The 72089-nt window shown below is 37.2% G+C and overlaps 2 protein-coding genes across 2 annotated transcripts; one reads left to right on the forward strand and one right to left on the reverse strand.

Moving 5' to 3' along the window:
- Window positions 1–20014: 20014 nt before the first annotated feature.
- si:dkey-3h3.3 (uncharacterized protein LOC100144568 homolog) lies at window positions 20015–23415 on the forward strand. The gene is made up of 4 exons (XM_057361716.1): window positions 20015–21371; window positions 21535–22485; window positions 22565–22782; window positions 22875–23415. Exons 1-4 carry the CDS (start codon window positions 21348–21350, stop codon window positions 22942–22944), a joined length of 1263 nt encoding a protein of 420 aa, XP_057217699.1. The 5' UTR covers window positions 20015–21347; the 3' UTR covers window positions 22945–23415.
- Window positions 23416–23714: 299 nt separating this feature from the next.
- parp8 (poly (ADP-ribose) polymerase family, member 8) lies at window positions 23715–58698 on the reverse strand. Its single transcript, XM_057356349.1, has 26 exons — window positions 58012–58698; window positions 57415–57469; window positions 50434–50471; window positions 49394–49483; window positions 47962–48032; window positions 47785–47853; window positions 46269–46363; window positions 41070–41130; window positions 40611–40701; window positions 39617–39683; window positions 39400–39528; window positions 33126–33708; window positions 32604–32657; window positions 32042–32137; window positions 31505–31597; window positions 29434–29559; window positions 29267–29332; window positions 29049–29116; window positions 28825–28873; window positions 28148–28260; window positions 27628–27700; window positions 27033–27102; window positions 26875–26948; window positions 26693–26762; window positions 26520–26604; window positions 23715–26414 (listed from the first exon to the last, which is right to left on the reverse strand). The coding sequence occupies exons 1-26, from the start codon at window positions 58100–58102 to the stop codon at window positions 26312–26314; spliced, it is 2580 nt and encodes an 859-aa protein (XP_057212332.1). The 5' UTR covers window positions 58103–58698; the 3' UTR covers window positions 23715–26311.
- Between the last annotated feature and the right edge of the window lie 13391 nt (window positions 58699–72089).

Genomic DNA, 72089 nt, shown 5'->3' on the forward strand with positions numbered 1-72089 from the left:
TGATTTAGGAGTACTTTCTTAAAGTGACAGGACTAATCTGTGGTCCATATAGGCACATAACCAATCTGTGGAGCCAGAATTCTTGCTAGTTGGTAGGGGATCAAATACTTATTTCACTGACTGAAATGCAAATCAATTTATAACCTTTATATAACATTTTTTTCCCCTGATTTTTTTTAATATTCTGTGTCTATCAGTTAAAATAAACCCACCATAAAAATTATAGACCCTTCATTTGTTTGTAAGTAGGCAAACTTACAAAATCAGCAGGGGATCAAATACTTATTTCCCTCACTGTATGTGGCTGTATAACTTTGTTTGCGGGCGTTGGATTTCATTCAATAAATATAGGAAAAAACATTGAACATAGTTTATTTAAATCATTAAGAACATGCCAAAATGATTGTCTGTATAATGTCACAATACAGAAAATTAACCATTGTCATTTTCAAAACGATTTTCTCTACATAGGTGTGCCAAAGCCCTTTTCCAAATTTACATGGACCAACTAACATGCGAGCTACAGAAATTCAGTCATTAAGCTATTTGCTCAAGATGCACACAACACTTTGCTATTGCAGGGCACCTTTGATGCTAACACTCTCATGTATGACTGCAGCAAGGCCAGAGGGAGATTTGAAGGAGACAGACTCCATCATTGCCCTGGAGTGCTATTGATTCTTTATTAAGCCAGTGAGCAGTTCATAGGCGGATCTTTGGGTCCCCTTCACGCCGTCATCCTTGAGAGGAGAGTGCCGTTTATCTGTTGTGACAAAGTGCTGGTTGGACTGGGAGGATTTTTGGAGGAAAGTGGCCCTTGAAAAACCACCGTTGTAATTGCAGGGTATTGCATAAAGTAGCCTTTATTATGAAAGTATATAATATGAAAACTATTATTTAAATGTATAAACATACTGTATATAGAAATATATCCATATTGTGTATAGATCATACTATAAACATGTACAAATAATTAAATAATTAAAAATAATTTCATTTGTTGAGAGGTAAAATAGTTGTACATAGTCCAGGTCATTTAAAGGGACAAAGCACAATGTTTCCTCTAATCTAAGATGTATGTCCAAATACCATATAATGCCTAATAAAATGCTGTTGTTATTTTTTTAAATATTTTGCGGCATCATAAATACAAGGAGATAATCTGGTAAAGTTTGATATTACGGCCCGCAATGTACTGCATAATTACAGAGAATTTACAGCGTACCTAAAACAATAATGTACCTCTACAGTACATATCTTTATAGGTAAAGGGGAACAATATGCAAAGTTTGTGGAATAAAGGGGTAGTAAAGGGGGGTCAGGAATATGTGAACATATATATTTATACGCTGTAAATTCTGTTTAATTATGCGATACATTGCAGTCTGTAATCTAAAGTGTTACCGCTAATCTCATGTTGGAAACAATGGATTAGATATAGATATATTTGTATTATTCCTATTATTCAGGTAAATATTCATAGGAGGTCTAATGCTTGAGTTTCAAGAATTACCAGATAATACATAAAGAAACAAATAAAGCAATTCATGGCCTTGCTGCAGTATGAGACGCTTCAGAAAATGTCAAGTGAAAATTCTTTTTGTGAATTATAGTTCCCTATCTGAAAGGGTTTCTAAGTGTATTCAACCACACTGATTAGCTTGCATACAGTAGTTTGGTGTCATCTGGTAAAGCACAGACAAGACTCGCCCACTCTCAGACCACCTTTAGATTGGTGACTGGTGTTGTGGTGTCTGACATATGCTAGACCAGACACCAGCAAACCTCCCCAATTGCCATGCCCTGATTATCCAATATTGGGAGATCTTTGACAGAATGGGAGGGGCGACGTGTTGTAAAACTAGTGCATCCCCTGCTTGTATTATTGTCTATTTGAAAGAAGCTATTGATGTTTATTTGCTGCTTTTCATGCTCTATCTTCCACTATGATCTAATAATAATTCCACAGAGAACATGCTGTGATTTTTCCATTTTTACACACTGTCACTACTGTGAACACTTTGTACCAGGGTTCCATAACATAAGATAACAATGATAATGAATGGCACCTAATGGTGAAGTGTTACCCTCATGCTATTGCTGTTCAGATTAACATAACAAAACAATAAATTATTATATTTTTTATATGTTTGTAAACTTGCCCACATTTTGCAGTGAACCAGTTTACGCAAACTCACTCTATACGTTATAAGAATGTTAAATTATTAAAAACATTTTCAAAAGAATGTTGTAAAGATCTGCAGTGGAAACTTTGCCGCTGTCAGTATGATGGGGGCATTTTGAAAATGTGGGTTAATTAGTCCTGAAACGTTTCGCGTGCAGCAGCAGCTGTGGCATAATTGATAGAGTGCTATTTACTTTGCGGAGTAAAATTATGCATGCAATACACTTACAAATATACAATTATAGTTGTGTAGTAATGTTGAAAAGGTTGTGTCGGTTACATTTGCGTGATGTAATTAAGGCTACCTAGACATGGGAGGGGATCGGCTTGGCATGACCATGGCACAATAGATGGGGGTGGAGAAAAGAGGATAAGCACACACACATACGCTCACACACACAATTAATGTTGGAAAGGGACAGCTATGATTTTGGAGGGTTATTCTGTCCATAAAAAATGTAAATGCATTAGATGTGTGCTTGTTGCTGGTGAACTTATTCAGCATTTTCACCAAGCTTTGTTTTGGATGTATCAATCATGTCAGAATAAGTGCCACTGATATATGGTTTTGTGTGTGGGCTTGTGAGATGACTGTTGCTGGTTTGTGTCATTGGGACCCTGATGTAAAAAAGGTTGTGTTTTCATTTTGGTGGAATTTTTGACAAACTCTACAAATAAAAAAGTTGCATGTTTAGCAAAAGTAAATACAAAATATTTACATAATATTGCCTTGCACATTAGACTAAATACAAAACAAAAAGCAAAAGATGTGTTGAGATTTAAGGATCTATTCCCTTTACAGCAGTGAGCACCTGGGCGGTAATACCGACATTCCCTGATCCCTTAGTTTTGTCCAGTGTGTTCATTCATTTACAATCCTTTTTACCCCACAACAAAACCTCACACTTTCTTAACACCTAAGTCACAAAACATATTTTTTACTTGTCCCACAGTTTCTTCCCCCACAGTTTCAATTCTGCTTTAATTTGAACTTCATCCCAGAGCTTCAGGAAGGTGGAAGCAAGGTGGGAGTCTTACAAGCGCAAGGTGTGAGGGGAAAAAAGGAAGAAGAAAAAGAAACCGCACACGCCATCCATTGGCCTTTGTATTGATTCACAGGGGTGTTGAAAAGGTCTTTGGTCATGCCCTTACCAAAGCATACTAATTTGCTCGATCAAGTCTGTCAGAATATCGACTGGGAGGAGGTACAGCGCCCGCCATTGTGTTTTCTTCAGCAGGGAGTCGGTCTGTGAAACAGGATTACCAGAGGTCATGCAGGCAGTGAAAGGATGTCCATCACTTTCTGTCTGCTAATACAAAGGGGCGGGAACTGGGACGTGATTGAGATGTTGAAGACAAGAGGAATGGCAGTTTTCAAAAAGAAAATCTTGTGCATGCAAATGTTTCGCTGTTAATGTATTCATAGCCATCTTGCAGAGTTTTAATCACAAGGAATGGTTTATAGTTTACTGTTGTATTTCAGGCTTAGACACAGAGGCTCTAAATTTAATCGTAACACAGTAGTCTTTTATAAAAAATTCTATATTTATAATTTTGACCTTGACAGAGAACATAAAAAAAATCAATTTCCTTAAATTGCCACAATATTTCCTGATATACCATTATGTCGTTTAAATGTGCATTTACTGTATTATGCGCACATTTGATTTAACATGAAATTAATACAGCATATATGTATTAAATTAACACCTTTTAACTGCATGTAAGTGCTGGTCCCAATGGCTGTGAAAAGATGTGAAATGTTTTTTTATTTTATTTTTTTATCACATATTTTCAGCAACACTATGGGTTGTTTACATTTATTACAGTTAAACCTTTATATTCTTATTTTTAAACTATATTTTATGTATACAGTATGTATGTGTTTTATTTGGACAATCGCTCATCTTAACTGTACTGTATATTCCCCATGACCATCAGGCTCTATGAATAACCCATTGTGTCTGAACTCCTAATGTTTCCTAATCTCTGAGCGCCACTGAAATTCTATGCCACATCATCCAACAAACCTCTTTGCTCAACAGTGGTTTTTATTATGCCCATTATTATAACAAATATCCAATTATCTATTATCTTGTAGGCCTGATTGTATACCTCTTTGTGGCGATAGGGTCAAATCTCTATACGTGGAACATCTGCCTCTGTTTCCTGTCTCATCAGCGGCCCTCGTGGCCGGCAGCCCCATTAACCTGATCACATAGGTATTTTGCTTTCATTCCCCACTGCGTTTTGTTTGTTTGATTGGCTGAGCAGGTGCTTTATAACCATTAGAGACTCCATTGCGACCCTGTCTCTGAGTAGTAAGCAAATAGAACAAGCAGACAGCCCAAGTCATGCAAGTGATTTTTTCCTTCTCAATGGAACCATCTGGTGACTGAACATAGAGAAAAGGAAGCATAGGGTCGGTGTGCTTGTTTACCTTTGGCTACATAATTGTGTTTCGAGGAAAGCGTGAGGTCACAAGGGAGGCTGCCTGGCGCTTCTGAAGGTTTTAAGAGCTTCGCTGGTGTCCTTGTTTGCGAATGTGAATGTGACAGACAGCAGCGAGTTTCTCTTTTTGTCCAAATTATGTATGCTACAGTATTTGATCTGATATAATTGTCAGTATTAAATATAAAACTGTTTGTAATCACCTTTATGTTTTAAATAAAGTTTTAAAAATATCAAAATGTAAGAAACCAGCTACTGTCAATTTATTATGTTTGTATATTATATTATATTATATTATATCTAATTTTATTAGCTAATTTTCTATTGCATGCCTTAAAATTGAGAGAAGGTGACTCAAGCATCTTGCTTGACAGTGAAAGATTGAATTGTTTGTTTTGTGTTTTTGCCGTGGTGTCAATAAACAGACATTCATCCCTCTTTTTACTGGGCAGACCATTATGCCACACTACTACATGTAATTATGAAATTGATGATAATTACCAAGTGACTCATTAATCTCTCATTAGCCATTGTGTATAAACTCAATAACATGCAAATCGGTTAAATGAAAGCAGAAGAGGATAAATACTTAAAAACACGAAGAGCAACATATACCTGTATGCAGATGATCAAATTAAAAGTCACATGAACATTTTACAGAAAATTGCATTTATTTCATTTTGAAAGCTACAAAATATTGATAAGGTTTATCTACACATTTTTTGTTTTTATGCTTTATAGACATTATAATGGGTAATTCACTAAAAAAATGAAAATTCTGTCATTATTTTAAGAAGGTATTTTGAAGAATGTTGGCAACCGAACAACGGCGGTATTGACTTATATTTGTATGGACAAAAAACTGTGCAAATCAATGGGTACCGCCATTGTTCGCTTATCAACATTCTTCAAAATATCTTATGTGTTCTGCAAAAAAAGAAAGCCATACAGGTTTGAAATGAATAAATGATGACAGAATTTTCATTCTTGGTGCTTTCATGTGCTTTATCGTGTATACTATTTATTAAAAAAATCCACTATTACCTAAAAAGTAGCTTATTTGGTAACATCTAAAGTATGTCATCTGTGTGAGCATGAGAGGACAAAAATAGCTCCTCCTTTTTACACTGTATAGTGCCAGTACCCAATAATATTAAAAGCAGTATTAATAATAACAACAACTGAAACACCTTGCATTGGTACGTGTGGCTGGTCATGTTTTATGATTGAGAGGCCAAGCAGTGAATCAAACATTATGCTGTTACAAATCTATATATGTGTTGAGTTGCATCTGAACACTTACAAGTATGTTTACCTGAACACAGGCGGCCTGAATCCATAACCCGTCAGATGTGTGTGCTGCAACAATTCTGATAAAAGCTCAACTCTCATGGTCTAATTGATTTATTTACAGTGATCCGGTCTTAGTGGGAAACCCCTTTCATGTTGATTGATCACCGCAACATGCAGCAGATTTAACAGCACAACAAACCTTTTTGTACTAATGACCCATGAGCATTAAAGCTCTGGGGCAATGTTTCCATTCGCGCAAAAGTGTGGATTTGCAGCTCAAGTAAGAGAGGGGACGTGGTTTATGTGTTTCTAAGAAGCTGTCCGTAATGAACAATATCTCCTAATGGCAAATTATCCCTGTTTCTGTTTCCTGAAGCAAAAGGCCCTTGCAAATTGATGTATCTGTCCTCTGAGGGTTTCACCGCCACATTACGGCATTTTAAAATATTAATATGAGAGTGCATTTAGCCAGGAGTAGCGAGGCACAGCTCCGCTCCCATTACTTTCATGTAGGTCACAAGAGACCGACTCCCTCTCCCCTGTCTGTTTTTGTCTGTCTGTTTCATTCTGTATCTCGCTTTATTCAGACCTCTTTCTCTCTCTCTCTCCCAGATAGCTGCTTATGAAATAGAATTATTATTTTTTGTTTTTGTTTTGATTTCTTTTAGTGACGTCATTCTTTCATTGGCATGCAGGAAGCGATCGTGGAGGTGCCCTCCTCCGAGCCGTGCCATCTTGCCAGCATAAACGCTGATTAAAGCAGACTACGTGTCACATCCTGTTACAATATGAGTCAGAATGTGGAACCCTGGGAGATTTGAATAAAGAATACACACAGGTTTGTTCCAATAGGGTCTGGGTGGGTCGTTTTCTTGCTTGTGTTGTGTTGTCCTTGTAATGAGAACTTTTGTCATTAATGTCTTTATTATTGACTTTAGAAATGGTGTACTTTTAAAATGTATAAATCATATCTGATGCTCTGTTGGCACGCTTTTTTATGATGGCAGATGCTGAATTTAAAACTGCCACTTATGCTGTAAAAAGTAAAAACATTCAGTTCTAACAAAGGCTGTCCAACGTTTAATCGCACTTAATCGCATCCAGAAGAACCGTTTGTGTTTACATAATATATGTCTGTGTTTATTAATAAACATTATTAAACATGTATATATAATTTAACTTAATGGTAAATATAAATTTCTACGTGTAAATATTTCCTAAATATGTATACATGTATGTGTACATGTGTTTATAAACACAAAACTAATATGCACAGTACACAGACACATATTTGTTTGACAGCCCTAATTCTAAGTTTAAGGGTATATTTTTTCATGATTAACCCCTTAGAATTTTTTTTTCTAGTAAATTTGATTCAGACAGATTAAATGTTATTGTTATCACATATAGTCCAATATTAGTGCACTTGACCGGTATGTTGCTGAAATTGTTTGATGTAAAAAAAAGTGTAATAAATGTCATTTGTCTCGGCCTACTTTTTTTTGTTTACATTTTTTTATATTTACTCAAAGCTCAAAGAAATTCTGTCATGGTTCTGCCCCACCTTGTCTTGCTTTTCTTGACCTAGTGGCAGAACCATGATAGAACCTCTTGTTTTATGTGGAGAGAGACAGTTTTGGCATTCCATATACTCCCTCTCTTCGGTGTGGTGTCTCTGTTCCCGCCCTTTTGTATCTCTCGTTATTGGTTGTTTATTAGTTCATGCCCCACACCTGTTCCCCTTTGATTTGTCCCTTTATTTAATGCCCCTGTGTTCTCTGTCTTGTGTCGGGTCATTACACTGTGTTGCGATTGTTGTGTGGGTGAGTTGCAGAGGTCCTGTCGTTTAGTTAGTCTGGGTTATTTTGTAGTTATGTGATATGTTATTAGTCCAGTCTTGTCAGTTTAGTTAGTCTTGTGCTTGTTCCCTCTGTTTACCCCCACGTGGGTCTTTGTTTTGTATTTTGTGTTTTATTTTATTAAAAGTCCATGTTAACCCCTTACCCGCTGTCTGCATCTGGGTCCTCTGTCTGTGTATCCTTGTCTGTTGTCTCACCCACCACCTACACCCGTGACAAATTCTGTCTATGGCAGAGGTCAGAGGTGTCATAAAGAGGGAATGTGCCAGGGGTTGTAGTTTATTCTGAATCACCGTTGACAGAATTTTGGGGGCAGCATGATTAAAAATTGATAGAGAAACATCCATGCTGGGTGATCCAGCCTTGCCCTTTCAGAGCATGTGAGTCACATATGAAAACAAGCACATATGGTGCTTTATGTCTTAACAGAGCAGGGTAAAATATTAAATGAATGAATGGTTTGAATGGAAATACTGTGTTTTAGGTTTAATATTACTTCCATGATGATTTAATCACTAGCTTTAATGAGACAATTTTACTGTTTTACATATACAGAATGTTTTTTAACCCATTTGAAATTTTCTCCATGTATGGTTTTGACAGACAGATATCATAAGCCAAAGTGTTGTCCTTCACTTCAAGTTTCAGTTGATTTCAAAGTGTTAATATTTGTAAATGTAGTAAGTTTAGTTTCTTTCTACTCTCCATACACTGTATACTGAATGACTCCGTGTGACCAAACAAACACCAACAGGGTTTACACACCGAGGGATTACACACTGATCCGTTGTTGGGCCAGTGTGATCTAGCCTTCCAACATCTGACACATGCATAAACAACAATAAATCATTATCATCATAATTTTTTGTATTTATTTTGGCTTCTATATACAGCACTCAACATCTTATAGTCTTACAAAACAAATATTTGTCCTTTGTGTACAAATGCTGTGTTGTGTCTCTGTCATGTAGTCGTGTTTGCTTTTATGAGGTACACGTGGCAAAGTGCATGCAAACAGAAGAGTGTAATATGGTAATCAAATTAGCACAACACATCAAAGGTCCTGGCTTTTTACAGCGCCATTTCCACATCACAATTCACAATGGCAAGAGCCAATACAATAAAGGGCTTGGCAGCGTGAACGATGATCCTCCTGGCGGAGGACTTTAGAGTGGTGCAGTGTTCAATGAAAAACATCATATCACTCTAAATCCACTTTCCAATTAAGAACATCTTCTATGAATATGTATTTGGGAATACTGATGAGATGTCAAAAGCAACCAAAACACCTTGACTGATGGGGTAGATTTTATATTGAGATGCGAATCTCTTTTTGCAAATGGAAGTCGAAAACATGAGAGTCAAATTCAAAAAGGTTCAAAGGTTTAGCAAAGGATATTGAGGGGAAAAGCACATCATTTAGACATGGGTGCAGCTTTTTTTTGGTAACACATTATAATAATGGTAACACCGTGTCTACACCGGACGCGGCGCGATAAAAGACAATAGAACGCATTAGAACTAATTATCATTTTTAATTTTGTCCATACTGGATGCGTCCGGTGTAGACACGGTGTAACTCTATACAGAGAAGTTCTATTTGTTGACATGAGGTAATGCATTAGCTAACATGAACCAACAATAAACAACATATTATACTTTATTATAGAAACTATTGATATATCATATCATATAACTGTCTTATGATTGTATTTCATTGGTTTAGTAGGCCTATGTTGTTGATATGACAGTCACAAATGATATAAGTTTGAGAAAATAAAGTGAAAAACAAACAGAGAGATCATTTTTATTCATATACTTGACCTATAAAACCACTGACTACATTGCTGGGCAATACTTTCACAATACAAATTTCTTCCATATTGACATCAAACATTAACATATTTAATTAGTTGAATTAACTTTTATTTGTTGCAAATATTCCTTTATACATAATTATACTCATGTTGTGACATCCAATCCTCTGCAAAGAAAAATGTGAAGTTCCAATCTGCATAAATTTCTTTGTTCTGATGAACACAGAGAAAGACATTTGGAAGAATGCTTATAACCAAACAGTTCTTGGCCACCATTGACTACAATTTTAGGAAAAATTGCTTTATGAATTTCTTTGTTCTGTTGAACACAAAAGAAGATATTTTGAAGAATGTATTACAGCAAACAGTTCTGGTGCACTTTTGACTACCATTGTCATTTTTCCTACTATTGTAGTCAAATGGGGTCCAAGAACTGTTTGGTTACAAGAATTCTTCCAAATATATTTTTCTGTGTTCATCAGCACAAAGAAATTTATACAGATTTGGAACAACTCGAGGGTGAGTAAATGATGAGCATTTTTCTTTTTGGGTGAACTGTCCCTTTAAATACATGTAAAACACCATTCAAAGTTCACTCGATTAGTTCTCTGCCGTATCTCGGTGAGATGGACATTGAAGCAAGGATGTGGATCTCACAGCAGTCCTGCCGTATTAAATAATTGATCGGGCGCTCAGCTGGCTGGGCAAACTTATTAACAGGGGAGGGGAAACAGATGGTATGAAACTTGTCATGTGGCAAAACAATACAAAAAAAGTACGAGAAATTAACTCGAGCACCCGTCGCTACCTGCTATCCTGCTCACTCAAAGTGTTTCTTACACACTCGCAGGAGTTGCGATTACTGTCTGTATCACGAAGGTATTCCCTGTTCACATGTGGATGACTCGTTTCTCGTGTCGCCATTAAAGTTTCAGGTGGTGCGTGGCTGAAGATTCCGAAGTGGTTGTTCCAGCTCCTGTTCTACATGCTTGGATCCCTAAAGAAGCACTGCTGGAGGGTCGCCATGGGCAACAGCGTGTCACAAACGTTGGACGTGGAGTCTCCAGGTTCTGCCCAGGATAAGACTCTTGTTCAATTAGCACCTTGAGGGACTCTGTGCATGTTCACTAAGTTCGTGCATGAAACAAATTGATTGTCTTACATGCACAAATATGTTCCAGGTGGATTAGACTCTGTTCGTCTTGAAAGCACTTAAAGGGATGCTATTTATGATGACATTTTAATATTTAGTACACAGTGCAGCTATATTATACTTTTTTATCTTATTTTCATATCATATCAGCTGTTTAAAAACAAATCCAGCCATAATGCCGACCCACTGGGCACACATATCTGTTTAATTTACACCATCTAAAATGGGGCTATGGAAATATTTCAATGTGTGACACACATAATCTCCTCATTAATTAAAGAATAACTGCAAATGTTCTGAATGTTGCTTTCATACAGGCATTAAATGGCTCTTCCAGTCCCAAAAGACTTGCAATGATGTTTTCATCGGACTCTGGCAAAAGTGACTGTGTGTTTTGTTATTATGTTGTGGGCGGCAAGAATTGCTAATGGATGTTTTAGTTGGCACCAGCATTGCTGCATGTATAAAGGTTTGTCAGAGCTTGTTTGAAAGCACGATGTTATTTGCATAATTATGTCACTGTTAATTATTACTTGAAGTATTAGAGGTTAAAAACCATGATCTGTCAAGATGTAGTTTTATTATACATTATGATCTGTTTTCCCGTGGAAAATGGATGGATTTATTTTTTATCTTCATGTAAAAAAATCTACTGTATATGAAGCCATCTTACCGTTTTGCAGCATAACAACTGGCAAGAGCAGTCTATACTTTATATACTGTACATCGTCCTGAAAATAACCTTCATACCAGAGACATAATATGAACAAATATACAGTTAAGGTATTTAATATATAAGGTATATAAGGAGCCAAGAAAATGAGTGGACAGAGTTTGTGATCTGACAAATAAAACAGGGGTCTCTGCATAGCATGAAGACTTTCAGCCCATTTATAAAAAAAACTGCTTCAGTATTACTAACTCTACTGCTGCACATCCAAGCTCCTGACAGTTAGACAGGTATTCATTGCTATTTGTCAGCAAGGTTATACATTCTCCACTATGCATTTTCACAATAAATATATGTGCTCAAGCTTTTTAAAATAACAGCAATTACATACAGTCTTATTTAATGGCTTTTTCACCATAGGCAGAAGACATATATTCCTCTTGCAGTAATAACAGACTATGAACGTCCTGTGAGAGATGCTGTATATGGCTGTTTGTTAGTGTAAACATGGTTTCTTTCCTTCATTCTGTAAGAAGGACAGATCTCTTTCTACAGTATTTTTATCAACATCTTGGAATAAATTCGAAAATGTTAGTGACAAAAAGTCACTACAAAAGCACAACATAAACTAGTTTAAATTTTATTAAACAAAATGCTACATGCTCAATTATTGTAATACTTCTACTTCCAATATAAAAAACTAACCAATTCATTACAGTCAGTAACAAATATTGTTCTGTCCTGATGCTTAATGTTTCCAAGAATGAAAGTCTTAAAAGAGACATTTTGACATCAAACGTGTTCTTACAACTCATTTATATGAACCACTGCCGAGGGAATGTCAAATTTCCCCGAGACATATACTTCCTGTGCAAGACCATCATTCATTTTATCCACTTTAAAAGCAAAAGCAGAGGAAGAGGCTTCAGTAATCTTTCACTCTTTTCAGGTGTTTAATTTCTGGAAGTTACTACATGGAGAGTATCTACTGCTTACTGATGGAGCCTTTACTTAAAATCTGTCATCGGGGAAAGTCCATTTGTAAATTTGTCTCCTTCATGCCCAGCTCTCCATACAGACTGCCTTAACTATTAGTCTAAACATAACATTTGTCAGCATGTCATTTCAGCACCTAAAGCGACTGCTTTAAGTTTTTCTAACATGGTGTTGGAAGCCAAGGGTGAGGAGAGAGTCCTGTTTCCCAACAGAAGGATGTCTGTTTTGTATCAAGCTGTGCTCTGACAAAAACATTCAGCGAGAACCAAGTTAGCGAATGTAGATAAAACTTGGACTAATCAATCAGGCTTCAATATCTTTTAAAGGAATAGTTTACTCAAAAATAATTGCTTTTCATTGTTCTTTTCTATAATAGTAGAGTTTGTTTTTGCAATTTTCAAGCTACACATATAACAAAATGACAATATTACAAATATGACAAATGTAATATATTTGTCTAAGACGTAATACGATAGCTCTGGTTGTTATGGCATTTAGCATCAGTGGGTCAAACCTTGTCTGATTTGTAATGACACAAAGTGAGTACAGTAAATAATGACAGATTTTTTTATTTGGGACAACTGTTTTCAAAAGTAGGACAACAAATATTTTGAATAAGACACGATACTAAGGTGTCTAACAAGAAACACAGTAGTTCTTTCTATACAAAAACTTCTCAGAACGCAGAAGTATTTTTGAAAAATGTCCTTAAATCATGATGATTATCTGGCTGTACACCACATCCAACCCTCACAAGACATATGAGAAGATCAAGACAATATTCTTCCCACCACTCATCTTAACCAGTTGTTATGTCTTGCATCCAGCTGTTCTCTCCATCTCCTTGCTGACATGACTTTGAGACTACACAGCAGCACACGCGGCTGTCTTCATGTACCGCTGTGCATTAGTCTAATATAACCTTAAAAGTAAAACCTTTACCTACATAACCTTTGTTAATGGGTGGCATTTCTGTTATGCAGTCCACTTTAGGAGCGATGCAAAAAAGTTACCACATTTCATTAATATATTGGTTTTAATGGGATTTTCTAAGAGAAATAAGTAGGTATACAAATTTGCATACAATTAGTATATTTGGTAACACTTCACAATAAGGTGCTATTAGTTAACATTAGTAAATGCATTAGCTAACATAGATGAACAATGAACAATTTAGTTTTTCAGCATTTATTATTCCTTGTTAATGTTAGTTCATATCAATACAGTTATTCATGTTAGATCATGGTACATTAACTAATGTTAACAGTGACAACGTTTGATTTTAATAATGTATTAGTAAATGTTGAAAGTAACATGCACATTAATAAATTCTGTATTAATATTGTTCATTGTTAGTTCATTTTAGCTAATGCATTAACTAATTGTTAATAAATAGCACCTTATTGTAAAGTGTTACCATGTAATTTCTATATAAATTATCATCAAAAATGAATTAAGATAATCCTTGGATTTCCATAAATGAAAGAATATATTTTTTTCAATGATTGTTATATTCTTGTTATAGTGATGAGACAACATAGATATACAGCACAGATTGTGAGTATATAACAGAGATATTAAGAACAGATCAGTAAAAGGCCATCACTATCACCCTGCGTTTCATTTGACATTTCAGATTCAACAATCCTGCTTACATATGCATAATTACCCCAGCAGTAATAGCAGCTCTGTATAAACCAAACACCATTTCCAACTGCATCAGCAACATTTTCACTTTGACTTTTACACATAGTATGATGATGGTCTGAATCCAAATCAAATGAAAGAAACACTCTCAACAAATGTAAATGCATAAGATGAGGGCACGTCGGACCCCTTAAAACGTATTACCTTGCTGTATCAAAAAAGTTCTCAAATTTTATGTTTCGAATGAGCTCATTTTAATGCAATTTCCAGAAGTGCTTTGCAGAAATGTTTAAATGTAAAGCAGAAATTACGTGGCAGAATATTTGGTAACACTTTACAATAAGGTGCTATTAACATTAGTCAATGCATTAGCTAACATTAGGTAACAATGAACAATTTAGTTTTTCAGCATTTATTAATCCTTGTTAATGTTAGTTCATGTTAATACAGTTATTCATGTCAGTTCATAGTGCATTAACTAATGTTAATAGTGACAACATTTGATTTTAATAATGTATTAGGAAATGCTGCAATTAAAGGCGGGGTGTCCGATTTTCGAATTATGCTTGTTTAGACAAAGTCGGCCGAGTACCAAAACAACCTTGTAGCCAATCAGCAGTAAGGTGTACAGTGCACAGGACGGTCATTGGTCGAGCCGAGCGCTGACGAAAGCGAAAGATGGGGGTAGGGGTTTGTCTGTTTTGGTGATTTGAACATCAACAACAGCTCAGAGAAATCGGACACCCCGCCTTTAACATCAATTAATATTAATAAATGCTGTAGAAGTAATGTTCATCGTTGGTTTATGTTGGCAAATGCATAAACTAATTGTTAAAAAATAGCACCTTATTGTAAGTATTGTAAGTGTTACCGAATATTTTAGTTTATATAAAATCAAAGAGACCCATAATGATAAGTTAATTATATTGGTACTACCATTGAGCATAGACACTAACCGTAACTAAACAATAAGGTCTAATGTTGTTTATTTATCTTGCCCATCAAATGTAATTAATTAATCTGTATAAATAACAATCGGGTCAACTAATTATTCAGAAGAGAAGGATTAGCTGTTCTGTGACACTTACAGTAGGAGTCATACCCTCTTCAGTCTGCAGTCAGACAGAATCAATATCACAGGCTTCTTTGGATAAATTGGCTAGTGGTCAGGACTGGTCATCAAACAATGTCTCTCTTTTGTTCATCATGTATACAGTATTGTAAAAAGCTGTATTTCTATTAAAGACTTTACTCTGATAAGACCTCCATAAGAGTTTGTAAAAAATTATTTGCATGTTATTTTATCATTATTAGTCATTCTAATTTCATTACCCAAGGTTTACTAACAATATTCAATATTCATAGTTCATAGATTTCACATTGATTCCATCACATGGTTATGACTTCACCAACATTTGTGTTTGGTCAAGACCCTTTCTGTAAAAGATTAATGGCTTTAGGTGGTATAGAAGTTGATTTAAGGCCTTCAGATTGTTACATTTAGACCAAAGGTAATGAGAGAAATGGAAAAATCCACAGCATGCTATTCACATTTTAATATTTCACTTTCTCCTTGTCATATTCAGACAGAAGTGTTTACAGTGTATTCATTACATCAGCTTTAGGGAACCGTCACTGTCAGCTTTGTAATTTGACACATAAAGGAAAGGGCTGAAAATGTACGATTCCGATACAGGGTGTTTTAAATATGGAAAACCTGCCGTATTTCATCTTGAGGGGATCAAATTATAAAGACATTCTAACATAGAGAGATAGTAATGCTAAGCCTGACAGTCACATTACAGGTTGACAGTGAAAATTATTCCTTTGTGGTTTATCTCCTGTCGCTGAACTATTTCGGAGACTATACCCAAGGTAACAATCATATAGCTAAACTCTTATTTTGCAGTATATTATTATTCTTTCTTTGGCTTTAATAACGTATCTGACTCAGTTTGATGCATCAAATATATCCGTGCCTTAGACGTTAGACCTGTTTGCATTTACATTAAGCAGCTCTTACAGTAAATCGTGCATAACATTTGGAATCCTCATCTGCTTAAAAATGTATAGCATGATAAATTCTTCATTGCTGGCATCTGGTGTGACAAAGGATGCAAGCATGTAGAACATGTACAAGTACACGTAAAACTAAAACAAGTAAACAAGTAAAACTAAAAAAGAGGAAAAAACGTAAAAAGAGGAAAACGTATAGATCGTGCAGTGGTGATGCTGAAAATAATAATAATATTCTTTATTGAAAATTAATATTATTTTTTCTTCTATTTTGAAGTTTGTTATGAGCGCTTTCGAAAATAGAAAAAACTATATCATGCCATATGCACATATTAGTCAATACAGTGGCAAAAATCTGCACTTCAAAAAACAATATTTCATGTAACTTAATTTTTAAAATATGGGAATTAATCAAATATGCACAATAACAGGCAAGTCACACTAGGCACGTTCAATTTTGTACTTGTTTTCTGATATTTTTTGAATATTTATTGGTCAGAGGGGAACAACAATACTGTATTCAATAGGACAACATGTGGTGTGTATTTGGCTGATTCCAATAAGAAAACACATAAATATGTATAATTATCTCTTCTCCTGGACTCCTTTTTCATAATGACACGTTTTTGAAAAACAAAAGCAAAAAAGGCAAAACAACAACATAATTAAGCCCCCCTACACCCCCCAGCCCCATCCCATTATCCCTCTGCCCATGTCATATTTAGATCAGATTAGCTCTCCCTTTTTGCTGCCTGTTGTCTATCCTGCTTATAGTGTCTATTGTCTGATATCAATATTGAGTCTGTTCTGGGGTCAACAGGCATCAGATCACCATGGACTGTATATAGAAATGTAATATTTCCAGGTTTTTCTATAACTGTGAGAACTGTATATGTTCCAAAATCTGTTGTTGTTGTTGTTTACAACGTTTTGCTATAGGCTAGGCCTTTTACATGTTTCATTTTACAACTTTAGTGTTAATTGGATGCAGTATTAATTTGGTAAACGGAATTCTGGGTTGTTTAAAATCTATCACTATATCCAAAGGCAAAGAAAGGTTAAAAATAGGCTACATGTTGTTAAAACCTAAAATACCATGAATAAAATGAAATGGTATTACGCATAAAATGTGAGGCTTATTTTATGTGATTTCCATACCGAAAATGCTTGAAAGAAAATAGGTGACAGTCTGACACTCAATGATAACGTTTAACATTTTAAGCCCACTCACATGACACGTAACGCAGAAGGGCATCTTGATCTGTGCCCCCTTTGTCATCTGCATTGTGTCTGCCTGCATGCTTTGAAGCAGCCGAGTTTTCGTGATCAGATTATGAATAGTACTTAATCCTCCCCCGATCTGCCGACGTCTTTCTTGGTTCAATATTACTAATGTACATTATATTGGCTGCTTTTGACAGATGTCTAGATCTCCCTCAATCCGATTCCACATAATACTTTCACTGCCATTAAATCCACACTGGTGGCCTCTTTGGGATCGGCGCTATCTGAGGACTGGCAGTGATACTTTCAATATCGAGCTGGTTGTGTTTGGACAGGGGCATTGGCTGATATTTTATGCAGCGCTCTACACGCGTTTGCAGACTCAGCGTCCTGCTTGCAGCAACACGGCGATTTCGAGCATTTTGCGCAAATCGATTTGAGGGATACATAAATCTGTCAGCGTGTCAAGGCGAATCTAAATAATGGCTCTCTTAGAACGGAACATTTTCTATTCTTATACGAACAGACTTACAGCAGTCTAGAGTTAACATCTGAATGACGTTATCTTTATTAAAAGGACACTGTTACAAAGCACAACAATAAAATCATTTTACCGTATAAAATAAAAGATGCAAAGGCAAATTAATGTTTTAATCATTGATTTTGTTATTATTTTTTTTATATCGTTCATGGCTTATTACTGTTTTGTTATGTATAATTATTATTTGTAATATTGTAAAAGTTTATAGTATTTTTTTATTTTGTTTATAGTATTTTAGTTTTAGTAGCCTATTATAGGTCCTCGTAATTTCCTGATTGAGTATATCAATACAATGTTGCATTGTACATTTTTGGTCCATTTAATTTGCCATTCATTTGAATCAAATGTATGTATAATCCACCCCTAAAAATTAGTCATCCTTTTGCTGTAACTTGTTTTATTTTAAATATACTTATAGCTAAATCATTTTAAAGCCTATTCAGCTCTGACTCTAAAATGAAATCCTTGTGCCCGTGTTCATAGCTTTGCTCTGTCGAAACTCTAGGGAATACAAACGAAAAAGTTTTGTAGAAATTGTTTTATATATAAAAAAATTTAAGATATATATTTAGCACACAATAAACTGCCAACTTTCTAACAAAATATTTATACCGGTGCTATTTAAATAGGCTAATGTTAAATAATGAGATGTGCGGTCTCCGTCAATACATTCAAATCTATTTACTGTTTTAAAACAACACAACACAATATTTTAATAGCCTACACATCATTATCAGAACATTATCAGAATTATTTTATATAATATCAATATAATATAAATTAAACATATATTGCGGACTATGAATTTAAACGCTGCAATTTATTGCATTAACAACATCTAAATTCGTTTTAACTACATTTACAAAACGATTTTTAACAAAAACGACAAAAATATAATACTTTAATGAAGGAAGTTCCTCATATGTACAATGTTTACTTTCTCTAGACAGGCATACATACTGTGATGAACGAGAGCCCCGTTTGGCTGGCTGTCCTCCTGCTTTCAGAAATGTCCCAAATAGCCGTTGACGAGTCGTCTTGTAGGGACACATAATTTGTGTCATGTGCAGGTGGCCGATTGTGTGATATCCGACAGCACCATCGTTGGTGCCAGTCTCACTCCAATTAGAGTCCACCCTTTAGAATTACAAGTTAGACGCAGACGTGCAATGCAACCAATAGTTTACATAAAGAAAAACATGTAGAACATGTAGAAATACATTTTCCATCCATTTACCATCTTAAGCTTAATGTAAATTAATACAAACAACGACCAACAATGAGTGCAAGAAGAAATGTGGGTTTTGGGAGCCGGACGAATGTAAGCCAACCTTTGCCATGTAGGCTATTAAGTGCTACTGGTCAGAAAGGAAAAACATTAGGAGAAGGTGTTGTAACAATCGATTTTGGCATGAATTTGCTTGATGTGTGTTGTAGAAATCAAAGTCTGACTGTAACCTTATTAGTAAACAGCAGGTTGGGTTGTTATCAGTTTATCACAAAAGCGAACTCTTCTGCCATCTAGCGATCATATAGACAGAGCACGCGCCGTTGCGTCAGATTATCTCAAATAACTCCACTGCCATCTTGTGTTTTTCTGAAGAATTTACATCTGAACGGAACTTGACTGTTTTTGTTATAGGTTAAAGGGTTAAGATTTTTAGCACCACATACACAATTGAATAACTATAAATATTGTGACCACACAGACTTTTTTTAATCCATAGTAGTGTTCAATGGTATTTTACAGTCCCCAGTGATGTCCTATGGGGTTTCCTGATGATGCTTTACCAAAGACGTTCTGGAGGGGTCATTTTGTAGTGTGTTCGAAAGTTTGGATGCTTTTTTCCTTTTCTTTTTCTTTTGCACCCTGCAGTGTGTTTAGTTGTTGTTAGTGTTTTTTTGCATTTACAAAGTGTTCTTCTAGCTGGCATGTTGGTAGAGACCTTGGCTGTGGTGGTAAAGTGATGAGCTAAGTGCACAGATTGATAATGATAATTGATAATGCTTGATCCGCATGCTGGCAAAGAGTAAGGCTGCTGGAAAGGAGAGTTTAAATTATATTTTTTATTAATATATTATATATATATATATAAATATTATAATATATATATTAAAATATATATATTTTAATCATTATATTATTTGTGTGTAAGAGATCTCTGGCCTATATCTTCTCCTGACTGACCCTCCAGCTCTTTTTTATTTTGTTTTGTTTGCTATTATTTTATTTGACTTTACTTACGGTAGCATCATGATTCTCATGTCCCTCAATGACAATGTTAATAATTTTACTTCCTCCTCAATCTCCTCCATTTTGTGGTTACTCTAAAGCAATATCACTGGACTTTCCATTTTTCATTTTTTTAGAAATTGTCCAGAGAAATTTGAAGTGGGTGTGGCGAGTTTTCATACTGAAACACTTTTTGGATGATGTTTGAACCGAAAATCCAAATAATCGAAAACTATTTTATTGTCTCCACACTTCACACTATTTTTAACATGTTCTATTATTCTAATATTAATATACAACAAAGTGTTCCCAACTTTTATAACTTCCTCCATTTTGCTTTAAAATATTATTTGTACATCTCTATCCAATCCCAATCTTTATAGTGAGTGTGTTATAGGTTGATAGATTAGCAATAGTCGGTGTGCTAGAAAGGTTTATTGTTTTGGTAGACTTTTGAGGATACTGTCCCAGTGACAAGCCAAAAGTAATAATTTTACAATTCTTATGTAGTCTCCTAAGATGTTATGTTCTATTCTGTTTCTTTCATTTTAAGTTATACCACTACGGAAGCATTGTGTGCTATTTTCATATAATGATGCTAATATACACTCATTTTCAACTCTATAACCGTTGCCCCTACTGGTGGTGCTACATTTGAGCGAAAACTTGTTGTGGTTGCTATGGCTACCTCAACTGTCCAATCGCCGACTGCTTGTGAGTAGCCAACCCTGACGCAGGAGGCGGGAATACGGGTAGAAAGAACCCTTCACGGTTTTCACTAGAAGCGATACAGCTTCCTCCACTGGGCATGCGCACTTCAATACCGCATACTTTCTGTCACGCTAAAAACAGTTGATTAATATTTGTTTATTATTGTCAGGTTAGGTGTGGGGTTGGGGTAGGTGTAGGCGTTAGCTAATGTAATTTATTGTAATTATATGGCGAGATTTTGCACCACTTACGGCCGGATATGTATCCCTTCTAGCAATAACCCCCATGCACTGATCCCATAACATATTTCCTGTTTCAGAAATGAAAGTAAAGCGCCGTATGGTTAGAGTCAAAGTCTACAACAATAATTTAAGTGACAGTTCAACATTAAAAGAAAAGGGAAACTGTTCTTTTTTATGGATAAGAATGGGAAAGGGTTTTCGGCAATCTGCATTATTGTTATCGTATGTAGTTTGTGGCGGTGTTTTGTACCAACTGTATTGTTTTGATTACCTTGACAACTTCCAGAAAGCCATTGGTAGTAACAAGAGATGGCGAGCCCGCCATTACGAGCGGTAAGTTAGTTTGCCTAAAAATAAAACAATACTGGTTGGGTGTAGAAAAAAATGTGTTGGTACGTCAAGTTCTTATTTGTTAGAGATTACAAAATAACTTACAAAATTATATTGTAAATACTCACCTATTGTTTCAGTTTTTACAGTGTCATCTTCTTTGCAGATATGTAATAAAGTGAAACTTAATATCGATTCATCCACCAGACGCCTACTTCAAGACGCGAATGTTACAGCTGAACGTAAAGATGATTATTTGGTTGCCAGCGGCACATTCGAAGACGTAAATAAAACGTTTCAGTATTTAAATGCACACGATACATATAGTGTTCATTCAAACGATGAGATGAATACGAGAAGCTACGCCATAGCAGGTCGCTCCTTACCACCAGCTCAAGCACTTGAGGTTGATGAAACTGTCATGCGTTACATCAAAAAAAGAAAACCGGAGCAGTTTGAAAGAATCAAAAGGAATCACGTCGAACTTGAAGAACGCAAAAGACACGTGACCTTTTCGTCTTTGACTGGAGAGAACATCCATGCTCAACTTGCGCGAGAAGAGTTCATAACATTATATCAGAAAACTGCAACAGGGCTGCAAACCCGAGAATACGATTCACATCCAAAAATGATGGACCGGCTCAGTGCAGAATTTCCAGATCTCCTGATCGACACCAGTAGAGATAAGCTGATGCTGACCGGTAGCTTCATTAGCCTTGAGAGATTTGAGACGTTTTTAAGTGATGAAGGCTCTTCACGGAACCAAGTCCTAAATACAGCAAGACACTATGGTACACATGATATACAACCTGTGATACAAAAGAATACAACAGTCGAAGCCAAACAGGAGACATGTCCAATTTGTCTAGATACAATCAGGAAGGGTGACTGTGAAGTCTTGCCTAAATGCAAGCACTGCTTTTGTAAAGGCTGTTTGAAGAGTGCTTTCCAGCTAAAACCTATTTGTCCAGTTTGTGGAGAGATGTACGGCAGTCTTACGGGGACACAGCCGAAAGGAGGAACCATGAATGTCTCAAGGGATAACTCATCCTTACCTGGATATGAGAGATATGGAACAATCATAATTAACTACCACATACCAAACGGAATTCAGCAGGTGAGATGCACCAAAATATACAGCTCCCACCAAAAATACACCTTTATATTACACATTGTAATGTTATTTTACTACGCAGGATGAACACCCCAACCCAGGCCGGTCTTACCAGGGAGCAGCTCGCACCGCTTACCTCCCTGATTCATCAGAGGGCAGGAAAGTACTGAAGCTTCTGGAAAGGGCATTTGACCAGCGACTCACTTTCACTATTGGTCATTCCTCTACCACTGGAAGGAATAATGTGGTGACCTGGAATGACATTCACCATAAAACATCTCGTACTGGGGGACCAACAAAGTAAGCAAACAATTTGGGCGTTTAGAAATTTCGTACATGACTGTTTAACAATGTTTAGATGGACTGTTATAATGGTGTTTTATTTATTTTAGTTACGGTTACCCGGATCCGGAGTACCTGAAACGAGTCCAAGATGAACTGAAAGCAAAGGGAATTTATTGAATTTGTTACTATTTAACCTAGTAACTTATACGGACACTAAACTTATTACAGAAGCAGAATGTATTTCTCATGCAACCAGAAGCTGTTTAAATAAACAAGGATAAAATCTAAGTTAGTGTTAAAATGTTAAGTTAGACTTTTTGATCACAGCACAACATATAATGTTCTCTCTATTTACACATTTGGTTATCACAGTTTAAGATGTATAATGAAAACGCACTAGTGTAGACAGTGTCAGTGTGGGTAACAAGAAACACATGATAACATTTTAATTTCATGAGGCAATATGTAAATAATTGGGAGAAACATGGCTTAAAAAAGGTAAAACATTTTTCATTGGGGGAAATTATATTCAATATATAAAATATGATGGGGCCACATATGAATAGAAATAGCTAGTTTAGTTTTACTTTGAACACTACTGCTGTATTTACTTGTGATACTAATAAAGTATTTTGGTGTTTTGTTTATACAAATGTTTTGTGCAGTATCATTAAATCAATACTATATAGCAAATATCATTTAATGAGTCAGTGTGACGTGAAGACTGAACACCACGGTTGTAATGCTACATATTCTTTAGACAAGAGTGTAATTAAACAATAACAAAGAAAGACCCACTGAATGCATCCACTTAAAATAGTGATCATGAAATCCATAATCTGTTATTAAATGTGTCCAAGAGTATCTATATATACACTAGTTACTTCAAGAGCAGCAACAACAGCCAAACCAAAGAGTACATTTTATTTGTGCCTCAAAGAACAAACATTTAAACAGCCAGTCTGAAGCAATTCGCAGATTCCATGAAAATTACTTTGTCATTTACTGTCTTTCTCTTTTGTACACTGGCACATTCTGCAGCTGTTCACTGTTTGAACGGATGTTGTTTAGTGGTTTTGTGGTTGGAACAAATTTAACTGTTTGCATTATGAAGTGGAGGATAAAAGATGACAATAAGATACTGTCTGCATACTGCAGTACTTATTAACATGTACTGTAATTGTAATTTTTCATTGTATTCCTAATTTCAGTTAGAAAGAAAAAATGCAAAGGTGTATGATTATAGGCAAATCTGGATTTAATGAACATAAACAGGTACATAAGCTGCTATTTCCATAATTTGTAAAAAGACAAAAAGCTTGATCAGTTCGCAAAATAAGGTAAAAGTAAAAACATAGTACAGAAAATATTTGGCCTTCATGTTGTTGTGGCATTATTTACACTATTTTCATATATGACAGTATTGTCACGTTTGCCATTAAATCCGTATCGGTAAGGCACCAAATGCTAAGTAGCATGGTTTTCCACCAAAGTGTGTGAAATGTACAAAACTTTTCCGACAGCTATCACATATGAACATTTTTAACAATTATGGTCAAGTAAATAAGTTAAGCTGTTATGAAGCAGCTGTGACGAGTGTGTGAAAACCCCAAAGGTAATGATCTTTTAAAACCTCATTTACAATTATTTTACCTTAACTACTTAGGTAATACACAAACACGAGAGTGATAAATCTGTGAACAACTTACATCCATCCCCTTTTTGTGATGACAAACTTGACAATACTTGATTTAACTTTCACCTTAGATTTATTGTAATACTAAGCTGTTAACATTCTGATCACTTGAATCTAAAATGGAATATTGAGTTTTTGTAGCTCGGCTGGTAGAGCATTGTGTTAGATGTATGGCCATGGGTTTGATTTCCAGGGAACACCTTAAACTCATGTTGGGTAAAATATGGACAAAACCAGCCATATACTGCGTTGATTTTACCCAATGATGGTAAATTTACAACCTAACAGTTGGTTCTGTCCATATTTTAACCAACCATGGTTTGTAACAACTCAGCGTAAATGCACTGTTAGTCATTCTGGAAATAAGCGAAAGTAGTCAAATGTGTAAATGGGTTCAAGTGAAATATATATGGCAACTTAACATCATGTACAGTAACAAGCATTTCATGGATGTTAAATACAGAATGCTTTTCTGCACACAAAATGATAAATACCACATTTTAATGTGCCTGTAGTTTAAGAAAACTCATGATTCTGCCCACGAATAAGTGAAAAACATTTGTGTTGCTACATTTTCACTTGTAAAAGTTGCATTTCCTCAAATGGCATTCTAAATACAGATTAAAAATTTGCAACCACATCTGCCACCTGTATATACAAATTCTTTATACCTATATTATTAGGTGACTATCGTTCCTTTTCAAGAAAAGATTTTGTGAATTTAACAATTTAATTTATGCTTGGAAAGTAAAATAAACAACGACAGAGATGTCTAAACATCACTATAAAGAATTGAAAAACAGAATACTTACACATTTGAACCTTCCGTTAATACATTACAGTGTATAAACAACCAAAGCAGCAAACACTTATTCTGCCTTAAAATCACAGTACAAAAAAGGATTGAAATATTCAAAGACATCTTACCATTGGGTGCCAACTTTTTTCTTTATCAAAAATTCTAGAATCATACCAAAGAAAACCAAATGGTTTGAGAAGGTAAGGAAAGCAGCATGCATCTTATTTTTACTTGTTGCTGCCAAATATATTGTCTTTTTTGTTTGTTTTTCTTGTGTTTTTCCATTTTTTCATACTCTTTTTATGTCTTGTTATATATTCACTCCTCAATGAAAAATACTTTGAATATTTTGAATGAATTATAGTTGATGAAGTGACAGGTTGGGCAAGTTCTAAATGGAGACCTTTAGATATTGTAAACTGACAGCTACTTTAAAGTAGCTTGACATACACAGATGTACACTTGTCATCATCTCCAAATACACTGTCTTCAAGATCTTGCTTGTGTTCAGCACTGTCAAACAATAGATACTTCTGTCTCTGAAAGGCATTTAGGATTACATGGAAGTTTGAAACCGCTATCATACATTAAGAAAAATAAAGTGCATATAGACACCTTTTGTTTACACAAATGAATGTACTTTAACAAGTACAACTCTTAGTAAACAAGGTCAGATGGCGCATATCCGCACAGGAATATTGTATTTTCTCCAGTAAAGTCTCAAAATATTATTCAAAGTGTTTTCATTGTTTTGCATTCTTTACAAAAAATAAGTAGTCCATCAGTTGAACTGAAAGACATACCATGCTCTTCTAAAATGTACTTTTTGTTTTACAAACTTAGCAAAATGGTAAGAGTTTGAATAGCCAGTGTAAATATACGTACAGTATATCCCAGGGGAATAGTATAAATAGTGTCTTTCAGAGATTGTGAATGTTCTTTATTCTGTGTTTTCTGTGGTGACCAAAAATACATATGGTGTTGACCTCCAGCGCTCAAATGTCCAGCTTTGAGAACGAGGTCAAGGCAGCTGTATTGTGTTAAAACTCTTATCCGGTAGCTGTTTGATTGCCGATAACTCGAAGGATCTCCCTGTTAATACCAGGGTCCTGTGTGTTTATACTTGTGTCACCTACCTGTCCGTCCTCATAACTAGTTGATAAAAAACAAAGAGATGAAGAAAACAGCAAAATAAGACACACATACTGTAAAGAATGCTGTATACTGTAAATACTGCATACTGGGAAATGTACTTACACAAAGAAAAAACGTGTGCAGACATGATCTGTGTTTGGAACTACCCAGATGTCACCATGCTTGTGCAGGTCTGGAGATGTAATAACTATAAAGAAATGAAAGGAGAGTTAACATGGAAGATTACAGATGATGGTGTAAATCTGTGTTAAGTGCATTAGAGTCAGAGACTGAACCTTCACATAAGGCTATGCATTTCAGGTTACGACTCTGCAGAAACTGCGGGTTCTGGCCTTTCTTCTGTGACTAAAAGTAAATACCAAACAATTAGTCTGTGCTATATGCATGTGGAGCATTTTCATCAAGTCCTTAAGAAATGTATCATGTATATTATGTCATGTCAGGTGATGAAAGATACCTGCAAATGAATACTGGACTTATTGGCAGCGGTTTCATCTTTTGAAGCAACTTTCTGCTGTTTTTTATTCATCCCTATTCAAAAAAGCCATACAATGTCAAACAAATACATTCGTGTAAATGGATTAAGGCTTTTAATGTACTGTATGGTATGAAAACCTGAGTAGCCAAAGGATATGCTTGATAATGGACTGAGATAGATTCCAATGCCATAAATAGCGCCGTGGAGCTGAAAAAAACAATGTTTCAGTTTGGTACGGAATTACTCAACTAATTTCTAAGATTTTTTGTTTTTATTTTTGCTAAAACGTCAGTTTTAAGGCACTGCAAAAGGTGGATCATCTTGTAATTAATAAACCTTTTACCGAAAAAATGCCAAACATTTGGACATTTCACATATATTTGGTTCCCACTCACACATACAGTATTTAGAAAAATGTGCATAGTAGTGTTCTAAACTTATAGACGTATACTGTACACACAGTATCGTATTAGGCATGAATATATCATTCCATCTTTTTGTCAAAAAATCTTTGTTCTGGTCCATCTAGTTTAATTAGATATTAACAGTAAAATATGAACTAACATTTATATTTAAACATCCATAATTTAATTAGATAAAAAATATATTACATCAAAATATGTTTTTAAAAATTAACCATCTTTTCCCTCAACGCCTTTCATAATTTGTCACTTTAAAAACTTTGGCTATAGAAACCATATGCATATGCATACTCTTTCAAGAACTGAATACCTGAAGCCTTGTGTTTGATGCCACGACCAAACCATTTCTCAGAATGGAGTGCCAGTTTTCTATGTGTGATCCACTGTTAGTAAAAGAAAATAAATTAGTCTGTTTTTCTTTACAGAATTCAAAACAATTAATACAGAGTCTGGTGTTTTAAGTCAACAAATGGCTGTACGTCTGTACAACTGTGGTTTTATTTTTATTTGTAATAACAGTTTACAATTTTTCACCAATTTTCACCTGTAATGTTTGTCTAAAACATCATCCATGCTATTATATTGTATTTGATTTAAACATCTGTCTAGCGGCCCTTCCTTGGTTCTCGGCTAGAATAAGTGACTAAGTGGTCCAGATTTTGTGCTAGGAGGCAAAGGCTCTACTTTGTGTGTCCACTGTGCCGTTCTACCATTATATCATTTTTTAGTTTAATACCAGCTGCAACAACTACAAGAATCTTGTCATAAAAGAGGCAACTAAGGGTTTTAATATCCTTTCATCTATACTAGGTGTTTAATATGTAACCTACTGAAAGGCAAAGGTACTCCCGAAGAGGCCTTTGGCAGCTCGAAAGTTGGATTCTTTGGCAGGTGGACTGCTGAGCAGGAGGAACTGGTGGGGTGTGTGCATGAACTTCAGTTGCTGTCGTGATAGAAACGAGACATACGTACATATTCTTGAGACATTAAAGTGATACTTCACCCAAAAATGAAAATTCTGTCATCATTTACTCACCCTCGAGTTGTTTCAAATCTGTATAAGTTTATTTGTTCTGATGAACACAGAGAAAGATATTTGGAAGAATGCTTATAACCAGACAGATTATGCCCTCCATTGACTACCATAGTAGTCAAACGTGCCCCAGAACTGTTTGCTGTCCGACATTCTTCAAAATATATTATTTTGTGTTCAACAGGACAAATACAATTATAAAGTATTTTTTCCTACTAAGTGAACGGAATTTATACAGATTTGAAAGAACTCAAAGGTGAGTAAATGATGACAGATTTTTCATTTTGGGTGAAGTATCACTTTAAGCCATAAAAAAAACTTCTATTTTCTATAACATTCAGTGTTCTGTCTGTATAATCATTACATGATTAACTCTGATCATCTTCATCATCTTAACCTGGATGACTAGAATAGATCTCAGAAACACATTTTCTTTCTATTTTCTAATAGAAATAAAAAAGATAGAAGACTTACTCTAGTAACAGTAAGCTTCACTATGTGTGACCTGTTACTGGATATCACCCTGTAAAGAAAAGTGACTTCATCAACCATGTCATATTCCCCACAACCTCTGTCTTTATCAAATAATAGTACTTCATAAGCTTACACTGACTGACAAATGTACAGTGTGTAATGCTACTGTGATATTAACAGATCCTTAAACGATAGATACTGTTTTAAGTGTTATTGTGTCATACCACTGCAGCAGTGGATGAGCCAGTGGATCGTGCTTGTCCATTTGCTTCTTTATCTCCAGGTACGGAGCCTGTGCAGCAGAAATGTTAATGGTCAACATGTTATGTCATTCTGATGAGGCTAATACATTTTATTCATAATACTGGTTTAGTTCCCTGTCAACGTACATACATTTTCACACCTCAGCTTTAAAACAATAAAAAAGAAAACGTTCATTTACCTGTGTCATTTCTCTGATAGATGCGATACTGTCAAGAGCTCTCATCACTCGATCATAGTCCTTTTTCTGAAAGAAAATCCAATAATGAATGTTGCATATAATATTCACATTACACTAATGAGTAAATTTGATGTTAAATGTTCTTAGTGAGATATATGAAGAAGTACTCTGGGGTTGAAGGCAAGTGCTTGTGAGTCATTAGGATCCACCACAGAGGGATATGGCTCAAAAATGACAACTTTCCTTGGAGACTCCAGTGCAGATCGGCACATGGAGACCAGTAGGTCTACTACCTGCCATTACAAATAGAGACTGGTTAATTTGTTACAGAATGACTTGATGCTGAATCAGATTTAAAACCGTGATTCAATACATTTGGTTAAAACATACACTGACCAAAATTATAAACGCAACACTTTTGTTTTTGCCCCCATTTTTCATGAGCTGAACTCAAAGATCTAAGACTTTTTCTATGTACACAAAAGGCCTATTTCTCTCAAATATTGTTCACAAATCTGTCTAAATCTGTGTTGGTGAGCACTTCTCCTTTGCTGAGATAATCCATCCACCTCACAGGTGTGGCATATCAAGATGCTGATTAGACAGCATGATTATTGCACAGGTGTGCCTTAGGCTGGCCACAATAAAAGGCCACTCTAAAATGTGCAGTTTTACTGTATTGGGGGGGATCCGGGGGGTCCGAAATCCAGTCAGTATCTGGTGTGACTACCATTTGCCTCACGCAGTGCAACACATCTCCTTCGCATAGAGTTGATCGGGTTGTTGATTGTGGCCTGTGGTCCACTCCTCTTCAATGGCTGGGCGAAGTTGCTGGATATTGGCAGGAACTGGAACAGGCTGAATACACCGATCCAGAGCATCCCAAACATGCTCAATGGGTGACATGTCCGATGAGTATGCTGGCCATGCAAGAACTGGGATGTTTTCAGCTTCCCGGAATTGTGTACAGATCCTTGCAACATGGGGCCGTGCATTATCATGCTGCAACATGAGGTGATGGTCATGGATGAATGGCACAACAATGGGCCTCAGGATATCGTCACAGTATCTCTGTGCATTCAAAATGCCATCAATAAAATGCACCTGTGTTCGTTGTCCATAACATACGCCTGCCCATACCATAACCCCACCGCCACCATGGGCCACACGATCCACAATGTTGACATCAGCAAACCGCTCACCCACACGACGCCATACACGCTGTCTGCCATCTGCCCTGGGATTCATCCGTGAAGAGAACACCTCTCCAAAGTGCCAGACACCATCGAATGTGAGCATTTGCCCACTCAAGTTGGTTACGATGACGAACTTGCAGTCAGGTCGAGACCCCGATGAGGACGATGAGCATGCAGATGAGCTTCCCCGAGACGGTTTCTGACAGTTTGTGCAGAAATTCTTTGGTTATGCAAACCGACTGTTGCAGCAGCTGTCCGGGTGGCTGGTCTCAGACGATCTTGGAGGTGAAGATGTTGGATGTGGAGGTCCTGGGCTGGTGTGGTTACACGTGGTCTGTGGTTGTGAGGCCGGTTGGATGTACTGCCAAATTCTCTGAAACGCCTTCGGAGACGGCTTATGGTAGAGAAATGAACATTCAATTCACAGGAAACAGAACTGGTGGACATTCCTGCAGTCAGCATGACAATTGCACGCTCCCTCAAAACTTGCGACATCTGTGGCATTATGCTGTGTGATAAAACTGCACATTTTAGAGTGGCCTTTTATTGTGGCCAGCCTATGGCACACCTGTGCAATAATCATGCTGTCTAATCAGCATCTTGATATGCCACACCTGTGAGGTGGATGGATTATCTCGGCAAAGGAGAAGTGCTCACTAACACAGATTTTGACAGATTTGTGAACAATATTTGAGAGAAATAGTCCTTTTGTGTACATAGAAAAAGTCTTAGATCTTTGAGTTCAGCTCATGAAAAATGGGGGCAAAAACAAAAGTGTTGCGTTTATAATTTTGGTCAGTGTAAAAAGAGAGAAAATGTGTCAATTAATTTCATGTTCAATCTAAGTTCTGCAATACACCGTGTCCACACCGGACCTGACACGACACGACACGCGGCTTGTTCTAATGGGATTGTCGCGTCCCACCGCATCCAGTGTGGACAACATTTTTAATGGGTTCGAATGCGTTCAATTGTCTTTTGTCGCATCGTGCCTCGTCCAGTGTAGACACGGTATAAGAATGACTGAAAGCAAGTTGTATACCTGAGCACCAGTGGCAATCTCATCGGCAGCCTCATTCATGACCCCTAGCGTTTGGAAGGCGAATACACACAACTCTCTCTCACACACTGTGGGCTGCAAAAACACAAAAAATGTACCAATATTTGCCACTAGTAAACTATTTCATAAATATATAAAAATGTGCTTCTTAGTGCTGCATTTTTTTTTTACAAAGAGGAATTAGTTATTGAGCAAGCACATGGTCAAAAATGTCACATAGTTAAGCTTAATGATTTATTTTATTAATGATTAATGGTTTATTTGAGCTGTTGGATTTTCATTTATTTTACTTTAACCCTCATAAGGATGAGCATGTCAAGTAACATGCGATTGTATGTTTCATACAGAGATGGCAATATAGAGGCAAACCCATATGAATTGGAGCTTTAAGAGGTTTTCTTTAAAGAAAAGGTGTTAAAAAGTATTACATTAAGTTGTAAACACATAAGAGCGTCTTTGTTAAATACGTTCAGTGTAAAGAGCATTGACACAGTTTCAGTCGTGCTAGTAAAGACTTACTCTGAGCATTGGTCCATTTTGGAACACATGAGGTTCATCACAGACCACACAGAACTCATTCAGTACGGGGATACGCTGTTCTGCGTACTCTATAGTCTGCATTTACATGAGAAGGGAACATATATAGAGTACTGTAATGCAGTACTGTAAAAGAACTCCAACAATAACACACAAGTGCAAGAAAAGTTCACCACCCCCAAAATGCTCACCCCCATGTCATTTCACCCATACGTATTTTTATAATATTAGATATTTAGAAAGCCCATACATTATTCTTTAGCTTTGTAAGGAACATAAAAAGTAGTCATGTGAATACTTTTATGCAACTTATTAGTTTTGTGTGTGTGTGCTTTAAAAAAAATAGGGACCATCCAATCACATTACAAATATATTTTTTTAATGACTCAGTTTGTATATCTAGGAATGGCGTGAGAGTGATAAATAACGAAAATTTTAATTTCTGGGTGAACTATTTCTTTAAATACATGTATGAATAAAGTCCATAATACTGTTTGATTAATGAGGTAACAGAATGAGGAAGTATAGAACTATTAGATTTTACCTGCACAAGGAAGCCTCGGTCTCTGACTGGAATGGATTTGGCTCCAAAGTTTGGCTACTCAAGAAGACAGAAAAATGTATGAACTCCCTCTAAACTGAATACACAAAATAGTTTTCAACACCTAAAGCTAAAAATTAAACTGTTGGCACAAACTTCTGTCTCTGAAACTCTCATCCATGCCTGGTCAGAGAAATTACCAATTTACTCTAATTTTCACTTTAAATCTGCAGTTTCAATTTCTACAATTTCAGCGGCAATAATGAGATTTCTAACAGGTTTCCCAATAGCCCCCTCATCTACCATTGGTGAACATCCAAATGGCTTACTTAGAGATGTCTAATAGGATCTAACTAAGCATTTTATATATATAAAGTTACGCACGTTAAATAAACGTGCTTATTACAAACAGTACAAACCACTAATAATCATGTGTTCTTGAACTTATTAGGCAACAGCAAACAGCCAATCACAATAAGCATGTCTATAAGAACCTCATCACTTGTATTTTCTGAGACTCATCACCTGAGGTGTGGAAGAGAGTGAAGGGGCCAGGATGCCGATAAGCCCTGAGGTAAGGGAGAGGCGTCTGCTCTCGGTGACAGGCTCTTTAAAGATGTCCGTTTTGCCTATCTTGGTGCTGCTGGAGTAAGACCTGCTGAGCAGACGGTGGTGGTGCTTCAAGCCGTCCAGCTCTTCAGTCCGAACGCTGCCCGAGCACGAGCGACTCAGGAGCCGGTTGGGCTTCAAAGCACCGCCATCGTTGCTGCCCGCAGCGTGTTCGCAGCGAGGCTCCGGCGCGCTCGCCCGCGGCGACAGTTTGTGAGGCCGCAGCGGGGGGCAGTCCTCCGGTTTCACAGCAGTCGAGCAGGGCCTCGGCAGCAGCCGGTGGGGCTGTTTGAGGGGCTGATGTTGCTCCATGCGTGGGTCGCTGGAGAGGGAGTGGCTCAGCAGCTTGTGGGACTTGCCGACGCAGCTGTCCATTTCTGGCTTCACCGTGCTTGAACACGTTCGGCGCAACAGACGGTGGGATTTTGACACACCATCTTGCTCGGGTTTGAGCTTCTTTTTGCTTTTCACACAGCCGGGAGGAGGGTAGCTGGGGGATCTGAGTTTTCAAAAGACCGACAGATTAATCAAACAATGGAACACAAGAGGATGTTGTGCAATTATACTTGTGCAAATCTTGCACATTTCCAGACGCCTCATTGTCTGATTTACATGATTACATTTTTCAACTTGAAGTCTGTATAGTTCACAGTGGGAATGTATGTTTCTCGTGCTCATTAGCTACTGTATGCTGTGATTTTGAGAGTTAATGGGAAACAAAGCATTAATCATTGTTGACCAATTGCTTTATCATTTATTCTTTATAATGAGAGGATGAGACATCCTCTTTCAGCATTTTGAATTCGAATTAACATATATGTACTGTACATACATACATACAAGTTAACGCTGCTGTCCTTCTAAACCTTGTATCGTCGTAGTTTGTCATGTTTTTGCCATAAATCATTATTATTAGTCACCCTTTATGTTTGACACTGGGTTTTGCAAATATCTAAACGATAAAAAGTTTTTAAAAAGTGCTTGTCAACTTTGGCAGACAGTATTTAATCATTTAAAAGGTACAGTGTTTTTATACATTTCCTGAAAAACTGTGAATTTGGACATACAAGATTTCATAAAGACGATGATGTGACGATACGAATATTTCTGGCTGAACTGCATGCCATATTTACTATAATTGACATGGTCTTACTCCGTCGATAAAAAATATATTAAGATTACATATTACATTATTTAGAAGGGTTTTATGTAGAAAACAGTAAATCACAGAAAATTACTTTTGCTGGGTTTTCACTAGCTGGGTCACAAATTCAACCGTATGGCGCTTCTCCACTGCATACTACGTACGGTACGGTACAGCTCACTTTGGGGGGTTTCCACTGTGTAGAGTACCTAGTACCTAACACCGTGTCCCAACCAAACACGATGTGACACTACGACACGCGATAAAATGTATCTTTTCCATGTTAATCAGAGGTTTTGCCCTAACCAGCTGTGACAGCGTTGCGCGACGAGCATGAGAACAGGACGCATCTCTCTATGTGCACTCTTCAGCTGTAGTCAGTGTTGCCAGATAAAGTTGAAGGTTTCCAGCCCAAAAACGGTCCAAAACCCGCCCAAACGCACACAAAACCGCCCAAAATATTTGATTAATATTAGGTTAAATTTGATCAATATTTAGCTATTTTAAATGCCACAATTAATGTACCATGCTATGGCTAGCGACATACACCAACAGCAACGGAACCACAGTAACAAAATGACAACATAAGACGTTCACATCTATGGCCCATGGCCCCGCCCTCACACCACACACAATGCACTTTTACAGTGTAGATTTAGTTTAAAGATCATTCACATACCCAATTCGTTAATAACGAGTTCAACAATGTGTATTGAAATTATATTTTATACTTCAAATATTATTTTAACTACTATTATTACTACATTTTACTCATTATAAACAGGTGTGTAAGTAAGAGCGAGACAGACAGACAGACAGACAGAGAGAGAGAGGGAGATCTTAAGCCTAACGTTACCTTTAAATGCAGATCAGTAACAGGGTGTCAATTGTAACTGACAGGATGCTGAAGAACACAGCTGAACGCAACTTTTCAGAATCACTCCCCCACTCCTTTCTGTAACATTTTTTATATTTTGCCCACTTAGACTTCGGCATATTGACTGTTTATATTTCCCGCTGAGTGCTGGCTGCTTCTTCTCTTTTGGCGGTTGCAAAACTGTCTTTGGCGGTGGCAAACTATCACTCGTGATTGGCTAAAAGCCGCGGGTTAGCCAGCGAGCTGCCTGCGACCTCGTCAGTGGGCGTGTTTAGTAACGTTACGATTACTAATACGCCCTTTTCACAATGACGTCACTTAACTTCCGCCTTTTCGCAAAGCAGTGTATCATAACATCCGTCTTGCAACAAACAAGAAGAAGAAGAAGAAGAAGAACTTCCGTTTTGCCGTCGCGCTGGAATTTAACAACAGTGAGAAAAAAACTGACAGAACACGTATTCAAGTACTTATCCTAGCACCTTCGCTAACACAAAAAGAAAACAAAACACTTACCTTCATAATCAAACAGGTACTGTTCAACGAAGAATTTGTATCCTTTCTCTAGCTTTGATCTTGTCGTTAGCGAAAATTTGTCTGCAAGACGTTGTACATCATCTAGACGTATTTGTGGCAGATGTGCAAGCCACTTGGTAAACTCCATTCTGAGGCGCTAGCGGAAGTAACTTCTTCTTCTTCTTGAGTTTTACTGGCGGTTGGCAAATCAGCTTATAGGTGCATTACCACCACCTTATGAACTGGAGTGCTAGCGGAAGTAATGATACACTGCTTCGCGGCAGAACGGAAGATGTGTGACGTCATGTGAAAAGGGCGTATTGGATGGAGTACACGCACACTTGGGTTTTGTTAAATAATATGCCTATACATTGTACATGTTTCAAACCCGCCAAACTGATCCCAAATCCGCCCAAATTTTGTCCACCCGCCCAAGCCAATTATTACCCGCACAATCAAATTCAAAACTGCCCAATTGACCCTTTGCTAAGCCACGCCCGAAAACCGCCACAGGCCAATCATGGTTTAGCAACCGTAACTAGGCGCGGGAGGTCTGTCAAGCTTTCGAGCGAGGGAAACATGCCGATGCATTGTACGTATGGATTGTGTAAATCTGATAGCCAGTATTCTAAAAGTTTGGACGGGGTGGTGGAATTTTTTCCCTTCCCGAAACCTAAAACCCAAGGGGAGAAATGCCGGACGTGGATCAAGCAGTGCGGAAGGCCTCATTCACAACTAAATGTGGGACATTCTAAAACGCTTAATGTGAAAAATGATTAACGTAGCTTAACGTACCTAAACAACGATCAAGGAAAACCAAATTTCTGTCAAACCTTCCTTGTATTAAACACTTGCTGCTGTCAAAAGAACGAGCTCTTGGTCCGCGGCTAAACGGCAACGCCAGTTAGCCTACTGACGCAATAGCCACGTGAGCATTCGTGCCACAAGAACGCGCTGTATCATCTCATTTATATTTCTGTCCCTTTTTATCAGAGCTTTTAGAAACATTTGTGCTGTTTTGCTCTAGTTTGCTCCACAGGCTATTCAGCTCGATGTAACAACACTGAAGCCAGGAGTTAGCAACTTTATTAACTTTCAGCCTCATTTCTTAATATTGGTTTCAGACAGGGCATAAAGAGTAGGCTACGCCACTTTTCAACACAATGCACGGTGGCTTTTGAAGTATTAATTACAACTAAAATGACAGAAATTTATCTAAGCCACGTTAAGCTGTTTTCTCTTATAATGGACTTCTATGGTGAGAACGCTTAACGTGATATTCACTTTATCCGCGGACCAAGAGCTCGTTCTTTTGACAGCAGCATGTGTTTATTAGAAGTAAAATTTGACAGAAACTTGTTTTTTTTTATCGCTGTTTAGGTACGTTAAGCGGTTTTCACGTTAAGCGTTTTAGAATGTCCCACTAAAGGTCGACAGGATTAACAAAAACACCTATGTTTGCTCCAAGGTAAGAGCACGCTAATGTTAGCTAGCTAGCTAACTCAGCACATCATTGCTTGGAAATAATGACGGTTGTTCATAATGCATATATTTGAACGTTACATAAGATGATTAAAGGCAAGACGGAAATTTGTTCGTGTTGTTGATGATGTATGGCTCAGCGCAGCATCTCTGGCTCTTGCCAGGTCCACCGTGTAGATTAGACCAGTAGTTCTCAAACTGGGGGCCGTGGCCCCTGGGGGCCACAGATTTTGTGGCATTTTATAAAATATTATTGATCATAGATTTTATGCAATCAAACATCAGAAAAATAAGACCACCAGACAAAAGAATTGATGTTTCAGCATTGTATAACCGAATATGTTTTTGTTTAAATAAAAATGTCAAATTTAAGATTATAAATCTTTATTTGGGGGGCAGCAAAGCGATGCACTCTACACAAAGGGGGCCTTACAACGAAAAAGTTTGAGAACCACAGGATTAGACCCACGACGTGTGAGCAGTAGCCTGGCGCGCTACTAAAAATATAAGCGGGAGAATGTTATCATTCAGAGTCTTTAGCATCAATTTTTATTAAATTATGTTCTAATCGGTTGCATATGTCGTGGATATATCCCTCGAATGCACACTGCAGTCCCTTTTGTCTTGCTCTCTCAGATATGTCACATGTTCGCCAAAAATTACTAATTATCTCCTTGGGAATGTCTGACACCGGTGCATACATACTGTAATACATTTGCCAGGCGTGAAAGCTTGACAGGCGTAGCAACAGTAACTAAGGAGGGCGGGGCTTAGCGAAGGGTCAACTGGGCGGGAACCTGCCCAATCTGGCAACACTGGCTGTAGTGTGAGAGGGTGCGTGGACAGAGAAAAACTGCTGTGATAGGCTGTGTTTTGTGATTGATTTTTGCGTCCCGCCCCTTCTCCGCGTTCGGTATAGATAGACAGTCAAATTGTTTATCGCAGGAATCTCATCGCATCACATTTGGTTAGGACACGGTGTAATACTTTTTAGTACCACATTGGTTCAGGTTCCAAGCTCACCATACTGATACCAAAATGTTACACACATATCACTCAACACAGTCTCAAGGGAATTTGTGACATTGTCACGAACTGTAATCTATTCATTCGTATTCGTGACATGAATTGCCACCTTTTTTCGTGTCAGTCAGCACGACCTTTTACATATTTTAATACGCAGTATCTCTCATATGTATAAATATACATCAACGCAATCTGATCGGAATTCATACCTATTTTACAAGGTGGCTCATTCTTGTCAATTCCTGTTTCCTGCTAGGACTTTGCCCCTGTGACCTTAGGTTTAGGGGCGGGGTTAGAGTAGCCATTTATGATTGCTTTGCCACCTCCTGAAACTCGCGTTTTTAGCAAAATTAGCCTTTGTGGCTGTGATTTTAGGGTTTGGGGTGAGGTAAGGTGTTGGTTAGCCACCACCTAAAATATGTACGACTTCTTTTGATATCAGGTTATAAATACAGTATATGAATGTACATACACACGCGGTCCATGTTTTAAAAGTCGTGCTGACTGACATAGAAAAAAGGGGGAAATTCGTGTCCATGAACACGAATCAATAGATTCCAAATTTCGTGCCTATGCCACGAACTGCCTTGAGACTGGGTTGGATCACTGATTGTTCAGAGAATCGCCATTACCAGCATCGTTGAATTTCCAACACGAGAATACGCATTTTAATACTTCATATTGGCAGTTCATTATATGCTTTGTGACAGTGATATAGCGATTGAGACCCTTAACACATTGCTAAATGCAATATTTGCTTACCCTCGTGCACCGGTGAGCAAACTATGATGCCTGCTCTTTGTGATAAGTGTTCCCAAAATCTCTGGTATATTTTGTTTTGCTGCAATCCTTCATCGACATGCTCCACGATGATGCCACGGCAGTAGAGGCGGCGCAACTATGACAATAAATGTATAATCCCACCCACTTTGAAGCAGTACTAAACTGCAGTGGAAAAGCAAACTGAGCCAAGGTGAAGCGAGCCGAGTCGTACTGAGCCTAACCATACCACGCAGTGGAAAAGCGCCATTATTCCTGGATTAAAAAGATCTTCAAATGGGGATGATCAATAAAAGTTTGATTAAACCTAAGACTAAGATCAGCCTGTACTGTATGTGATAAACTGTCCAATAGTTCTTTACTCTTACCTGCGCAGATTTGAAAAAATGTGCAGCGGAGACTTCACCTTTTTCTCGCTTTGCTTTTTGCTGTGTGGGCTGATGAGTTTATCTTTGCTGTGACACTTCCACTGCTGTGTGACAAAGGTTTGCATTATCCTACCGAGATAAAACACACTTATGAATGACACTATACAATTCAACCTTGCAGTATGAAACAACACTATATTTTATTCTGGTTTATTACTTTTTCAGCTGATGTCCCAGTCCAAATCTGTCTTTTGAATACCCTTGAAACACATCCACAGTGGGAACTGGAAGAAGATGTCAGTGTGATTAAAAGTAGGCCTATCTCATCAAAGTACCTAATGAAATAACTTGGGGATATTAGGAATCGTTTCAAAACATTTTAGGGAATTTTAAAACACTGGAACAAGAGGTCACTTTGAAAATGAGCCACTTATGATGAGCGATATCTTGGCAGGAGCTTTATAGCCTTGTTCAAGTGACTTGTCTCTGTTTCTTTTGTGATTTGAACTGAAGTGGCTTATGTCCTTGAGGCATGTAATTTGGATCAAATCTTCAATCAACAAACAGAGCTTGCTAAAAGAAATGTCAACAGTGCAGGGACACTCAAGTCAACAGTGCAGGGACACTCAAGTCGTCTACTGATAGGAACACAGGTCATGTAGCTATTCATGAACTGTTTGTGTATTTGTGCAGAAGAAAGACCAGCAGACACATACAGTAAGCCTCACCTAAAAAGCCAAATAAGCCAAACTACATTGCCAGCAAAGGTTGGAAGACCATGTGCATCGAAAAAAAATGTGCATCAATATTTTTGTTGAGTTAAAGTAAAGATGTATGTAAATTACTGTACATATTACAAATGATTAAATTCCAAGTTTACATGCACAGCTTCAACTAAAATATGGTACTCCAGACAATATAAGATATGTATTGTAGTTTAGAATTATGTCTGGATCAGCTAAAAGAAATAAATTCAGCTAACCCTTAAAAGAAAAACTACAAACTAAATAATTTGTTTAAGCCAGTTAAGTTGGTGTATCAGTGAAGTGTAATGACATTTGTAGCAGCATTATTTTTTTTAGAGAGTTGGCAGTTGCATTTAGGGTCGTATATTACATGTGCATACTGTTGGGATAAATTCAAATGAATCTGTTTATATGATGAATATTTTATTACTGGACGTGTCTGTATGTGTGTGTGTGTGATCTAACCTGGTCCATTGAGATACTGTGTAAGCGAGCAGTGAAGCCGCACAATAACAGGTTCACTCCTGATCACATCCCACGCAAGTGCAATCTCCTCCTTTAAACAAACACTGCATTTCAGTTTCTTCAAAGTTGATATAACTATATTCATACATTCTAAATGTGTTATATGTGACCCAGTCAGTGAAAACCCAGCTAAAGTCATTTTTGTAAATTACTGTTTTTAACATATAATCAGCCTACATAATGTAAAGAACATTCTGTGAACTCATACCATGGCAAAGATTGAAATCATAGTGGTGGATGGTGGAAATGAAACTTTGATGCTAATTTTCTCAAAATTAGATTTTGAGCCTTTAGCCTTGTTTTCACAGACTGGGTCTTAAATTACTGTATACTGGTATATACTGCTTTCCACAAGTCTTTATCAAATATGTTTTGTAGCACAATGAAAGAGTTACTTACATCTAGGAAACTGACATCTATGTGTAGGTCGATGTCCACGTCATCAATTGCACCATATTCCCTACATTGTCAACAAAGCATTTCCAGACTTGGTGATTATGATATTTCATCCTTCACAAATTAAAGGGGTCATATGACGTGGCTAAAATGAATATTTTCATTTGTTTTAGATGTAATGCAATGTGTATACACGATTTAAGGTTCAATAACGCTGTATTTTCCACATACCGTACATGTTTGTATCTCCTCTTTGCCCCGCCTCTCTGAAACGCGCAGATTTTTTACAAAGCTCATCGCTCTGAAAAGCGAGGTGTGCTATGATTGGCCAGTTAACCAGAGCGTAGTGATTGGTCGAATACTGCAAGCGTGTGACGGAAATGTGACGCCTCTTACCATATTTGGAACATCAGGTTCCAAAGCAATTGTACTGACAGGTACGCCCACCTTACCTGCGTATACATTTGGGCGGTCTTAGTCAACTCATACCACGAACTGACGTAGATTTGTGGGGGTGTGGTTACACGAGGCGTTTCAAACAGGTCTGGGTGAGCATTCGCTTTTAGATAGAATGCATCTTTTGTTCCGACACTTCAATTTTTGCAATTTTACGTGTCTAATGCATGTATGGGCATCTTATAACACACCAAAGACACAGAAAAACATGTATTCGCGCCATGTGACCCCTTTAAATCTAGCTACTGTACTGAGTTATACACAACAGTTTTCATAGTATATACTCATTAAGCTAAAGTACAACATGATCTTTTTTGGTAGAATATGCTGTTGACAGTCAAGCACAAAAGCCTTGATTTAAAATGAATTCTCAGAAAATCAGACATAATTAGGCAGTGCACTTTGTTTGTACAGAAATATGCCAGAATAAATCATCGGAGTTCATTTTTTCACAAATTAGCTTTTGGAAAGACACTGATTTATACATAAACACTACTACAATACTGTCCATGGCGCTGAAAAGATGTGGCATGATGCATGGAGCTCAGTTTCCACACCCCTCTCAATGCATTTATTTCTCATAAAACCACTGTGATGAGTTTGTTGCGTTGCTCTGAGCTAACTGTCACCATGGTTACATCTCACTCCCAAAACAACCACTGTCTCAAAAGCAAGAGGTTTGAGAAAATAATAATCCACTTTAATCTGTCAAGGGGAAACAGCTCACAAACACATACACGCACGTAAACACCGATTTACGTTGAGAGATAAATACACACATTTATGAGGGTGAAAAACAGTTCGACAAATCATTTAAAATCATTTCTTTTAAATTGTTTCCCGTTTCGCCATTCCAATAAATTCCAGTTCCACCCCATGAATCAGCAAAAGCCAGCAACTCAAAGCGTTTAGTGGGAAATGTCCTGGAGTTATTAAAAAGGCCTCAGTGAACCCGCTCAAGCTAGTCATGCAGAGACTGCCGAAAAACCAGCACAGGTCATTTTTCAAGCAGAACGCAGAGCAAAATACTCAAAATAGCTTTCAGTCCATGACTCAGGGCTAATGCATCAAAGATCACACGCGAGACTACATATCAAATACAACGTTACGCTGCTGTAAATAGAATCATTTTTACCATTCTCTCGATTGACTGTCTGCTGTTATCAAAAGCAGCCTGACATATAAACTTGTAAAGGGGTGAGCTTTTAATAAATGTCCTCATATGAAACAGCATTTGCTTAGCCAGATTTCGCAAGATGACTCACATTCTTGTTGACAATTTGTCGCGAGTGCTTTTTACGACTTTCTCACCACATGCTCAATCTGGACGTTTTCGCAAGTGCGTGCACATATTTGGCTTTCAAAAGAAAATCCTTATCCACAGCATTCTTAAAAGCAGCAGTTTAAAATCTGCTCCGACACTGATGGCCGAGCAGATTAGTAAATAAGCCTATTACAACACAGCCATCAGCAGATCATTGCACTGCTGTAATAGAGCTGAAATGACTTTCACTCTCACACACAGTGCTTCAGTTGATCACTGAGCATTAACTCAAATCACAGGTTGGCGAGATGGAGACCTGGCTTGGGGAGAGAACGTCCTTGAGTGGGTTAACTGTGCCAGAACACAAAAGAACAATTGCTCACAGTGTCATTTCCCATAAAGCACTGCACAGATGGGGAAAGATAAGAAAGTGCACCAAGGCAATGTTTGCACTTTTACTGACATCATGCTGCTTCTTATTGGATGTTTTTTATTAAAGGGATACTCCACCCAAAAATGAAAATTCTGTCATGAATTACTCCCCAACAAGTAGTCCCAAACCTGTATAAATTTGTTTGTTCTGTTGAACAAAAAGAAAGATATTTTGGAAGAATATTAGCAACCGACATTTTTGGGACATCATTGACTACCATAGTAGGAAAAATGTATGGTAGTCAAAGGTTGCCCCAGAATTGTTTGCTTTCCTAAGTTCTTCAAAGTATATCATTTTGTGTTCAACCGGACAAAATAAATTACACAATAATTTTTCCTACTGTGGTAGTCATGATAAGTTTCATTTTGGTGTCCAATTTTTGAAAGCAATAGACGTATGTTTTTGGGTGTGAGAACTACTAGATATTTCAGATTAACTGTTATCTTAGAAAGAATAAACCAAGCATGAACTATAATAAATAATGTAATGTAAAATGCTTATTTCACAGGAGTGATCTTGACCTGTTTACAGTAACTACATTAGTGGCCATAAGTGATTTCCAACTTTGAACAATTAATATCTTCGCTATTTATTAAAATACTAAAATGATTTAATAATACTTAAATACACACAACACTAGGGCTGCAACTAACGATTATTTTGATAATCAATTAGTTGGACGATTATTTTTTTTCTTTTTTCGATTAATCGGATAAATGTAATTACATCTTTTGCTTATAATAAGGAAATCAGATATGGGAAAAGAATACACAACTGATCTCATTAGCCTTCTCCCAAAATGTTGTGAATGTCTCCATAATTAACACACCTGGTGAGTTGATTCATGTGTGTCATATTAGAAGCAACTGACAATAGTCTCTCCCAAACGTGGGAGAGAGGGGAGGGTCGGCCAAGGAAATATTTTTTTTGTGCCATGAAAAGTGAGATATTTGTCATTCAAATGTAGTGAAGTGCAGTAAAAAGTAAACAGAAAAAGTAATACTTCAGTACAAATACTCAAAAAGTGTACTTAAGTACAGTTCTCAAGTAAATGTACTTCGTTACCCACCTCTGAACTAAATAAACCACCAAATCAGGGTATTTAGCCTATTATGTACTTTGCACAGTGCAAACGCCACAAATTGGGTTTTACTAATATAATCTTTAATTTTGTCATTTAAAACACCTCTCCCCTTTAAACTTTAAAACTGCGCAGCTTGAAGAGATGCATGCAGAACACGTCGGACTTTAAAACTGCGCACCTCGCGCTGCACGGAGAGACGCATCCACCGAGAGACACGTCTGACTTTAAAACTGCGCAACATGTGCCGCACGGAGAGACAAGTCTGACTTTAAAACTGCGCACCTCGCGCTGCACGGAGAGACACGTCTGACTTTAAAACTGCGCACCTCGCGCTGCACGGAGAGACATGTCTGACTTTAAAACTGCGCACCTCGTGCTGCACGGAGAGACACGTCTGACTTTAAAACTGCGCACCTCGCGCTGCACAGAGAGACACGTCTGACTTTAAAACTGCGCACCTCGCGCTGCACGGAGAGACACGTCTGACTTTAAAACTGCGCACCTCGCGCTGCACAGAGAGACACGTCTGACTTTAAAACTGCGCACTTCGCGCTGCACGGAGAGACATGTCTGACTTTAAAACTGCGCACCTCGTGCTGCACGGAGAGACATGTGTGACTTTAAAACTGCGCACCTCGCGCTGCACGGAGAGACATGTCTGACTTTAAAACTGCGCACCTCGCGCTGCACGGAGAGACATGTCTGACTTTAAAACTGCGCACCTCGCGCTGCACGGAGAGACATGTTTGACTTTAAAACTGCACATCTCGCGCTGCACGGAGAGACACGTCTGACTTTAAAACCGCGCACCTCGCGCTGCACGGAGAGACACGTGTGACTTTAAAACTGCACATCTCACGCTGCACGGAGAGACACGTCTGACTTTAAAACCGCGCACCTCACGCTGCACGGAGAGACACGTCTGACTTTAAAACTGAGCATCTCGCGCTGCACGAAGAGATGCATCCACTGAGAACCACGTCTAACATTTAAAACTGCGCAGCTCATGCTGCACGGAGAGACACATCTAAAACGGTAATTTTAAAAGGGAAGAAGACGCGCTTGATTTGTAACTGCGCAGCTCGCAAGTGACGTCACAGACCAACTAATCGATAATGAAATTCGTTGACAACGAATATTATAAAATTATCGATTTGATCGATTAGTTGTTGCAGCCCTACACAACACATGTGAAAAGTTTAGCTCAGAAGAAAGACCAATTGACACAGATAAACCTGTAGTCAAAGATTGCTTTATTTCCTGTATGATTTTTTTTAATAAAACCAATATGTCCCGATACGCCATAGTTCCCATATAATTTTGTTCAAGAAAAACCTTAAAAATGTTGTGTTTTATCCATTTTGTACATACACATCATATTTTGATGGTTTGAGTGGCATTAAAAGCAAATATTGTAAAAATATGCCCCCCAGACATCACTTGTGGCCACTACTAACCCTAACCCAACCAACAATTACATTTATACAACAATGTCATAATTTTGATATCATTTTAAAATCTAAAATAATCATCAAATAATATTTAGTTAATGGCTGGAATACACTACAAGACTTTTAAAATCTGAACAGATTTTTTAAAAACTAGACATCATACACTTGCAGACTTTTTGAAAGTTTCAGATAGAAACACACTAACTGATCAAATCTGCAGACTGGCACAGACTTTCTGCAATAAGTCCAGACTGAAAATCTGGGCAAACTCTGAGCAAAAGTCTTGTAGTGTATTTTAGCCTTAAGTCTCCTATCTGCCAATCAATATTGTCGAACTTATTTTCACTGACTCTTTGTTAAAAAAGTTTCAGGCTCTAATTTGAACCCTGCTTGTGAAAAGTGCCTGCTACGTATATTACTCAGCAAAAATCACACCCCTGTGTAAGAACAGTTTCATCAAGCGTAATGTTTTCACATCGATTTGAAAAAAAAAAGCGAGAGAACAGTCAGGTACCTGAGAGATACTGCATGATGGCCATATAAGTCCCTCACGGCTGCCAAATCGGCCTCCAGCTGGGGGTGTTTGTGAAGCTCTCCATCATAATTTACCTGCCCACACAAACACACAGGGTCAAAGAGTGACACACATGGCCCCGGGTTGTAGACAGGAGCACCGGTCATTCATTTCGATTAAACACAGGGACACTTGATCAAGGTCTGAGGACTGGACTTAATCTTTGGCAAGCTTTAAGAGCACTTCACTACTTCTGATTTGTGCCACCTTGAGGCTTCACATGTTCATTTCTATTGGCTAACCAATGAGTCTTTAATCAGTATAAGATCAAGAACACTTCAAAAAAGATATCAGACATCAATCATCATGTTATTTTTGTACTGTTGGTGAGCGTTGTGAGGCAGATTTCCCAAGAAAACCATGAGGAAGCCTCTACCGAAGACTTGTGGCCTGCTAGTCTTTTGGAATCGAGTGTTCTCAGAATGGCAAAGGATGTGAAAATTGAAAATTGCAATTGGCCACATTACAGTGAGCAAGAGCCAGTGGGCATTGACAGCCCAGCGTGAGCATTAGGACATGCATCTTCATCAGCACCAGACTGCTCCTCACAGGCCACTCAAAGCTAAGTCTCTCAAGTTTAATGGATCTACTCCCGTGGATGGTCACCTGATTCATTTAAAAAAACGTCCTCTGAGAGTGATGGACTAATCATTAAACGTTAAGACCGATTTTTATATTGGCTGCAAATAACTTAGAGTAAATTTACCATGAAATGAAAAGTCTCAAGCCTAAGGTGCTGTGAGTGTGGGGATGGATATACCTGGAAAACCAGAGATGACATCATAGTCACCATGTGAGGTTTAAAGTTGCAAGTGGCCTTGTGATAGTTCACCCAAAATGAAAATTCGGTCATCGTTTACTCACACTCTTGTTATTTCAAACCAGTTTGACTTTCTTGTTTCTGCAGATGACAAAAGAAGATTTTTTGAAGAATAATGGCGGCACCCATTTACTTTTATTATATGGACACACAACGAATGCAAGTCAATGGGTAGCGCCAAGGTTCAGTTACCAACATTCTTCAAAATATCTGCAGAAGAAAGAAAGTCATACAGGTCTGAAGTGACAAGAGAGTGAGTGAATCATGACAGTTTTCATTTCTGGGTGACCTATCCTTTTTAGTATACTGTATGTCTATCTATATATCAGTATATATGGGAACCCTTTCTCTACTGAATGAAACATCCCAGGTTATTCCACCTTATAAGGTTTTTGGAGAGAATGAGAGAATTTCTCAACAGTGAACAGCTGTAATCTAGGCAAAGTTCTGAAGAATCCAACATAAGACTGTTTTGATTTGTTTAACTTCGTTGTTTTGGTCACTATATAATCCTCTTACTTCCATTGGTGGTTCTGCTATCAATTTAAGACAATCGAACTAGTACTACTAATACAGAAGGATCAGGTGTTTTTAACCAGAAAATGTATTATAATACAGACATTCATCTGAACTTACCTGCCCAACATAGTAGAACTCCTCAGAATCATTGTCACCCTCTGAATCCTCCTCTATAGCATAATGGCACTAGAGACAAGTAAAGCACAAAGATAATAATAATTATATATTATTTGACAAGCAATAAAACATACAGCATGTCACAGTATTTATAAAAAACACTGAGTAAATTCTTACCGGGTTTTTGTCAGTTTGAGGTTTTGGTTTAATAGACGGACAGCTGGGCGCATCATTATTTATACGTATTTCTAAAGACAAAAAGAAAGCAAAGAGATTACACTAATATTTCAAACAAGTGATCATTTCTGGCATATTTTGTATGACAGCGCTGCTTGTGCAACACTTCTAAAATGCTAGATTTACACACAGTCAGGTCTGGACCGGGAAGCTGCTTGTGTTTCGCGCCACCTCCGAGTTAAAATAAGGCGCTGTTTATGTGGTGTCAGAAACAAGTCAGAAAAAAATGTAAAACTGATAAGGTGTGCGAATCCAGCTGACTTATTGGTTCTAATGCACTGTGCCGGAAAATGTCAACACATTTTAGTAAATTTGGTGACTAAAGAAATCTGAGGTGTGATGAGCGTCTCGTCTAACAAGAGTCTGGAAGAAATTAGTCAAGACTGCTGCTGTTTTCCCACTTTGTTTTTGGCACATATGACTTGGCCATTGCTTAAAATAGGAGCAGAAGACATCCACTACAATTTGTTTCTCATGAAATCCAGCCAGCAATGAGCTCCAGATTGGAAAGAACACACAAAACCGCAATAATGAGGCATTTAGATGATTATGCACAATTTAAACGTCTTCACAACATTTCTTAAACATGTAGTTAGATGTTCAATAATAACAGGGTATATACAGGAATCATGGAGCTAAATTTAATACCTTTTAAGACCTTTTCAAGACTCTTTCCATACATTTTAAGACCTCATCGCCACTTTTTTGTTTTAATCGGTTACATTGGCGACACATTAACTTACATTTACTATATAATGATTGTAAGATAGCACAACTAAACAGTCTTAGTTTGTTATAACTCCTTATTAATTAAACATAATTTGGAAGGGTTGGAACGAAGCACAAGAGAATGAATTGAGTGACTAACCCAATGCAAGGTTTATTAGAAAGAGAAACGAGGCTACGCTAAACGCCGTCCGACACACAGAGCAGAAATTTGAGCCCTCTCCCTTCTTGAATAGCCTATATTAGGCCTATAACTGACTGCTGAAAGAAAGTACTGTACAACAAGTGTCCTTCAACATTCTAAGCTAAAACTATGAATAAACAAAAACTGTTGGATTATTATTGGCTACACTGCAAAATGATTTAAAGCTAACTTAACTGCTATTTTCGGTTGCCGAACATTCGGTGCATCCCTACTTTGGACAAATATGAAAAAAACGACACAAAATTTAATACCTTGGAAAATGGCATTTAAGACTTTTTAATACTTTTAATGGCATTAATTTTCTCTACATTTATTTATCAACTTTTAATACTTTTTAAGACCCCCGCGGACACCCTGAATAATACTGTACAACGATTTTTTGGTTTGGTTTTCTGTCGCTGGCTAGTTATTGATTTACAAGTATATAACCGAGACTCCCACCTGTTGCGATTCTGTGGAAAATGACTGGTATTGGATCCCTGGTGACTAATACTTCATCATCATTTTCAGAGTTAGACACAAATGTGTTATCTGTAACGACAAGAAAAGAAGAACTAACAATGTAATCAACGGCAGAATAAGACATTAAAATACAACGTAAACATAAATTATTAACAGAAATACTTGATAGCAAAGCGAGATAAGTGCTAATGCTACGGTTTCTGGGCAATCCACTATGTTCATGTTAACACAGCCCATGGCATTCTGTCTGCGCCAAGCAAATTCCTCATTCTTATGCAAAGCTGACTGTCTGCCACTATGTTGTAAATCAGGCTAGACTAAAGCTCCGGCAAAGAGCATGTCTGTGTCTTCCCAATTTAGGGGGAAACATCAAATGTCAATCTCAGATTTACAGAAAGAGCAATACCACAGATTAAGAAGAAAATCCACTGGGGAATTTGACAAACTGTACATTGTAGTGTGTCTGTTGAGGATAAATACTTAAATAATAATAAGTGAAGAAAATGTGAATTGTGTGTCTACAGAGGAAATGCACAAAAGCTACATAACGGTAAAAATCCAGCCTAATCACTGTACCCATAAAACTCACTGAACTTCAATGCAGTGTTACATAATTTTATGACCCTTAAGAGAAAAATAACAAACACTGTTTCCCGCTTGAAGTATTGTGCCGTTGAAATTAAATGACAGAATAGGAGGAGAATGAGAATATAAAGCAGATGTTGACACACTGAGAGTGATGCAGTTTAGTTCCATTACTATCAATTTCAGTATCAGTTGTATCATCTGTCACTTTATTAGACAGCCTTTATCATCTTTGCTATCAGACCAGTTATACCGCTCTGATCGAATCACACAGTGAATAAATGACAGTGGCTCCTTATTGTAACAGATGGAAAATGACTCTATCTTTCTGAATAATGAAGTTGGTTCAATTGTGAGCAATGGTGAGAGTTGAGGGTATCCAAACTCTCCATCCAACCGTCTTTCATCCATTCATTCATTAGTTTGTGCATTACCTGGATAATCATCAGAGACGTGAACAGAGTAGGAGACCCTGAAAGAAACAAACATTGACTTTAGACTGGATGCACATGCAATGCTTTACACTGAACTCCAAAAAATCCCAAAACTCTGTAAAAGCAGTTTGAATAGCAAGTTCACATATCGTGATCATTACTGCAGCTTTTCTCAGACATTTACACCACAGTTTCAATCTTAGTCAAATTAAATAAATTATTATTGTAGCTGACTCAGCAATGTTCTGAATCTAAATGTGTCCCAGCCCTTCTTTATTAAACAGATCCATAAATTAATATTAATATTCATGGTAAGACTTTACAATAAGGTTGTATTTGTTCACACATTAGTAGATGCATTAACTGACATAAACTAACAATGAGCAATATAGTTTATCAGTATGTGGGTAGTTGACGAACAAATTGTACATGTGTTCTATGGTGTGACATAGCAAAATGTAGAAAACAAATAGTTAATATTACATTGTTTTTAGGGCTGTCAAACGATTAATCACGATTAATCACATTCACAATAAAAGTGTGTTTACATAATATGTCTGTGTACTGTGCATATTAATTTTGTAATTAAAAAAGGAATAAACTTTTATAAAAAAATATTATTGATTAATATAAAAACATAAATAAAAACATCAAAATATTTCCTATATACATGTATGTGTATGTTTTTGTGTTTATAAATACCAAATTAACATGCCCAGTACACAGACATACAGTATATTGACATGTAAACACAAACTTTAATCACGATTAAGCGTTTGACAGCCCAAATTGTTTTAAATTATTAATATTTATATTTATCATATAAAATAGCATAAGAGATTTATCTAAATTATTAGTTTCTTTCTAAATTTGCTGTCACACCATAGGACAAATTTGCATATTAGTCTGTCAACTACCCATGTATGGACAGTTTCATCGTATGCATTCGCCTGGCCCAAAGTTAAATTCCGGTCTGTGTTTGGTTATAGTATAACAATTCTTTTTCATTTTCATTTTTATTCATATTATTTATATTAACATTTTATTGTATATTATTTGTATAAAATTAACTACGGAACAGCTATTGATTTTTTGCGGAGGTCTACCTGAAGTTAAATTTGGGCCAAATAACGTGTTTGTTTAAACTTAAGTCACTAATGCTGGCTTTCAAAACCATCACTGACTCCTCACCTGCATACTTTCACTCCCTCCTTTACACATACTTCCCAACCCTGCACAAAATCAATCTCCCGCTCATTCTCCTTTGCTGTCCCTGGCTGGTGGAACAATCTTCACAATTCAATCCGATCAACTACATTGCTCACATCCTTCAAGAAACAACTAAAAACTCATCTTTTTCAGCAACACCTGACAGGAACATGCTAACTTCTGCTTATAAAAAAAGAATCCCTTTTCTCTCCCAACAGGTTTTATCTTGCCTTGTGTAACCTGGTAACTCGTTATAGCACTTCTTCTATTGCTACCTCTATGACTTAACGCTTCATTGCTTCCTCGCCTCTTGTAAGGCAAAATAATTGTAATGTCAAAACAATTATTCATGTTAGTTCACTGTGCATTAAGAAATGTTAACAATTACAACATTCGATTTAAAACATTTTACAATAATAAATAATTAACATGAACTAAGATTAATAAATGCTTTGTTTTCTTTATAAACTGATTAAGTAATGGTTTATCAATAAATTAAAACGAAGTAAAAAGTATGTATGTTTAAGTAAAAAACTACTTAAAACCCATCTCTTCTGTGAATACTTGACAGACAAATGAGGGAAAAAAGACTAACCCTCTCTCTTTCTCTCAACAGGTAGTGTTCTGGCTTTTGTTGAAACTAGTAACTTGGTATTAGCACCTATTGTATTATTGCTCCTGTATGACACATCGCTTTATTGCTCCCTGAACTCTCTGTAAGTCGCTTTGGATAAAAGCATCTGCTAAATGAATAAATGTAAATGTTTTGGTTATGTGCAGAAATACAGAGTTACGAAGACAGAAATCTGAAAACCAGCAAAGCCTTTGAAAAAAGAGAAGGACTAATTAAATGAAAATGTTCTCACAGTTACGCAGCCTGACAGATGAGCAGATGGAGTATATAGCTGATTTGCAAGTGCCAAAATTTTCTGTATGCGCTTTACAGAAGAGCCTATCAGGATCCTGAAGGGTGGTGCTCACGTGTCCCAAACACAAGTCTAAACGCTTAAGTAAAAGGTCATTAAAAAAAGTGTGGTCTCCATTTCACGCAATCAAGTAAATAAGGTTTAAAAAAAAAGAGTGTTGACAACCGCCTTTTGCAAAGTACCCTGAATTAATGTAGAGATTAAGTGGCTTGCTAAAAAGCCTTATAGTGATTAGCCAGGAAATGAAGAAAATCATATAAATTTCCAAAATATTGTCTCATCTGGCATATGATCATCCAGGTGACCTTTATGTTCTCATGCTTTTGCTCCATTGTGCATTATGGAGAATTAAAGCCACATTATGGAAGCATTTTGTTATGAAATATCCAAAAATCACTTGCACAGTGTGATATACTTCATGCAGTTGTGTACTTAAATTATCCCAAATGTTCCCAAGAATGTGCAAATCCAGAGAAATTTTAAATAATGGCCCGTCCCTTGTCTCCCTTGTATTTGTCGCATATCAGTAACTTAATACCCGGTGCTCCGCACTACCCCAGTTTCCGGTTGTAGAAACTACGGCAACACGCAAATGAGGAAGTGGTTATACAGCATCTGGGACGCAGCATCTGTTGTTCTGTTACTTGTAAATACTGTGGGTTCGTTCCAATTTACTTTTTAAACGACGACTGTATGACTGTTTTAAACACGTAAAACTGTGTAGCATTACGCTACCAAATCAATTGACAAAGTCCAATATCAGTCGCAGGCTAACGTAGCATTACACTCCACGTTTCTTGCAAGCTAATTCATTACGATGACATAAAATAAAAATAATTAATTTCCTCGTCCGTGAACATGATGGGCAATCTCCATACGCCTCTGGATGGTGAAAACGACATGTCCCATAATTCCACTCTCCTACTTAACGTCATTTAGCTTCGCCTTTTGTTGTTGTTTCGAAAGTGCGCCATCTAGCGGTCCAAATATTCCATATTGTGGCTTTAACAGAGTCGACCTTATAGTGCTCTATATTATGGATTGTCTGATGCGAGATAGTTTTGGGCCAGCTGACAGAACCGTCACTCCCCGTATTGGGCCACTGCTACAGTATGTTGTAACTACTTCCTACATACATATGATGATAGTGTGTCTTAAAACTAAAGTGATAGTGTGTCTTAGAAACTAAACATTTGGATTTCGCTGATGTACTGCTTAATTCTAACATCGTTGTGAACCAATGAAATGTGTCACCATTATATTATGATCTAGCTGCATGGCTAATATAAATGAGAATGTGTTGAAAATATATCAATGACTTCAGTTGGAATAGGTTAGAAATGATAAAGAAATCAGTGATGTAATGAATATGTGATATGCTCTACTCACATTGAAATTGTTTCGGTGGAAGTGAAACCCCTCCTGAGGTTTCACAAGTTAAGGTGTATGCTAATTCACGACGAAACCTGCCTATGTCTAAAAATGACTTCTGTCACGTCATGCATGATACAGTTCTTTCGGGTATGCGAAACAACAAGAGCTCCAAACATCTGCTACGATGACTGTTTAAAAATATGGTGTATGTGGTCCAGTTAGAACATGCACAAAACACAATTTCACTCCAAAATAGCTCATCGGTAGTCTAATTTATTTGTACTGTAATCCCAAACTTGTTTTACTGATATTTATGACTTTAACATGCTATAAACCCGGTAGAAACAGCTTCTTAAGATAACTTTACATGATTTAACAGTATACAGAACAAGTAAAGGAAAAGAGTTTGAACATCTCTGTAAATCTAATGATTTCAGGGACTAGACCTCAATTTTAAGCCCTTTAAATTTTGTCACTCAAAACTAAATGGAGTGTCATTATTAACAAGCCCAGAATACTTTCCCCTGCTTCCCATTTACTTTCACTGTATAAACATCTTATTTTTTCTGCTCGACATATGAGAGGCTTGGAATACAAAGAAGGTGAATAAATGATGACAGAATTTCCAGTACTAGGTGAACTATCACTTTAAGGACCAGGTAATTACAGTTAGCGTCTGGTATTTCTTGTTTCAGTTGATTTGATGCTAGGTAAACGTACTGAAATGTACTGTAGTCTATTTTGTAGTTCAGTGTTTGGCCAATACCTGCACTGAACTCTTAAAATTATGCTTTGAACTTATATGTTTCAAAGTTTCAAGTTCAAAATGTTAACATGACTTTAAAGCGGAAATGAACCATTCGATCAAATGTACATTATTTAGTCAACTTATTTTCACTTAAATAAAAAAACATATAACAGATTCGATACATGTAACCATTTAAGAAAAAACGTGATGTTTTGTTATGGCTTTTGGAGCGCTTGTTTTAAAATGGATGGAGATGAACTAGAACGAGCTGATGAGCACACGAGTAGTCTTATTAATCAACAAACATAAGACGCAACTAATAAAACCCAAAGTTATTTATTCCCAGTGGTCTTCCAGCATCCACATCTAATGCAATAACATTTATTTGAATTAAGGCTTGTCACAATTTAGCATTCATGGTAATTATGTTAATTCAGTTAAAACAAGATGATAAAATGCAAACATAATTTGTGCTGATCTCGGGTATGATAGATTATTCACGAGTAAGAACCGCATCTCAGGGATTTTGGGCTTGTCTATTCTTTTCACAGCTTGAAACACCCTCCACCTAGTGTGCAAGTAACATAACAAAAGTGATGTCAATGTGAATGTTCATCTTTGAGAAGTTACAGTATATCAAATATCAGGTATATATCTAATTTCAGGGTTACCTCCTTTTAAGTAACAAAACATACAAAAATGACAAAAGGATAGAAATAGGTCCTTCGTCTACATTACTACAAACAAACATGGATCTCCAAGTAAAGACACTGATTCTGCGAACTCTACAAACAGGAAATGTGCTACTTCTTCTTAATGCAAGGTGCAATGACTTTTCATAGAGAGCCTGCCAGCTCATTTCCTGCTTATAATTCACAGCACCTCCTCTAAAAACAAGTGTGACATTTGCAGAATTGTTTTAACGGAGAGAGACAAGGAACTCCCTTTAAATTCAGAACACCTAAATACAGATTTGATCTAGTGCAGCATTACTACACAACTTTATTAGCACAAAGCTAAAAATGACTGAAATGTAAATAAAACTGCATAATGTGATTTAGATTCTTGGTAACAATCAGAATTAGATTACACAATTAGACAAGTGCAATTATATTTCTTGAATAGACCATTTGCCTATACAGTATGTAGCATGTACTAGGAATGTGTTTTTAGAGTGAACTTTACAATGAAACCATAAAAAGTAATACTGACAAAAGAAAAAATCCCTTTACGTACCGGCGGTAATTAAAACTTGAAGACCTTAATTAAAGACGATTATTGCAAAGACAGGATCCACTATTCTGCATACATAAATCTTCCCAAGACTTTCTTATCGGTACTGGTACTGCTCCACTGAGCCTGAAGTGCTTTCCTGGACAACTCATTTTAATTAGCATATTTATCATAACATTTGCATGACAATAGGGAGGAAAGAACTACAACAGGGCTCCTTTGTACCGAAGTCTTGTAGCTTTTAATGTTTTACTCATCCAAACGGCCTAAAGCTCAAATTTCAGTTTGGTGTCTTGTCTGACTTCTTTGGCAAGTAAGTGTACAAAATGACACATCATTTGCATGGTCAACTTCAGCAAGTAAATATCCCTGTCCATTTTACATCTTAAAATAATATGTTTTCATATCTGACGTGTTTGTGGTAAATAGGTCAAGCGAATGGAAAGACGGCCTGGGCAAGAACCAGGGCAACGGTGTTCCTCTCATGTTACCTTTCACCAGACAATATTGTGTGCGAGACACAAGACTCTGTAAGACAAAACTTGCCACTTGAACACTCGAAGCCAAGCTTTCACAGGTTAGTCCAAAGGAAGTTCGTATTTCAAAGTTCAGGGATAGCCCAAAATAAAAGTCCTATTATCATATGTTGATATATATGTTGTTCAAAACCTTTTTCTGTGGAGAACAAAAGAATATATTTTGAGAAATGTTTTAGGGTTTTTGTGTCCATATAATGAAAGTCCATGTGGTGAATGTTGTTAAGTTACCAACATTCTTCAAAATATCTTCTTTTGTGTTCTTCAGACAAAAGAAAGTCATACATGTTTGAAGTAACATGTAACATATTCCTGTAACATCTAATAGATGAACTACATGTAAGCTTGTCTTGTCATACGTTGTCACTATTTAAGGTCAGGTTAATGACATTCTTTACCATAAAATCAGATCTGTAGGCCTATCGCTGTCCGAGAGATCAAAAGTTACTTAAAAAAACAGATGGCTTTGTTTAGTTCAGGCAAATCACAACCATTTCCCAAAACTGCGTTGTATAGTCACAAGCAAGTTAAATAACATGTGAATACAGTGGCATCTTCATGTTCAATGAAGCTATAGAGGGTATGTACAGTGTATGAGTGAATCATAGTGTTTTAAGTAATTGACATCGTCGCTTAGTGCTCCAGAGGTTTTAATAAAGCAATTTTCCACAAAATTTCAACAGCCAAAACACCAAAACAAAGTGAGCAGACTCAATTGACATGCTGTTACGTGGGCCCTTATTTGATGAGGTATTATACGAAAAAGATATAATACCCATGGACCTGAATTGAATACTCAATGAAAAAAAAACATCCAGCATGCACGTGAGCCTGTTGTGCGCATACATAGTCAACATGTTGACAGTTGAAGTTTTTTTTTAACAGTAACAGTTTGTAACAATATCTCTCTTTTCAATAAAGACAAAAAAAAACAAAGTCTCAGGGCAAGGTTTACCTTTTAGGTCCTTTTGAATAGGTGAACGTAAAGGTGGAGTCGGAGAATCGAAAGTCTGAAAAAGACAATCAAGACATGCGTTTTGATGAAAAATTATTAACAGACTGGGCCAAAAAGTCCCTTTCAACAAGTGGTCTCCATGGCAACATCAACAGGGGACGTCCACTGACAGGGATATACAAGAATTCAACGGATAGCTGATGATTATTTACACAGACTGTATGAGCTGTACCGGTCATTTGTATGTTAACCAAACACGCATTGACAAAACGCCCATCCCAACACCTGAAAAGCATGTTAATGTCTTTTTTTACTAACCATTTTACTCTAAGAGCAAAATATATGATAATAATGGCAGCTCACGTTTTGGTAGGCCCGCGGTTGCAGTTGATTATTGCATAATTTATCAGTACACCTACATCCAGGAAACATTCAACTGTAGCACCTACACATGTTTTTCAGCATTATGTGGTTTTAAGGAGATCAATAGTGAAACTGACAGCCTTGAGCTAGGGTTCCCTCTGTTCGATATCTTATGGCTGAATTAACGGAAAACGTCGAAGACAGCACTCTTAATAAGACACAATGGAAACTTACCAGAAAACAGGCTGTCTTTCTCTGCCTTACACCTTTGAATTACGATGTCGACGTCTTTTTGAATCCTCTCTTGCCTTGAACACATCCCCATGAAATAACACACGCTAGAAGGGCTTCTTTAACTAATATTCGGCGGAAAATGAACGATTCCTTTCTTCTTGCAGGCACGATGTATATGAGGAACAGTATAAATACGTGCTTTGATGTCAATTCCAGGTGTGTCACGCCAACCGACACCGTTTCATCTCGTCTAACAATAGCCTCGATCGCATCGACACAGCGGAGAGCTCTTGCTCGCGACAGCTTTCATAAAGATATCACTTCTAACGTTACACCGGAAGCATCTCTCAGTCGTCCTCATAACTCTGCTAACCACACAATGGCGATGTCAAAACCGACGCGGGTACGAGCATCGGAGCGTTACGGGAAGAGCCGGTGAGAATTAGTGTGGGAATCCTGCGATTGCATCTACGAGATGAACCCGGTGGGAACGGGAATCACAACAAGGCGGATGATGTCATGGACGTGTTTTTCTCCCCACGCGTCCACTCGGCTGCTGTTGAGCATACTAGTTCAGAGGCGGCTGCTTCTGAGTATGTTCAGCATCTTAAAGATTTTGCAACAGGAAAGGTGCCCAGTAACAGCATGAGAATTTTTTTTGCATTGCATCTTATTTTTATAAACATAAGTCTGTTTACTGCAACTCAGCAGACATTATTCATTACTGCATTCTATGCTATTATTATCAATTAAGCCAGGAAATGGAGGGACAAAGACGCGTTGATGCAGTAAAATATTCAGCATATTTCAACATTGTTTTACTTTGCCTTTTGTCTCTAGAGTAATAAAGCATTTGGCGACTGAATCGTATGTGGAATGGTCAACCAATTTTTTCTACTCCCTTCTCTCCATCCATCATTCTGAATCCAAACACAGTCCAGCCTATATAATTTTCACGACTTCCCTTGTCAACCATGTGTTTATGGACATGCTATCAGGGTAGTGCAAGCCGGTAAAGGTGCCACGTGTGAGATTTAGAAGGATCTATTGACATAAATGCAGTATAATACACATAACTATGTCTTCAGAGACCTTACACAATGAAGGCATATGTTTTTTTTTACCTTAGAATGAGCAATTTCTATCTACATACACCGCGGGTCCCCTTACATGGAATGCGCCATGTGGTTTCTACAGTAGCCCTAAACAGAAAAACTGCTATACAGAGCGCGTTTCGTAATTGGGTGTTTCTGCAACTGCTGGCACTTTTAAGTCCCAGCTGCAGTGAAATTTTAGATTTATGTCCAAATTTGTCATATGCCGCTTTATAAATATATTTACACTGTCATCACACACCTTGAAAAAATATAATTAATGATTGATTGGTGTGGTTTAATATAAAATGATATAGCATTTATAGGTTCAAACACCGTTTTTGTTCATGTCCCACAAATCTAGTCACAATATTAGGATATGTTAAATAAGCTAATTGAATGACAATTTGACATTATTTCAAATGGAATTGTTTAATACATATTAATTTACAGCATTGTAAATGTTTTTGTATATTTTACTGATCATTTTTATAATTTTATGAAGTAAATGTACCTGTCCCATACTTTTGAGCCTTTACCGCAACAATGAAAAAAAGGCTTTTATAATGAAGTTTTATCAAAGACAAACAAGTCTAGTTTCTATGGAAACAGAAATGACCACATGAGCACATTGCTGACAGATTAGGCCACCTCACTACCTCACTCACAAGATCCCAAAAATATAAGGTAAATATCATCTTTTCTGTGTCAGTGTTTATTAGCTGTATCTCGTTTCGGAAGGCTGCGTACTTCGGAGGTCTCATTTGAAGCCTGCTACGTCATCGAGGCTGTCCCGTTTCATAAAAGCAGGTAGGACACTCCGTATGCACCCTTCTAATGCGACCTACTTTCACGAGAATTTGGAGGACATGTGAGGTGTATCCTTCGTTGCTAGAGATAACCCACAATTCTTTGCATCGGCTAACGTCTGTTATTTGAATAAATGGCAGCAGCTGCACCTTCAATGAAATATTTGGTGTTTAAAGGTTAACAGTTTACAAATTTGTGTCACGTTTTTTTAATCTTAGCAGGCATATGTAGTAAATAGGTTTACAAGTGTTCAGTGATTTTTAAACGTTTTAAAACTGTAAGGTAAAAAATGGTGCATTTGTTTGAACTCTTTTGGCATTGTTTAGGGCAGAAAGTAACCAACTTTTTACCTCTTAAAATCATGTAGAAATAATTTTAATTAATTTGACAGGTGTGCGAGCTGCAACGTGTTGTCATAGCAATGTGGTACTTCCTGTTTCCTTTTCTGCCAGTATGTCCTACGAAGGACATCTCCTTTAATTCTAAGTTGAGGATTCTCTGGAGGACACAAGGACACAGCCTTATGAAATGAGACACAGCTATTGTGTGTCCTTACCATACAGCTTAGTAATTCTGTACTTTGAACTACATTTTGAAAATAAATGTATATTACTGTTTAATTCATGTATATTAAGATGCTAAGAGTCAAAACTAATGTAGTAGACCTTACTAGCTGCTAATTAGCTGCAATATTAGCAAAAATGTAATTTCCGCAGCACATTTTCAAGGTTTCCTGTATATTAAATTACAAATATAAAAATAAACATGTTCCAGTTTAAAATATGAATGACTCCATGCAATTTTGTTGACCTTATAATATGTATTTCAGACTCTGATGATTAAAATTAAAATTCACAGAAACACCCAATTATGTTATCTCCTTCGACAAGAAAAGCGAACATGTATCCTGTGTCAGCCAAAGTAGTGCTTCGAATGGGAGGGATAAGCGGTGGACTGAGCCGTTGGTTGCAATTCGCAACACCACCACTAGATGCCGCTAACATCTGCACACAGAACCTTTAAAGCGCCATCATGCATATCGTCGCCTTGGAATTATAAGGTTCTATCTAAGTTTTTGCATTTCATATAGCAAAAATGATATGAGGAACAAATCTCTGTTATACATGAAAAAGTCAGAAACCCTAAATGTATTCCAAATGTACAATATCAACATTTTCTGAAATTTGTAAATGCTTTTTTTTTGGAACAGGTCAAACGCAGATAGAAACTTTTGATTCTGAAAAATCACTTTCGGTTTAGAATTATAAGGTTCCATCTGCAAAACATTCATTAAAGCAATACATTTTCAAGCAACACAAACAATTTACTTATAATTGTTGTTAAAAGATGAAATTAGTGTATATAATGTGTAAAAAAGGTACATTTGTTTTTTTATGACACATTTCATATTTTAGGATGTTTTTTTCTTGTTCAAGTTAAGCATAAAATGCCGTGCTAATTGTTGTATCTAAATGTTTTATCCACAAAAGGTGGGACAGGTAAAATTACTTTTTAGAGATGAGTATGGCTGAAATAACATAATAATGCTTATTGTTGTAATTAAAGGGAACCCGGTGTATAGAGAGATGCATGGCTTAATGCGTTGTAATAGCCTTACACTACTAGCATTTGTCGTTAGAAACACATCAAATATTTACAGCTCTTAAAAAACCCTAAATGTAATACTCATTTTAACCTAAGGAGGCCGCCATGTTCTTTTTCGATGACGTAAACTGGTTGCACGCACAGCTAAACTAAACACCCACACACTAATCAGTTTTTCAGTAAATATAAGGTTCTATAGGATAATATATATATATATATATATATATATATATATATATAATATATATATATATATATATTAAGGGCTGTCAACGTTAACGCGTTAACGCATGCGATTAAATTTTTCAAATTAACGCGTGAAAAATATTTAACGCAATTAACGCAGCATCCGTTTGTTTGGACATCCCTTGTCTAGCGTTACATTATGTAATCACGCTCTTATTCGTGTACAGGCTTTTAAACCACTTAAGCGCGATTTGAAACAGTTGCTTTGACGCGTTCAATGAAGATAGACAGCTTCTAAACTGTGGGACGCGGCAAAACGCAACGCGAGGTCCAGTCTGGTGTAAACAGTCATGGGCTGAAGGCTGCGTCCGTGAATCTCTGTCAGACAGCGCATCCGTGTTAAGTTCTCTTTCGTGCTTGAATGGATAAAACCATACAAGATTATGTCAGAAAGCCCGTTTTGTCGAGCATTTTCTTAAGCAAGCCTTCAAAGTGTAAAATAAAATCTTAAATGAATGCAAAGAGTTGTGAAAATGGGAGTGCGGTGACGGTCAGATCTGCGTACTGAGACAGCTCTTAAAGGGGCCACGTTCTTAAACGTGCTGCTGTGACTCCTGTCACTAATGTTAATCAAAGAACAAAATAAAAGAAGAAATCAATGTGATTTTGTAGCTTTAATGAGAATTCTTCTGCATTTAATTGATAATTTAGCATTAAAGACTGTAAAGTGTTTGAGAACTTCCTTCAATTTCTGTATATTTCATGATAGCTCTCAATTATATTGTTGAATGGCTATAGTTAATGTTAAAATAATCAATTTAATAGAGACATCAGTTACAGTACTAATATCAAAATGTTTTCTTTCATTAATAAAATGACGCTGTTAAAGAAATATGTTGTTTCTACATCAATTTGAAGATTAAATGTGAAATTATTCAAATGTAAAAGTATATTTTAAAATATTATTGTTATGTGTGATTAATCGTGATTAATCACATTAATTTTTTTAATCGTTGACAGCACTAATATATACACTCACCTAAAGGATTATTAGGAACACCTGTTCAATTTCTCATTAATGCAATTATCTAATCAACCAATCACATGGCAGTTGCTTCAATGCATTTAGGGGTGTGGTCCTGGTCAAGACAATCTCCTGAACTCCAAACTGAATGTCAGAATGGGAAAGAAAGGTGATTTAAGCAATTTTGAGCGTGGCATGGTTGTTGGTGCCAGACGGGCCGGTCTGAGTATTTCACAATCTGCTCAGTTACTGGGATTTTCACGCACAACCATTTCTAGGGTTTACAAAGAATGGTGTGAAAAGGGAAAAACATCCAGTATGCGGCAGTCCTGTGGGCGAAAATGCCTTGTTGATGCTAGAGGTCAGAGGAGAATGGGCCGACTGATTCAAGCTGATAGAAGAGCAACTTTGACTGAAATAACCACTCGTTACAACCGAGGTATGCAGCAAAGCATTTGTGAAGCCACAACACGCACAACCTTGAGGCAGATGGGCTACAACAGCAGAAGACCCCACCGGGTACCACTCATCTCCACTACAAATAGGAAAAAGAGGCTACAATTTGCACGAGCTCACCAAAATTGGACAGTTGAAGACTGGAAAAATGTTGCCTGGTCTGATGAGTCTCGATTTCTGTTGAGACATTCAAATGGTAGAGTCAGAATTTGGCGTAAACAGAATGAGAACATGGATCCATCATGCCTTGTTACCACTGTGCAGGCTGGTGGTGGTGGTGTAATGGTGTGGGGGATGTTTTCTTGGCACACTTTAGGCCCCTTAGTGCCAATTGGGCATCGTTTAAATGCCACGGCCTACCTGAGCATTGTTTCTGACCATGTCCATCCCTTTATGACCACCATGTACCCATCCTCTAATGGCTACTTCCAGCAGGATAATGCACCATGTCACAAAGCTCGAATCATTTCAAATTGGTTTCTTGAACATGACAATGAGTTCACTGTACTAGAATGGCCCCCACAGTCACCAGATCTCAACCCGATAGAACATCTTTGGGATGTGGTGGAACGGGAGCTTCGTGCCCTGGATGTGCATCCCACAAATCTCCATCAACTGCAAGATGCTATCCTATCAATATGGGCCAACATTTCTAAAGAATGCTTTCAGCACCTTGTTGAATCAATGCCACGTAGAATTAAGGCAGTTCTGAAGGCGAAAGGGGGTCAAACACCGTATTAGTATGGTGTTCCTAATAATCCTTTAGGTGAGTGTATATATATATGTGTGTGTGTGTAACAATGTTCACAGCAAGGAAGAAGGAGGAGGGAACCGGTGAACAAAACTTTAATAAAATAAACAAACAATAAAACGAAAGTAAAATGCCGGCAGCTCCCTCATGGTCGACTGCCAGTCACACATAATAAAACATAACGTAAAGTCCAGGCCTGGTTCTCTCTCGTCCTTTACTGTTGTCCGCTCCTCCTTTTATATAATGCTAAAAGAAGAAAGAAAATAAAGACGCTATTTGGTGTATTTTCCTACATTTTAATATTGTTTGTCAGAAACAACACAAACATGCATATTAATAACCAAAATCATTTCGAATTTATCATATACACGATGTTTTAGCCATTATACAATGCATTTTATCCAGATTTTGACTTTTTGATGTTGATTTAACAACATCAGTAGCCTAACGTTATTGTCTTCTCTCCCTCAGTCATTAGCTGACGGGGGATAATATTCACGAGTGTTCTAATACAGAATAAATAACCAAACCGCAAGCATTATTATTGTGTTTATCAGTATATTCTCATAATGTATAAAGTATACGATTGGATGCTGATGTCTTAAATAGTCTTAAATGTCTCAAAGGCGGTAGTTTAAAGCTATGATTTAATGCAGGCTCACCTTGAACAGACGTCTAATACTGAACGCGTTCTTCTTTTATTGCTGGCTTGTGTCAAGAAGACATACCGCCACCTACTGTCCCTGTGTGTTTGTATATCTGATCTTATGTTTTACATGTCATATTTTACTGTTATGGAAAACGTGTGTGCTTCTCAGTTGCGAAAGAGAACAGATTTAGGTCGCAACCATTTGACATAACGGATTCTGACGCAAAAAATGGTGTAAAAATATTTTTTCAAAGTTTATGAATACTGTGACAGTTACACTGTTTTTTTATTTCACAATTATAAAGTCAATGCCATTGTTCATATATTAAGCCATACATCGCTCTATACCCAGAGATCCTTTTAAGACTCTTGAAGTTGTTGACTACTTGGCATTAATTGCATTATGAGAGTCTATGTAAACACGGGTATTAGGAAGCTAGCGCTGCTGGCTAGTGTTGTGTCTATAAATATAAAAAAATAATCTCCTCAACAAAACCTAAAACAAAACAAAAAATAATGTTGTTTGAACTGCTCTAGTTGACAAGAGTATCAATAAAACAGTCAAACTTGAGGTTTCTTTTAAACATTGTTTTGTGTTGCACTGTTTCCTCAGATATTCCCCCGTCACTGAGCAGTCCGGTCACATGACAAAGAAAGCTGTGCCAGATTGGTCCTCTTGTGTGCATTCAAAGTGCTGATTGGTTCGCAGATAGAACGTTTTAGCACCAAATTATAATTCGATTTTGTAGACAGAACCTTTTTTTCATAAAAAAGTGCCAAAATGCACGCATTTAAAAAAACAAACATGGCATAATGTAAATATGTTGTCACAGAATAAGAATATGTAAATAATTCAATTTTGACCCAAATGTCAGATAGAACCTTATAATTCTAAGGCGACGTATGGTAATATTTAAACAATCTCACAGAAATTCTTAACTATTTTAAGAGGTGAATTCGAATAAATAAAATCATATGATTGTTATTATTATTTTAGTATTAATAAATAATTATTTTGTTTTGTATTCGTTCTGCATTATTCAAATGTTTTAGTACGATTTGCTCCAGTGATGTAAGGGTTAGGGGAGGGGCTTCAGTATTGTTTTTTTCCAATTATCGTTTGTATGATTCACATCATACAAATTCATATAGGCACCTCGAAAAATAGTTAATGAATTAATGTGAGATCAGGTTGTAATATGTGTGTACTGTGTATAAAAATTCTGCACCACTTCCTTAGTAAAATTAGTCATCAAATGAATTATAAAATAGTAAACGTAGTAGCCATGTTTTTGTTATGTGTTTTTGTACCATTTGTACCAATTTTTAATCATGTTATGTGGTTAATATGTAAACATGTAAATGTCATGGTGAGATCATACAAACGTGTGATTACTGTGGTTTTACTACAGTTTTTTTTATAAGGTAAACTCAGATGTATGTGATACTACTCCCTGCCATTAACAATGATAAACAACAGAAATAACAGTGACATTAAAAAATATATGTTTGTTTCATAGTATAGCATCAAGATATTGCATTAATAAAACTGAGGTTCCTTTTAACACCAGAGAGGAGAAACTGTAAAGGGCCCAGTTTAGGCCACAGCAGCCCGTCCAGCCTGAAGATGGATGGCTGTGTTAGTGGCACTTTGATTAACAGTTCCATCCGGGCTTTGGCTGGTGGCTCACCAGTCTGGAGTTGCTCCAAGGAGACCCCACCAGCCCAGCTTTGCCTAAACAGGCAGGGCCTCTGCTGATGACTGCAGTGGCAGGAAAATCCATCTTCCTGCATCGAGCCTCAAATCATACGGGCCCTGATTGAGGATTTAGTGCATGTTCTGATGAATACATGCGCAAACACACTCATCATTTTCTCTTTCACGTAAATGACATCTCATCTCAATGCAATGTTGATGGAGTCGTTGCTACTGGTGTGCGCTGCAGAACATCATTCAGCTCTCCTTCTGTTGATTATACCATTATGCGGACAATAAAGGAAGTGTGGTGATGAAAATAAAAGATAGCTTTGAGCGGGATTCTACTTATGGTGCACTCCAGAAAGCACTACATTAAATACATATATGAGATAAGCATACGTGTTTACTGTCAGCTGGCCAATGGTAGGAAGAGAGTTTAAAATGAGAGAATAAGACCGTAAGACAGAAGCAGGAAGATAGAGGAAAGAGAAGAGGAGAAGTTCTTGTGCTCGTGGGGAGTCCCACATTATTTGCGTTGACTCCTTGCTGAACTCGGCTCATTAATCCCAATTTCACAGTGAGCCAAACAGTTGGTGACTGTGAGAGCACATATGCACTCTGATGCTCTTTATTAGCACGTCTGCATGGTAGATAAAGTGTGCTTAAGGGTCTGGAAACAAGGGTTCCAATTTACCAATAATCTTCTTTGCACCATCTGAAGGTTTGAGCTGGATACTTTTTGTGGGTTGTGAAACAAATTTGTCTACAACACCTTTAGAAGTGCTTGTTGGACCACTTGTAAATTTATATTTTATTTATTCTTATTATCATCAGGAAATTGGCTTTTTATTGATAGCGGAACGTATTTATTCCATGACCGTTCTTCAGCAAACCTTTATCTCGTGGGAATTATGTTCTGTTAAAAATGCGACCCAGTCAGTGAATACCCAGCTAAAGTCTTTTTTTGTGATTCATTGTATTCTACATAAAATCATCCTATACAATATAAAGAACATTCTGTGTTGAATATTGACTGAGTAAGACCATGTCAAAATTGTAGAGATTAATGGTTGAAATCAAACTTTGATGCTCATTATATCAGAATTAGATTTTGAAACAATAGCCTGAATTTATTTTACAGACTGGGTCAAAAATGTTCTTAAAGGTGTGTTTGATGTGAGAATCCTTTTTAGGAGACTCCCTTCTGCAATACTATAACATCTGGGATTCTAAATGTCTAACAATTACGAAATTTATTAAAGCTGCAAGCAGCGATGATCGGGCCCTCGCGCAAAAGTGCAACCGCAACCCTGTGACATCACCACCCGTCGGCCTCAGGAACAGTGAACGGTGGGCAACGTGCATATGGGAGTTACATTATAGATTTTTCCGTGCCATATTCCCTTTTGCCAGCTGGTGGTGCTATGACTATAAGTGAACACTGACGTGGATATGTGTTCAGGCCAGCACTCTTATCAAACATATGAAGTGTGAGGCCGGTCGGACATTGCATGCCTGAGTTACTATAGCTTCCTGTTTCATGGCGAAACATCAAACTGTGTCAGGCAGCCAAGGACACGCCCCTCAACGAAAAGTCAGGAACTTGCAATGTATCATCACAAAGGTCTGAAGATCATGCTGGCCAAATATGATGCTGACCTGTTTGAATCTCTATGAGGAGTTAATCACAGTTTAAAACATGCCACTTCCTGTTTCCTGCAGGTGGCGCTATAACAGTATCTGAAAATTACCATGTAGATGTCTTCAGGCCAGGACTTTTATCAAATGTGTGATGTCTGGGTGAAGTCTGGGGCCTGTTGAACATTGTAGGCCTGAGTTACAACAACTTCCTGTTCATGGCGAAACGCCAAACTTTGGCAGGCCGCCAGGGTCACGTTCCCCCATGAAAAGTCAGGATCTCTTTTGCTTCGCAAAGGCCTTAAAATGAGAATGACATGAAGATGATGTTGATCGGATTAAAACTCTAGGAGGAGTTCATTAAAGTACGACGACTGGAAATTGAAACAAATTACAAAATTGCACAGGAAATCAAAAATCACGGACTTCCTGTTGGGTTTAGAGATATGCTCCAAGAGACTTTTCTGAATAATTCGGGGTGTTCTATGAGCCCACCAAATTTGGTGCATGTACGTTTTGCGTAGTGGCCTGGGCAGTTCTAGGTGGCGCTAGCAAGCCATTTTGCCACGCCTAATTTTGAAACCCATATCAGTGGTTCTCAAACTGGGGGCATTTTATGAAATATAGAAATGTATCATATATTTTATGCAGTCAAAAATCAGAAACATAAGACCAGCATTGTATGTTTTTGGTACAATTAAAATTCTAAGTTTAAAATTTGGGGGGCCACAAAGCGATGCACTAAAGGGGGCCTTACAACAAAAAAGTTTGAGAACCACTGGGCTATGCAATACATTTTTGTAATACCCATTAGTGTTGTGGTACAGTTTTTGTGTAGCATGATCTAACCAATGACCGGCATGCATTATTAGCTGTTTAGACATTTTGAAAGTAACACCTTTTGTCCACCACAGGAACAGGAAGTCTTTTGAAATTTCGAGTGACATGGTGGTGGGTAGAGGTCTAGAGGATGACAACACTAAACATACAACTTTTCTGTACCTAACACTCATACAAGCACAGTGTTTATGTTTCTATTGGAAGTTACAAAACCCATTCAAAAGTCATAGTTAGAATGGGCATGCCACTTGTTATTGTGCCATGTGCAACCCTTTCTCCAAAACCAATATGTTCCCAGATGGGAATTGAGGTCATAGATTTGTTAGGTGGCCAGAGAGCCACTCCTCACCCAGTGGCCATGCATGTGCGTCATTTCATTTTCATTTTGTTTACTCGCTGTCATTTCCCCTCTTTCACACTGGAAAGGAATGAAAGCAGCATTCCTAATATCCATGACTGCAAATGTGTACAGTAATCAATTAGCTTAGCTTGCAGGAAGCACCATTCTCCATCACACAGTGAGGAGACAAACTAGTGGTCCCCTGGAGATTTCCTGATTGCATTTATAAGAGTAACTAGGCCATTTTGCATTTTTTTCTTTGATGTATAGCCTTGCAAATACAAACTTTTGTTCCTTATTTGCTGGACTATAAGGCTCTCGTGTGCATTTGTTTATCATTGTCCATAACTCTGCTGTGATTCGATTTCAGGTCGACACACTCTTAAAAATAAAGGTGCTTAAAAGGTTCTTCACAGCGATGTCATAGAAGAACCAAAGTTCTTTAAAGAACCGTTTTCTTACTTTTTTATTATCTGAAGAATCTTTTTTGCTACGAAGAACCTTTTGTGAAATAGAAAGCATCGAAGAACCTTTTGAAGCACCTTTTCGAGTGTAGTCGATTATAGTGGAGTATTGTGTATTCTGTTATCTGTAGACCTGATGAACAATATGTGAACACTATACAACAAATAATACTTTTTGGTGCAACTCCCACCTTTTCTTATTCATTCACTATAATGCACATTAACGGTGTGTTAGTTGAACATGAGCAGTGTGCAGTGTGTATGTGCCCTGTTAATGGAGGCCTAAGGCTTTTTCCTGCAACACAACACAAATCTACTTTTCAAGTCTTGATTCACTTTTAAAGTTCATTATCGTCTATAAATCAGTCTGACCTTTTAAAGGGAGCCTTCATTGCTTTGTTTGAGTAAAACACTACAGAAAGCACTAGGCAGATTGATTTATAGAGTTTCTGTTCATTCTCAAGTTCTAATGACAACAATCAGACAGCTTACCTGGAGATCAGTTTGCTTGTTTTATTTGAACCTGCCATATCATAGAAACCGATGTCCTTTGGGTTCGTAGCTTGTGGTATAGTGTTCTAAACAAGCAAATAATGAATGAATCTGAGTGACATGGATGAAGCCTGAGCTTTAAAGAGACCCCAAAATAGAAGTTCTGTCAGGAATTACTTACCCTCAATTTGTTCTAAACTTTGTTGAATACAAAGAAAGATATTTGGTAAAATGTGAGCAACTGAGATTTCTGTGGCACCATTGAATACCATAGTAGAAATAATTATTGTATATATTCTTTTGTTCTGTTGAACACAAAAGATGATATTTTGAAGAATTTAGCCAAACAAACAGTTCTGGCACCTTTGACAACCTTTTTAATGGTAATCAGTGATGCCCCAGAAATGTCCGTTGCTAATATTCTTCAAAATATTTTTCTCTGTTCAACAGAACAAAGAAATTTATACAGATGTGAAATTCATGACAGAATTTTCATTTTTAGGTGAACTATCCCTTTAAGAGCACACCTCAATAAATAGCCTATTTGAATTTTCATCTTGTAAAGTCATCCGACTCATCCTTGAAATGATGGAATATGAATATATTTAAGATATTTGAAGTTCAAAGGACCAAAAAGTGCCCATTAGAAAAAAACTGATTTAGGGAAATGTATTTGCAGAATGACAATGTTACATTTGAAACAGGAACAAAAGAGATTTATTGGTTGACTCTTCAGAGAGTCAACTTCACATATTAGACTACCTCAAAGTGGAAAAAAAAATACTAAACATGTTTTACGCCTACTCATATTTTCCGTTCGTGGTGTGCACAGACCATTGATCTTTGCATTCAGTTATGCACCTGCCCACACAGCATTTCATCTGATCTGCACAGATATCACATCTAAAATGACCAATAGAGGTTGCGGGATTCAATACAATCTTCACAAAAATTAATTAATGAAAACAAAAATATTGCTTTTTGTAATTTAGCGCAATTTAAGCAAGGTAGCAACATGGCACATCTTTCTTCTGCTGGCTGGTGTTTAAAGATGGTTGTGGCTTGAGATCACATGACTGTGAAAATAGAGAACAGGAAATGAGCAAGAACTGAAACTTGTGACATTTTAATTGACAGTTGACCTCATGCAGTTTTACTGTATATGAATTCAGCAAACATTTATTTTACAGGCCTGTATTTTTTACCTTAAGGATTAAAAAAGTCAATATTAAACACAAATAACACCATATCATCCTTACCAAATACTGAAGGTCACCCTTCATATTGAACATGTAGTCTATTTTGTTGAGTTGTCATTAGATTTTAGATTTAGATTTAGATTCAATTTATTGTCATTGCACATGTACGAAGGTACAAGGCAACGAAATGTGACCTCTGCATTTAACCCATCCAGAGAGTAGTGAACACACGTACCCCCGGAGCAGTGGGCAGCTATCACTGCAGCGCCCGGGGAGCAAGTAGGGGTAAGGTGCCTTGCTCAAGGGCACCTCAGTTGTTACCCGCCGGCCCTGGGAATCGAACCGGCAACCTTCTGGTCATGAGTCCGACTCTCTAACCATTAGGCCACAACTGCCCTGTCATATCAGTCAAGGGCAGTTTTACACTGTAAGACAAGCAGCAGGAAGGTATGAAATTCTATATTTTGTCAAATGCATACAGTTTTGGTTTATTATTAGTTGTCACGGCCACATGAACTGTTTATTGTAATAACACTGTATGCTGGTACAGGCTATTGTGTTTGGTGCAATGGGAAACCTTCCCTGTTCCTAATAAATGCCAAGACAAACACAACAGTTACAGTTTAAACCATCTTCCATGTCTGAATCACGTACAGTTAATCACAGAAGCATATTATCAAGGAGATCAATGTCTGCCAGCGATGAATGAACTCTTTGGCAGGTGGAGTGAGGTGGTGATGATTCCCATGAGACTGTGGCCACCATCTGGAATGGAGCAAGATGCAAACAACCCTTCACCTCAGTTCACTCACTTATGCTGTAGTGTCATTG

The sequence above is a fragment of the Triplophysa rosa genome, linkage group LG2 (assembly GCF_024868665.1).
Source record: "Triplophysa rosa linkage group LG2, Trosa_1v2, whole genome shotgun sequence".
NCBI classification, from domain to species: domain Eukaryota; kingdom Metazoa; phylum Chordata; class Actinopteri; order Cypriniformes; family Nemacheilidae; genus Triplophysa; species Triplophysa rosa.

Coding starts and splice junctions, on each gene's coding strand:
- parp8 (XM_057356349.1), bottom strand. CDS start 58,102: ATGGGGATGTGTTCAAGGCAAGAGAGGATTCAAAAAGACGTCGACATC. Junction 33,709..39,399: donor ATTTTTTCAAATCTGCGCAG/GTAAGAGTAAAG, acceptor TTGAAAACTCAG/ATCCCCCAGCTACCCTCCTC. Junction 26,415..26,519: donor TGCACACGTTTTTTCTTTGT/GTAAGTACATTT, acceptor TTTATCAACTAG/TTATGAGGACGGACAGGTAG.
- si:dkey-3h3.3 (XM_057361716.1), top strand. CDS start 21,348: ATGGCGAGCCCGCCATTACGAGCG. Junction 21,372..21,534: donor CGAGCCCGCCATTACGAGCG/GTAAGTTAGTTT, acceptor TCTTCTTTGCAG/ATATGTAATAAAGTGAAACT. Junction 22,486..22,564: donor TACCAAACGGAATTCAGCAG/GTGAGATGCACC, acceptor TTTACTACGCAG/GATGAACACCCCAACCCAGG.